This window comes from Glycine soja, chromosome 17 (assembly GCF_004193775.1).
Source record: "Glycine soja cultivar W05 chromosome 17, ASM419377v2, whole genome shotgun sequence".
Lineage (NCBI taxonomy): Eukaryota > Viridiplantae > Streptophyta > Magnoliopsida > Fabales > Fabaceae > Glycine > Glycine soja.
In genome coordinates, this window is record NC_041018.1 from 28,106,058 (window position 1) to 28,178,146 (window position 72,089).

The window sequence follows — 72,089 nt, forward strand, 5'->3', positions numbered from 1 at the left end:
TTGCACAAACACCTACTGCATAGGTGATGTCGGGTCTGCTAGCTGTTAAATATAATAAGCTCCCAATCATGCTTCTGTACAGACTTTGATCAACACTGGTGCCAGCTTCATCTTTTGACAGCTTCAAGTGAGTAGGTGCAGGTGTTCTCTTATGGCTGGCATTCTCCATCCCAAACTTCTTGACAATGTTCTTTGCATACTTGCTTTGTGAGAGGAATATGGAGTCTTCCATCTGCTTCACTTGGAGTCCCAGAAAATAAGTCAGCTCTCCAACAAGACTCATCTCAAATTCAGATTGCATCTGTTGGACAAAATGTCGAAGCATCTCATTCGACATCCCTCCAAACACAATGTCATCAACATATATCTGTGCAATCATCAAGTTTTCAGCATCTTGTTTGACAAAAAGAGTCTTGTCAATTCCTCCCTTCCTATACCCTTGCTGAGTAAGGAACTCTGTTAGCCTTTCATACCAAGCTCTTGGAGCTTGCTTCAATCCATAGAGAGCCTTCTTGAGCCTGTATACATGACCTGGATGAGTTGGATCTGCAAATCCCTTTGGCTGCTCCACATAGACTTCTTCATTCAGGTATCCATTCAGAAACGCGCTCTTCACATCCATCTGGTACAGCTTGAATTTGAGGATGCAAGCTACACCAAGTAACAATCTGATGGATTCAAGTCTAGCAACAGGAGCGAACGTTTCATCAAAGTCTACACCTTCAATCTGAGTGTAGCCTTGAGCAACAAGTCTGGCCTTGTTCCTGGTTATAACACCTTCTTCATTGGTTTTGTTCTTGAAGATCCACTTGGTGCCAATCACATTAGTTCCCTCGGGTCTCGGAACTAGCTCCCAGACTTCATTCCTTTTGAACTGCTCCAATTCTTCTTGCATAGCATTGATCCAGAACTCATCAGTCAGTGCCTCTTTCACATTCTTGGGCTCAATTTTGGAGACAAAACATGAGTTGGAGACAATCTCAATCTCCCTTGATCTTGTAGTGACTCCTCTGTTTGGATCTCCTATAATCAGCTCCTTGGGGTGCATCTTCTGGATTCTAATGGAGGGTCTCTTGTCAGGTTGGTTGATGTCTGGTTCATCTGTAGCAGAATCAGAGTTTTCTGTATTTTCTGCACTTTTAGCTGTATCTGCTACATTGTCTCCCGATGTTCTGACATCTTCTTCGACATCCTTCCTTCTTGCTGGAGTTAGATCATCAACAACCACATTGATGGATTCCATCACAGTTCTGGTTCTGGAATTGAATACTCTATATGCTCTGCTGTTTGTAGAGTATCCCAGGAATATTCCTGCATCACTCTTGGGATCCATCTTTCTCCTTTGCTCTCTATCTGCCAAAATGTAACATGGACTTCCAAAGATGTGGAAGTGCTTAACCGTTGGCTTCCTCCCTTTCCAGATTTCATACAGAGTGGTTGGAGTTCCTCTTCTAAGTGTGACTCTGTTGTGAATGTAGCATGCTGTGTTCATGGCTTCAGCCCAGAGATTATAGGGAAGTTCTTTGGCATGAAGCATGACCCTAGCAGCCTCTTGCAAAGTCCTGTTTTTCCTCTCAACTATGCCATTCTGTTGTGGTGTAATGGCTGCAGAGAACTCATGAGCGATGCCTTCAGATGTGCAGAATTCTGTGAACCTGCTGTTTTCAAACTCTCTGCCATGGTCACTCCTGATTCTCTTGATGACACAGTCTTTCTCTCTTTGAAGTCTTAGACTCAACTCTTTGAATACTTCAAAGGTTTCTGATTTCTCTCTGATAAAGTTGACCCAGGTAAATCTGGAGAAATCATCCACAACAACATAGGCATACCTCTTTCCTCCAAGGCTTTCAACCTGCATAGGCCCCATCAAATCCATGTGAAGTAGTTCCAGCACCCTGGAAGTGGTCTGATGTTGAAGCTTCTGGTGGGACATCTTGACTTGCTTTCCAATCTGACATTCACCACAGATTCTGCCTTCTTCTATTTTCAGATTGGGAATGCCTCTAACAGCACCTTTGTCAATGATTTTCTTCATGCCTCTTAAGTGCAGATGTCCAAATCTTTGATGCCATATTCTGACTTCATCTTCTTTGGAGGATAGACATGTGGAGGAGTAACTGGTTTCTTGAGGTGTCCATAGGTAGCAGTTGTCCTTTGATCTGCTGCCCTTCATTAGAACTTCACTCTTCTCATTTGTCACCAGGCATTCTGACTTTGTGAAGTTTACATTGAATCCTTCATCACACAGCTGACTGATGCTGATCAAGTTTGCAGTCAGTCCCTTCACCAGCAGTACTTTGTTCAGACTAGGAAGTCCATCATGAACTAGCTTTCCCATTCCAATGATCTTACCTTTAGAGCCATCTCCAAATGTCACATAGCTAGTGGAGCAGGGCTCAATGTTCACCAGGAATTCTTTAACTCCTGTCATGTGTCTGGAACAGCCGCTATCTAGGTACCAATCTTCCTTAGCTGATGCTCTAAGTGAAGTATGAACAACAAGACTGACAATCTTGTGTTTTGGAACCCACATCATCTTCTTTCTGCTGTTGCTACTTTGAGTTCCATGATGTGGATGGCCATGTAGATGATAGCAAAAGGGCTTTATGTGACCATACTTGCCACAGTAGTGACACCTCCACTTCTTTCTTTTGCTCCTTTTCTGCTGCGTTCCATGATGTCGAGACTGATGTTGTGACATCGTGGCTCCAGTGCTGTTTTTGGCAGGAACAAATTCTGTCATGGTTGTTCTGCAGGCAGACTTAGGATTAAATCCAAGTCCTCTCTGGTTTCCAACATTCTTTCCAAGCTGCAGCACCTCATCAAGCGTATCTGAGCCTTTATTCAGCATCTTTATTGACTTTGTCATATTTTCCAGTTTAGAATTCAGAAAGCCAATTTCTCCTTTAAGTTCAGAGATTTCCTCTTCATGTGCCTCCTTCTCAGCCTCCAGATCTGCAATGACCTTCTTCAGTTGTGCTTCTTGCTGAAGAATCTTCTCACTTCTGATGCATAGTTCTCTATAGGATGTAGCAAGCTCATCAAAAGTGATTTCACTATCTGTATCACTTGAATCTTCAGCAGTTTCAAATCTCCCAGTGAGAGCATTCACATCTCTGTCAGAATCACTTTCTTGTTCACTCTCTGTATCAGATCGACATACAGAAAGTCCTTTCCTCTGCTTCTTGAGATGAGTGGGACATTCAGCTATGATGTGTCCATAGCCTTCACACCCATGGCATTGAATTCCTTTGCTGTGACTGGGCTTTACATCTGACCTTTTCTGGTATTTACTGCCTTTCCTGATGTCGAAAGGGATGTTCTGGACATGTGGTTTCTGCCTCTTGTCCATTCTGTTCAGCACTTTGTTGAACTGCTTTCCAAGGAGCACAACTGCCTTAGTCAGACCTTCATCAGTATCCAGGTCATACTCATCTTCTTCTCCTTCATCATTGGACACGAAAGCCAGATTCTTGCTCTTCTTTTCAGCCCTATCCGAGAGTCCTAGCTCAAAGGTTTGAAGGGAACCAATGAGTTCATCTACTCTCATGTTGCAAATGTCTTGGGCCTCCTCTATTGCAGTGACTTTCATGTCAAATCTCTTAGGCAAGGATCTGAGGATCTTTCTCACCAGCTTTTCATCTGTCATCCTCTCTCCCAAGGCAGTGCAAGCATTGGCAATTTCAAGAATGTTCATGTGGAAGTCATGAATACATTCTTCCTCCTTCATCTTCAGATTTTCGAATTTTGTGGCCAATAGTTGCAATCTGGACATCTTCACTTTGGAGGTTCCTTCATGAGTGGTTTTCAGGATCTCCCAAGCATCCTTGGCCACTGTACATGTGTTGATCAGTCTGAAGATATTCTTGTCAACTCCATTGAATAGAGCATTCAAGGCTTTGGAGTTTCCAAGTGCCAATTCGTCTTCTTCTTTAGTCCAGTCTTCTTCTGGCTTCAATTCATCAGTGGGCTTTCCTTCTGTGTCCAGCATCTTGGGATGTTCCCAGCCTTTGATGACAGCTTTCCAGGTTCTGCTATCCAGTGATTTGAGAAAGGCCACCATCCTTGCTTTCCAGTATTCATAGTTGGTCCCATCCAGAATTGGTGGTCTGTTCACTGGTCCTCCTTCTTTCTCCATGTTCATCAGAATTTATCTCCTTAGATCTCACTCAGTGATTTCGAGTGCCTGCTCTGATACCAATTGAAATTCTGATACTGGGGACAGATGTCGTACAGGATGTCACGACATCACGCTTCAGAACATGCAGATTATATGTGTCTGTATGAACAGATTAAACAAGTAAATAACACAAGAGAATTGTTAACCCAGTTCGGTGCAACCTCACCTACATCTGGGGGCTACCAAGCCAGGGAGGAAATCCACTAAAATGGTGTTAGTTCAAGGTCTAACAGCCACTGTTTACAACCTTCTCACCTAACCACTACCCGTGCGATCTCTACCTAAGAGCCGCTCTTAGATATGAGAAACCCCGCTCACTCCCTCTCAAACACTCTCCCGTGTTTACAATTAAATCAAAGACACACCAGAGATCAACTCTGAACAAAAAGGGATCAACCCTACACACTAGAGATCAACTCTACACACAAGAGATCAACTCTACACACTAGAGATCAACTCTACACACACAGGTCCAACACTTGATGTTAGGATAACATCAAGGTGGCTCACAAAACACTCAAGTCCCAAAACTCACAAAATAACTCTTCAATCCCGGACTTGGTACAGAACTCGTGCAGCCTCCATGATTATATAGCAATTTGCGTTTCTGGGCTGCAACGGCTTGTGCTGGAGGAGATCTATCATTCTTCCTGGAAATCTGCAGTTAAAGAACTAAAAGATACAGTTTGATCTTTTAGTTTTTATCTTTAATCTTTAATCCCTGAACGAACTCTTCTACTTTGAAATTCGAACTTTAATTATCTTTTAATTCGTTCCTAAAGATAGATCATCTTATCTCTTGCTAACTGCACAATAATCTGTTAAAGATATAACAGATTTATATGTCCAGTATTATCGGGCCAGATGTCAGGACATCGTATCCGACATCGTGGATCCTGCAGCTTCAATGCTTCATTTGACATTTTATCTTGACTTATGCATTGTGCAGCAACTCCAGTATTTTCGGGCAGGATGTCAGGACATTGTATCCGACATCGTGGATCCTGCAACTTCAATTCTTCATTTGACATTTTATCTTGCCTTGTGCATTGTGCAGCCCGATCTTATTCCTTGACATAACGTTGGACATCATGTGCAGCAACTCCAGCTTTCCTTCATTGTCTAAGTGCTTATGTTTTAACAAAATCTTAGCCAATCTTTTAAAACTCCGTAGAGCTAAGCACTAACAAGAAGTATTTCCCTGAGTCTAAGACTATAGAAGGAAAAGCAACCATCTCTTCATTCTTAGATCCCTCTTGTTGAACTAGGTTTAATTCAAACAACATTATACTTACAGCATAAGAAAAACTAAAACCCTGCACTCTATCCCTAGTAATGCAGTTATTTAGCCCTACTTTATCAAGTTCTAAGGCAATAGTACATTTCCCAATGCTAAAGTTCCCTAATAGTATGCACTAGTGGGTGATCAGACCAAAGGCATGCAACAATAAAGCATTGATAAAAGCAATGAACACATAAAACACACTTAATTAGATATGAAAAGTATTTACATCAACTATTCATTAGAAATCCCCAACTAGGGTTTTAGCAATCCATTACAAGGAGACCTAAATTACAAATCAGACAGAAAATGAAGAGCAATTACTGCTTACACAGAAAGGGGGATCCCTCCTCCTCTTCTTGGCACCTCACAATCACTCATACACTCTCAAATCACTCTCAAATGGCTCCTTGTTGTTGCTTCCTCCTTTGAGCTCCCCTTTCGCGCAAGGCTCGCTCTCTGAGTGTGTGCAAATGTTGTCTATGTAAAAGTGTAATAATTTTGTTGCCTTAATTCTGACAATTCAGGCTTTAAATAGGCTCTGAAATCGCGCCGTCGTGCTTAGCGCGAGAAAGTGGATGTGGGCTTGGCGCCTATGCTGCGCTGAGCCTGGCAAGAGACGGACGACTCGCTTAGCGAGCTGATCTCGCGCTTAGTGCGCTGCTTCGATTCAGGAGCTCTTCCAGATTCCTTCTTCATGCTAAGCGCATTGAAGTCGCGCTTAGCGATGGATACGCGCTAAACCCACTGAGTTCGCTTAGCGCAATAGCCACTTTGGCACTTCAAGAAATTAGCTCCTTTTTACCTGAAATTGTACAGATTTTAACATTAATTCCAGTAAAAGAGACCCTAATGACAGAGATCAAAACACAACAAAGTTTATTTACAATTCCTACAAAAGAACTATAAATTGGGGAAAACTATACATATTTTGCAAAAAAAAATTAAACAAAAAGTTAGTCGTATAAGACGACTAATAGTAGCCTTATTAGTCTCTTCAATGTTTGCTCTTATCAAAGAAATCTCCATCTCCTTGTAATAATCATCAGCATTTTTACTTCCTTGATAGAGCCTTTGTAATTTATTATGCATTTCCCTTACATAGTGAGGTGGGACAAATCTCTCCCTCATGGTTCTCTTCATTACCATCCAATTGTCCACTCTTTGTCTTCGCAATCTTTCTCTATCCACTTGGATTTGATTCCACCACACCAATGCATATCCTTCAACTTCTAAGCTAGCCAACTGCATTTTCTTTTCTTCACTAAAATTGTTGCAATTGAAAATTTGGTCCACTTTTATCTCCCAATCAAGGTAAGCCTCCATATCATATGTACCTAGGAACTTGGGAATTTTTACCTTCACATCATTCATTCCATCCCTATTCCTCCTATGTATATGCCTTCTACCTTCTTCATAGCCATCATCACTTCCTTGAGAAGAATGAGGTGACCTATGATGCCTCCTCCTCTCTATGTCTTCCATTCTCCCACTCAACTCTTGAGTGCTTCTTTGTATCTCATCAAATCTCTCTCCCATCTTCCTCTCAACATTTCTTTGCAACTTATCCATTTGCTTAGCCAATGAAGCCATTAGCTTAGCAGATCGAGGGGAAGATGGATCACTATCACTTTCTAATGGAAGCTTGCTTGTGAAGCTTCTATGGAGGCTGGATCTTTGAGCTTCATGAGGTCCTTCAATGGTGATTTTTCACCATGGAGATGCAGTGGAAGATAAAGGAGAATAGGTGAGAGGAGGCGCCATCCACTAGGGAATACGCCATGGAAGAAAGAGCTTCGCCACCAAGAATGTGTCTTGGATAAGAAGCTTGGAGAGGATACTTCAGTGGAGGAAAAGAAAAAGAGAGAGAAAGATAGGGGGAGCACGAAATTGAAGGAGGAAAAGGGGGAGAGAAGTTGAACTTTGAGTTGTGTCTCACAAGACTCTCATTCATCAAAGTTACCACAAGTGTTACACATACTTCTATTTATAGCCTAGGTAGCTTCCTTGAGAAGTTTTCTTGAGAAACTTCCTTGAGAAGCTTCTTTGAGAAGCTTCATTGAGAAGCTAGAGATTAGCTACACACACCCCTCTAATAACTAAGCTCACCTCCTTAAGAAGCTTTCTTGAGAAACTTCCTTGAGAAGCTTCCATGAGAAGATTCCTAGAGAAGCCAGAGCTTAGCTACACACGCCTCTCTAATAGCTAAGCTCACCTCCTTGAGATGAAAAGCTAGAGCTTAGCTACAAACCCTTATAATAGCTAAGCTCACCCCGATGCCAAAATACATGAAAATATATATAAAAAAAATCCCTACTACAAAGACTGCTCAAAATGTCCTAAAATACAAGGCTAAAACCATATACTACTAGAATGGCCAAAATACAAGGCCCAAAAGAAGGAAAAACCTATTCTAATATTTACAAAGAAGAGTTGACCCAACCTTGGCCCATGGACTCAGAAATCTACCTTGAGGTTCATGAGAATCCCAGGGCCTTCTTTAGCAGCTCTAGCCCAATCCTCTTGGAGTCTTCTTTCCAATACCCTTGGGGGTAGGATTGCATTACTTTAGGAAACCATTGCTAGAAGAAAAGGTTAGTAAAAACAAATATTGGACCTTACCACTCACTAAGTGTTTACACTCTCCAACATTCGCGTTTCACACTTATAAAAAAATTTCTATAATGTTAACTCTTGTCTTTTACCACTCTCTAACTCTTCTTCAGTCCTTGAGATCAACCAAAGATTTCAATTCAAGGAGTATCCCAAGTGAAAGATGAAACAAATCCAAACTTGACTTAAAAGGTCAAAGAAGAAAGAAAAACTCTAAGAAAAAACCTTGGAAGTTTAGAAGACAAGTAGTAAAAGCTCAAAAAGAAAGGACAACTCAAAAAGGAATGCCAAAGAAAAACAAATAGAAAGATATAAGAATTTTAAAAAAATTATTCTCTAATGTTGTAATTTTTTTTTTTTGGCTGAGTATAAACCACTGCAATTATGCAAAACAAATAAAAGTATTAAAAAGCAACAATAAGCACACACTAGCAGAAAGGGCTATTAAATTTTGACTATAATTTTTTTAAACTTTTTTTGCACTTGGGTCCTTAGATTTTTTTTTATATTTTCATTTTGACCCCAAAATATTGTTGCCTTTTTCACTTTGGCCCCTCGTATTTTTCTCTTTTAAAACCAAAAACTTTTTATATTTTCAAAAACACCCCAACACTCTCCAAAGAATTTTTTTTTATCAAACTCATAATTTTTTCAGTAGTGCTATGAATGTCATGAAGAACAACGCAAACTCAGATTATGACCAAATCAACTCCAAATTCAATAAAAAGATAGGGAAATCGAAGGCATGTGCAAGATTAACTCAAAAACACACTAGAAACACACAAACAAACATGAATCAAATCAAAATCATCTTCTCATTTTTTTTGGAACACTCAAAAATATAAATGATTGAACTACACCTAATTGATGGATATAATTTCAAACTGTTCTCCGGATTCAAGCTCTGATTACTATGTGATGCAATCCAAGCCATGGACGCTTGGTTCGGATCATTCCAGATGAAAATTCAAGAACCAACATTGTTGACCTTCCAAGAACTCAAGAACAGGAAAACATAAAATATGGATAGATGAAGAAGATGAACAGAACGACACCATGATCCATGGAGAATCGATAAGCCGAAGAAGGATTCACCACTAAGGAACAGCTTCCTTGATAATAATCAATTTGGTTTTCAGTCAAAAACCAAAGAAGAGGCTAAGCTCTCTCTAAGCACAAGCTTAATTTCAATTATGCCAAAAGTTTTTACAATTAAGAGTTTCTAAGCATTTATAGAACTAGGCTTAAGAAGATAACTAAGCCTCTAATAAGGCCTATTCACATCAAGCTCAAGCCCATTACACAAATAAACAAAAATAAGGAATTTTTGTAAATTCATGTTGAAAGTATGCACTAAGCCAGACAACTTGCGCCAAGCCCAATTTCTCCTCGAGTTGAAATTGGGCTAAGATAGACAGCTCATGCTAAGCCCGACAGCATGCGCTAAGCCAGATAGCTCACACTAAGCCCAGGCATGTTGTTCAGCAATCTTCAACGTGCTCCAATTCAGCTCCTTATGATTTTCTCCTTCCTTGCCTTTGATGAGTAGTCCATCCTTGATCCTCATGGCCATCTCTTCTTGTAGAAGCTTGGCTCTAGACCTTATCATTGGCCCCTTCAACACATGAAGTGCTTCTAGGTCCTTAAGCTCTTTGGATAGCCCTCTATCATCTTCATTGATTCCATTTTGGATTCCATAACTTGCCATTTCTTGTAATCCAAGCTTCGCATAGCCCCTTCATAGCTTCTCGGATCATCATCATCATCATAAACCTCATTTGATGTGTCATCTAGGACCATCAAGTTTAATCTATCAAGTGCACGGTGCACTCGAGTAAATCTTCTAGAAGGCTCATGCATTGGGTTCATAGATTGCTGAATTGGCTCTAAGATTGGTTCAGTAACTTAATCTTGAATTATAGCTGGCTCTTGAACCACAATTGTTGCAGGTGATGAACTTTGTGTTAACAATCATTTTTTTTATCTGCTACCTATTAGCATATTTAAATTTAAAAACAAAATTCATTTTTGTTTCTATCCACCAACAATTAACATATTTAGATCTGAAAGAAAATCTTTTTTTTAATTTCTATCTGCCAACTATTAGCATATTTAAAAACAACATCCTTTTTTATTTCTAATCAATAAATCAAATGTCTCCATGCAGGAAAAAAATAATCAAAAGGATATATAATATCACATATTATAAACTTTTATCACAATAATCAAAATCTTGGTACAATCTTATAAATTATATACTACAATATATCTCTAAATATTGCAATCATATAATATATCTGATATATATTATATGTATATAATAATATAATAAAAAAATTGCAAATATTATCAATATAATATAACAATCTAATCAATAAGTCAAATATCTCTATGCATAAGTAGATAATTAGAAGAATATATCATATGATCGACATAATATCATATATTATTGACTTTTATCACAATAATCAAATTTTTGGTACAATCCTATAAATTATATACTACAATATATATCCATATAATGCAATCATATAATATAATAACAAACATGAAAATAAATCACCAATCAAAATTGACACATATCGGTATATGTGATATTTCAAAAATCAGTATCAACAATGAATTATCAATTTAAATATCTCTCCAAATATTCACGTAAAAAAAGTGGGATATCAATTTAGAATTTCTAAACATCTAAACAAATATATCACAATTAATATATAAATGTATACTTTGTGAAAAACTTCACAATGAGAAGTATTAAGCCTAATCATTCTATAAATTATACAAAATATAATTTCACTTAAAATGAATGAACTCATTAACATTTAATCGGACACATTTTTATGATTTTAAAATTTGATATACTCAATTATACCAAAGTCATCAATTTATATAGCAATGTTGAAGACAATAGTTTTCATCTTCAAAGCTACTAAAAACATGCTACATCTAATAAAGATTACATTAACATCTTATAATTCACATATTTAATTTATATTTGTATAACCTTTCAATACGTGGAAAAAAAATTAATCTACTATTATATATCCAATATACAATAAACAAATATGTGTGTGTGTGTGTGTGTGTGTGTGTGTGTGTGTGTGTGCGCGCGTCAATACATCAAATCCAATATCACAAGGTGAACAGGATATATTATGTTTACTTACATTGCAATCACCATATATTATACAAGATATAATATAATAATAATGATCTAAAGTATATATTAGAATCTTGATTCACATGTCAAATATACAAAACTCATTAAGCATAATCCAACAATTGAATATAGGTTTTGAATTTAACAAATCAAGTCAAAGATATTTCAGCGAGCTTATATCACAATACATGTGTATACGATTTTGGTATCCAAAATTTCTGCAACAATTGCCATACAATTTAATAAAACACATTTTTTATTATTCACAATGAAGTCAATAAAAGTTTTTGTAGCAAAAAGAAGAGCACACACACGGTGGTTCACATTTGGATCTGACTTTCTTCCAAAACATATTCTAAAAACAAGATATATCACATATCTAATAATCCAATATAATGACTATGCATCTCGACATGTTTTAGATTCAACAAAACACATATTTTCACAACAATTCCTATATGATCGATGGCACCAAGAAAAAACATATTCACTTTTAGAAGAAAAAACAAATTCCACAGTATAATCTCATGGCTTTGATACCAATTGATAGTTATGAAGAAGTGTTCTCAACCCTTGCAGTGGAAAATTATGATCTATTTTGCATTAAAAAATATACAACAATAATAAATAGAGAAAAATAGGTTTGTGTACCCGCATGTGTGTTCTTGAAGCAACATAATTTTTTCTTTAATAGTGTGAAGACTCTACATGTATCCACATCGAGATCAATCTCTCCTATCAACTTTTTTATAAGTGGAACTCTAAAGAGTAAATCCCCTTTCTACTTTTTAGGTCTAAAATTAGGCTTGAACTTTTCTAGTTTGTGTTTGGTACATTTTGCCTCATGTAGATGCTTTTATTTATAATGTTAAAGAGATATGGATTTGGGTCTTTTTTCAAAAGAGAAAAAAAATGAAAGATTCTATTTAAAATAATTTCATATCTCTTTATCTTTATAAAAATAAAAATTATCTCATATCTTTTATTTGAAGAAAATTCCTCATATAAGACAAAGATAATTCACAATTAATCACATGACTAGTTACAATAACTAATCACATGATTTGATCGTGATATGTAGCAATAGAATATTATTTTTATTTTATGGACAACTTCCACATTTATAAAATAATACTCTTTTCATATTAATGACATTCCTAGTGCTAACAAAAAATCTAATAATATTCAACTAAAATATTATTTTTAAAAATTAAATTCTCAAATTTAATCATCAATTAAATTATTTTTCTTTTGCAAAGAATGAAACACTCATTTGGGTGTGACCCCATAGGTTTAATATTAAATCAGTAGTAAATTAATCATAATTAGTTTACTAATCAAGATAGGTGTCTAGCAATATTCCTTAATGTTCAGATAGTATCAAGTAATATCCTTTACCTTCAAAAACCAATAGAAGAATAATGTAATATTTTCTTCCATCATTAAGAACTCAATGTTAACTCTAGAATATAGTATTATTGTCAAACTCTAATAAGCTAACACATATAATCAATGAATGACTTTAGAAACTCTTTTCTTCTTTCATTCAATTGTCCTGACCAAGGTCTTACTTATAACATAAAATTCAAACTCATTACCTAGAGTTATGGATTCCTTCTTGATTAATCATTAATTCTACAAGTATGTAATCATATTCAATATTCATTCAACTAGTGTCCAAAGTGATTGAGGTCGTACCCGAATCAAATAAACATTAAAATGCAGTAACTAGGAAGTGATCCTAGGTCGTTTCCCAACGAGCAATGATAAACCAAATGTTCATAACAGATAGTAGGAAAATAGTAACGAATTGGAGGGGTTGTTTGCTTTTGTTAATTAAACAGCGAATAGATGTGAATTAGAAAATATCAGAATTAAAACACGTTGCTTCCCCTTGATTCACAAGCAAGTCTCTTATCCTAGGTTACGAGAGTTCATCCTTTATCAGTTCAACCACTTAATCCAACCCTAAATTAAATTACTAAGCGAAATTTAACATAAGGCATTCATTATGTGATTAAGCAACACATACACCAATTAATCATGAACGATCATTAAGAATGAAAGTAAATTAAGCGCAGAGACAATTAATTAAGCACTAAGCATGCATGAATTAATAGCAACAAATTCAGAGTAATTAGTAAAGAGGAAAAACAGAACAGAATTTAATAATAATAATAATAGAACTTCAAAGAGAACTATGTTTGATGCTCAAGAGAAAGCAACACTAGAGACTTAGCCTTCCATTAATCAATAGAGAACGAAATTATAGATTGAAGAATGAAATTTTATTGCTAAAACGAAAAGTCAAAATTGGAATTGCAAAACGAAAAAGTGTCTAAGAAAAGCCTAAAACTAAAAACGAAAGCAGGAGAGAGAGAAGAGAGAGAGCCCAAATTAGAACCTTGGTACTGTTATATAGTTTTTAACCCCAAAGCTTACAAATCTGTTTTAAATCCAAGCCCATAAAATAAAATCCAGATAAGATAAGATAAGATAAGATCTAGATGAAATAAATCTAGATGAGATCAAATCTAAATAATATCTAGATAAGATAAGATCTAGATGAAATAATATCTAGATTAGATAAAATCTAGATAAGATAAGATTTGATCTAGATAAGATAAGATTTGATAAAATTGTCTGCTCTCTTCAAGTCCAAGCCCAATTCTGGATTCAAGCCCAATTGCTTATAATTCTCCTGAATTAAATTAAAAACACAAAATTAGTCCAATAGGCCAAAATGATAAAACTGCATAATTAATTTGATAATTAAGGCTAATCAGTAATTAAAATGGTGACAAAAAGGGTTAAGAAATAGGAGAAAATGATGACACATCGAATCCCCTTACACTTAGCTTTTTGCACTCCTGGGAAAAAAAAAGACAAAGCAAGGGACAAATCCAAAGACATTAAAGAGAAACGGACACAACAACAATTACATATTTCTCAGTGAATCTCAAGGAATGAAAAGAATGGGTAACATCCAACATGTAAAGAGTTAAAGAATCAAGGTCGTCATGAAAATCATCCAAGCATCTCAAACATGGCAAGATAGTCAATCAGCTCAAGAATGAAAAATGATAAAACCTCACAAGATATGCACTCTATCTCTCAAGTGTCTAGACTACTGTTTACTCTCAAAGCACCCATGAAAACAAACATCACATAGACTTGGCAAGACTCTAAAATTGACAACCACATCACAAACACATGCACATGAGGATCAAAAGGTCTTTTAAGGTTTCAATTGGGCCAAGGACAAGGTAGATGAAAGTATGGGATAGTAGCTAAAACCCAAAGGAATAGAGGAGCAATGGGGAATAAGTGGGAAGTAAGAAAAAGTAGTAAACCCTTAAACCAAAATTAAAAAGTAAACCCAAAACAAAATCAACCAAGTCCTTAAACCAATCCAAGTCTTCAGACCAAGACCTCATTTATTCAACTTCATTCTTTTTCTATTTTTTTCTTTTTTCTTTGTTTTGATTTTTTTTTCTTTTTTTTTCTTTTTTTTCATTGATTTTTTTTTTTTGAACATGAACAGTAGCAATTGAAAGCATTTGAAAAATAAAGCAACGATTAGGCAATATATGTATATACATCAAGCATGGCCAAAATACCTCATCAAGCATGGCCAACAAAAACATATCATCCAATGAACCCCCCTCACACTTATTCCCAAAACAATTCCAAAGCTCCAAAATTCCTTAAGGGTAGGGTGAAATCATGGTTTTTCACTTAAGGCTTGTAATGAGCTCAAAACAAAGAAAGGGGAACATAGGCTCAAAGAGGCTATCAAAGGAATTAATTCAGGGTAGGCTCATTTGGCTAGAGGCTTATAAGAATAAAATGCCTAAATCATCTCCCAACATGCATGTGAAGCAAGAAGTATCAACAAGAGTCAAGCCAAGGCTATTGTGCAAGCAATCAATGGGGCAAAACACACCGAATAAAATAGATGATGATGGCTCAAATTCTCACCAAGGGTAAATCTATCACTTTCAATTCAAACCTTCAAAACTAACTTGACATGTTGAGAAAAACAAGGGTTTCAATTCACAAAATGCCAAGAAACTCCTATTTCAAAAACAATTACCCATTACCTGTACATAACCCAAAATTCAAAGAGGAACATGCAATGTTGTACACAAACATAAAACCAAAATAACAAAATTAACCTAGAACCTAACAAACTTAAACTAGAAAACCTAATAAAATTAGACTAGAATACCCAACAAATTTAAAGAACAATCTTCTCCCCCCCCCCCCTCACACTTAAACAACACATTGTCCTCAATGTAGCACAATCATAAGATCAAGAAAAATCAAAGCAATCAATAAAATTTGGACAAGTGCAATAAAAGTAAAGAAGGAGACAGAAGAAAGAAAACTCCCTAAGTCATGGCGGAAAAGAAGTAAGGTGAAGTAAGGAGATCTTTTGAGCAAGGACAACCCCCAATGCGTAATTGGATGTATCGCACATTAGCTCAAATGGGGTTGTCCAATCAAGTGCTTGAATGATAGGGGTGGTAGTCACCGCACGCTTCAGGCAATCAAAAGCCTCTTTGCATTGGTCATCAAAATCAAACTCCACCTCTTTTTGCAGCAGATTGGATAGTGGAAGGACCACTTTGCTAAAATCCTTTATAAAGCGTCTATAAAACCCTACATGACCAAGAAAAGAACGAACCTCTCGCATGCAAGAGGGGTAAGGCAATTGTGAAATAACATCTATTTTTGCAGGGTCTACCTCTATGCCCCTACTGGAAATGATATGCCCTAAAACTATACCTTGTTCTACCATGAAGTGACATTTTTCAAAATTCAGCACAAGGTTAGTTTCAATGCATCTACTAAGAACTCTATCTAGACTATCCAAACATGTATCAAAAATCATTGAAAATGCTAAGCATACACCGCTGGAAGGTACCAGGGGCGTTGCATAGGCCAAAGGGCATTCTCCTATAGGCAAAAGTGCCAAAGGGACAGGTGAATTTGGTTTTTTCTTGATCCTCAGGAGCAATATGAATTTATAAATAACCAAAAAAAACCATCAAGAAAACAATAATGAGATTAACCTGCCAAGCGATCAAGCATTTGATCAATGAATGGCATGGGAAAATGATCTTTTATGATTACCTAGTTCAACCTCCTATAATCAATGCAGACTCGCCAGTTGTTCTGCACTCTTGTGGGGATAAGCTCATCCTTTTCATTCTTGATCACGGTGAGGCTGGTTTTCTTCGAAACTACCTGGACGGGACTCACCCATTGGCTGTCGGAGATAGGATAAATGATTCCAGCTTGTAGAAGCTTGGTTACCTCCTTCTTCACTACATCAAGAATCACCGGGTTGAGTCTTCTTTGTGGTTGTCTTACTGGTTTAGCCTCATCCTCTAAATTTATCCGATGCATACATATGGATGGGCTAATACCAAGAATGTCCACCAGGGTCCAGCCTATAGCCTTCTTATGCTTCTTGAGAACTGATAACAGTTTCTCCTCTTTCTCATCAGCAAGGGAGACAGATATAATTACTGGAAAACTTTTGCTATCATCCAAATAAGCATATTTTAAATTTGATGGCAGAGGCTTCAATTCTGGTGTGGGTGGCTAGATAGTGGTAAAAAGAGATGGTTTCTCAGCCTGTACCTCATAAAGAAAGTCAGAGGTATGTGTACTTCCTGAAATATGGTTAGTTCTATCTGACTCTAGAAAATCAATCTCAAGAGGTAAATCATCACCAGACATGTAATCAATATCAATTTCAGATTCACTCTCAGCATCAAATTCAGCCATATGATCAAGTACAAATTCAGATTCAATGCATAAAGAGTGACAGGCATGCAAATTAGAATGAAGATCAGTCATGTATGCATCAACAATATGGTCAATTATTTCAGTGCGAAATATAGAAAGATCTTCAGATGGGTGTTTCATAGCATCAAGAATATTAAAATGAACAGTTATATCACCAAACTCCATAGATAGTGTGTCTGCATATACATCTATCTTAGTTCTAACAATTTTCATAAAAGGTCTGCCTAGAATGATGGGGACTGATCCTTGAGAAAATCCTTCCTCCATATTCAAAATATAAAAATCAACAGGGAAAATCAGTTCACCAACTCTAACTAAGACATCCTCTATGAAACCAACAGGATAGGCAACACTTCTATTAGCTAAATGAATTACCACATCAGTTGACTGCAAAGGACCAAGAGATAGCGAATTAAAAATAGATAGAGGCATAACACTAACAGAAGCTCCTAAATCTAGCATGGCATTGTCAAACTTATTGTTCCCTATAATACAAGGTATGCTGAATGTACCTGGATCTTTATATTTTTCAAGGATTTGGGGAACAAATTTACCAATCAATGCAGAGACATTTCTGCCCATACTAATTCTTTCACTTCCTTTAAGCTTTCGCTTATTAGTGCACAACTCCTTCAAGAATTTAGCATATCTTGGAATTTGCTTTATTGTATCCAGCAGAGGTATGTTTACCTTTACTTTTCTAAATGTTTCCAAGATCTTCTCTGCCTCTTCCATTTTTTTTATGGAAATTGCTCTTGAAGGGAATGGAAGAGGGATATGCTGCTTCGGTAAATCAGAATTACTAGTGGAAGATTCACATGCATAGAAATTGCTAGGTAACTTACTCTTTAAATTTTTGTCATCATCTTTTTCTGGAGTAGAGTGAGGTTGGGCAGGTTAATTTGCGGATGAGGAAGATGCTACTGGTTGAGGTCCTTGACACTGCTTTCCCGACCTCAATGTAATGGCACTCACATTTTTGGGATTCTGGACAGATTGAGAAGGTAATCTGTCAGAATTCTGGGACTGTTGTTGATTTAACTATGTAGCCAATTGTCCCATCTGATTAGTTAAGCTCTGAATGGAGGCTCTGGTCTCTTGTTGAAACTGCATGTTTTGCATAGTCATTTGCCTCACAAGTTCTTCAAGGGAAGATTGTGGAGGAGCCTCAACTGTTTGTTGTTTCTGGGGCTGTTGTTGTTGTTGTTGTTGTTGCTGGATTGGTGGAGGAACGTATGGTCTACTAGGGCCAGCAGCATTCTGAAAATAAGGTTGTTGTTGTTGTTGTTGCTGTTGTGAAGGATTCAACCATCTAAGGTTGGGATGATTCCTCCACCCGGGATTGTACCTGTTGCTGGAGAGGTCATAATTGTTCTGTTGTGGCTGATTTTGCTGCTGAGGTTGAGGAGGTCTATTGTAGATGTTTGCAGCATAAGCTTTAGGCTGTTCAATTGCTTCAAATTGTTGCACAGAAGGGCAAAGGTCTATGTGGTGGTCGGCAGAGGAGCATAAACCACAAAATCTGGCGATAGGTGCAGATTTTTTATTCAAGGCCAACTGGTTTACCAGGTTAACCAAGGCATCTAGTTTACCTTCAAGCTTCTTAGTCTCGGCTGATGAAGATGAATTTGTGGCTACCCCATGGACTCCTCTAAGAATAATAGCATCATTTCATGCACTGAATTGTTGGGAGTTGGAAGCCATCTTCTCAATCAAATTCCTAGCCTTAGCAGGAGTCATATCACCAAGGGCTCCACCACTGGCAGCATCAATCATACTCCTCTCCATGTTGCTAAGTCCCTCATAGAAATATTGCAGAAGGAGTTGCTCAAAAATCTGGTGGTGAGGACAACTTGAACACAATTTCTTGAATCTTTCCCAGTACTCATACAAGGTTTCTCCACTAAGTTGCCTGATGCCTGAAATGTCTTTTCTGATGGCAGTGGTCCTAGATGCAGGGAAGAATTTCTCCAAGAACACCCTCTTAAGGTCATCCCAGCTAAAAATGGACCTGGGAGCAAGGTAGTGTAGCCAATCTTTTGCTACTCCCTCCAGAGAATGAGGAAAAGCCTTTAGAAAGATATGATCTTCCTGGACATCAGGGGGCTTCATGGTGGAACAAACAATATGGAACTCCATAAGATGCTTAAGAGGATCTTCACCTGCAAGACCTTGAAACTTGGGCAGCAAATGTATTAGTCCAGTCTTAAGAACATATGGAACACCCTCATCAGGATATTGAATGCACAAGCTTTCATAAGTGAAATCAGGTGAAGCCATATCCCTTAGAGTCCTCTCACGAGGTGGAGGTTGAGCCATGTTCTCAGTAAAAAAATTAGTAGTGGAATGTTCAAAATCAGAATATTCAGAATCACCCTCAACAGAATGCTCAAAATGTTCAAAATGCACAAAATGACCAAGATTCACACTATGCCTAACTAATCTATGAAAGGTTCTATCTATTTCAGGATCAAAGGGTTGTAAATCACCTGGATTGCCCCTAGTCATGCACTATATGCAGCAAATAATGTGTTTCTCAACAAGCACCTAACAAGGGGGTAAAACTACAACTATACTCAAACGATATCAAAATGAGTTGAAATTTTGTGAGAAACACCCTAAAATCATAAAAAGATAGCACAAAAAGTTTCAAACAAAAATTCAAAGTCTAACTATGGAAACTACCTAAGGAAAGTTTAGAAAAATAGAATAATAAAACTTGAAAAATAAAAAAAAATAAAAAAAACTTAGTAAACAGGCAAATTTGGCTAGTTAGAGACCTCAACCGAGCTCTGCTGGGTTGTCACAATATGGGAAATTTTTTTCTACCCCAAATACATATATAATAATAGTCGTTCTGATACCTGGAGCAAAAGTTATGGCTGTTTTAAGTTTTGCTAAAAATAAGTTCTCAAATTTTTTTGAATCTCTCAAATCCAGCCACACCAAGTGTTCCTGGTATTTTTCACACAAAATATGAGTCAAAAGAACTTTCCACACAAAAATTAAGCCAAAAATAACAACCCTAACTATCAAAACAAAAATCGCCAATTAATTTGTAAATAGTCGTCGCTAATTCAGTCGCTAATGTAATGTTGTGTGAACAGTAATGCAGAATCAATCTCTAATTCTGTCGCTAAGCACTATTCACAGCAAAACAATAAACTAAAACAGGAAAAGCGCTGAACAAGAGGTACTACTAAATTGCCAAACAGAACATGAAATAAAACAGAATACCACACTAACACAACATGAACACACTAACACAACACGAACACACTAAGCAAAAGAAGTAAACATAAAACAACTAAACATAAAACACGAATCACTAGCTATTATGAACCTTTAGACACTGCTCCCCGGCAACGGCGCCAAATTTAATCGAGGCCATACCCGAATCAAATAAACATTAAAATGCAGTAACTAGGAAGTGATCCTAGGTCGTTTCCCAATGAGCAATGATAAACCAAATGTTCATAACAAATAGTAGGAAAATAGTAACGAATTGGGGGGGGGGGTTGTTTGCTTTTATAAATTAAACAGCGAATAGATGTGAATTAGAAAATATCAGAATTAAAACACATTGCTTCCCCTTGATTCACAAGCAAGTCTCTTATCCTAGGTTACGAGAGTTCATCCTTTATCAGTTCAACCACTTAATCCAACCCCAAAATTAAATTACTAAGCGAAATTTAACATAAGGCATTCATTATGATGTAATCCTACCCCGCAAGGGCATTGGATAGAAGACTCCAAGTAGATTGGGCCAGAGATCCAAGGGAAGGCCCTAGGGTTCTCATGAGCCTTAAGGTAAATTTCGAGCCCATGGGCTAAGTATGAGCCCGCTTATCTTTGTAAATATTATAATAGGTTTTTCCTTCATTTGGGCCTTGTATTTTGGCCATTCTAGTAGTATAGGGTTTTAGCCTTGTATTTCGAGGCATTTTGAGTAGTCTTTGTAGTAGGGATTTTTTTTTGTATTTTCATGTATTTTGTCATGGGGGTGAGCTTAGCTATTATAGGGGGTGTTTAGCTAAGCTCTAGATTCTTATCTCAAGGAGGTGAGCTTAGCTATTAGAGAGGTATGTGTAGCTAAGCTCTAGCTTCTTTAGGAATCTTCTTAAGGAAGCTTCTCAAGGAGGTGAGCTTAGTTATGAGAGGGGTGTGTGTAGCTAAGCTCTAGCTTCTCAAGGAAGTTTTCTCAAAGAAGCTTCTCAAGGAATTTTTCTCAAGAAAGCTTCTCAAGGAAGCTACCTAGTCTATAAATAGAAGCATGTGTAACATTTGTTGTAACTTTGATGAATGAGAGTCTTGTGAGACATAACTCAAAGTTCAACTTCTCTCCCTTTTTCTTCCTTCAATTTCGTGCTCCCCCCTCTCTCTTTCTCTCCCTCTTTCTTTTCCTCCATTGAAGCATCCTCTCCAAGCTTCTTATCCAAGGCTCATCTTGGTGGTGAAGCTCATTCTTCCATGGCTTATTCCCTAGTGGATGGCGCCTCCTCTCACCTCTTCTCCTTTGTCTTCCGCTGCATCTCCATGGTGGAAAACCACCATTAAAGGACCTCATTGAAGCTCAAAGATTCAGCCTCCATAGAAGCCCCGCAAGCAAGCTTCCATCAAGTGGTAATCAGAGCACAAGAGCTTCAAGTAGGTGCTCCTTAAACCTCCATTAATTTTTTTGCTTTACCTTCTCTTCCATTGTTGTTTCTTCATTTTTCTCCATGTATCTCCTCACATGTCTTGTTCTAAATGTTGTTAACATGATTCTTTAGAGTTTCCACCGATTAAACTTGCTATAGAAGCTAGATTTGATTTTCTATGGTTCAAATTTCTTGTTCTTGTTCTTGAACCATGAATTGTGTTGAGTTTAGGTTCCTTTGAGTTTTTGTCTTGTTATTTTTTGTGGCTGAAACCGAAACCATAAAATTCTTACAAAAATATTAAAGTAGAAGAAAACCTCAAAAATCTAGAGTGACTTGTTCACCTATTGTAGTTTTGTCATAGAAGTCATGTCTAGTCATGAAACTTGTCACATAAGATTTCTTATGTTGTGCTGAATTTTATTTTCTTCTTTCTTTGTCTGACTCATTTGTTCATGAGTGTATGAAATTCTTTTAGCCTATTATTTGATTTGAGTCAAATATTTCATGTTAATTAGTCCTTAACATGTTCATGCAAAATTCTTAGAGAGTCTTTGATTGTGAACCTTTTCTTGAACTTTTAGGTTTCCTTATGATTGTGTCTATTGTGAATTTGAGTTTTGGTGATTGAATTGTTGGCTGAAATGTTGATCCTAAGTGAATATTGAACTCCTAAAACTGTGGTAAACAATCCTAGTGAGTTCAATATACATAGGAAGGTTGAAAGTAAGCCCAAGGCAATCAATATACCATGCTTAAAAAAACAAATCGCTGGTGCTGGCAGCTTGAACATACAAACTTGTAAAAATTACTGAGAATTGGTTACTTCGAATTTTGAGCTGACATTTTTCCTGAATTTTCTAGACATCGGGAAAAAAGTTAGAAAAAAAGAAACAAGTGATTTGGATAAAAGGAAAAAATACGAAAAATCACACAAGTTGGCAGGAAAATCAGTATCTAGAAAAAAAAAGGTGAAAGGGAAGTGTGCTTGTTGTTTTGACTCAAAATTTATTCTATAATTGGAAATTTCAATTCAAAATTAGTGTGAAGACAAGTGCCAAAGCTAGAGGTTTGTTGAGTCTTTTTTTTTTCAGTTTTTTTACTCTACTCTAGAGTCATTCTAAGTTTCTCTTTGAGTCCTAGCTTGCTTCTATGTCCTTTTCATTGCTTTAATTGTTGAATAATCCTTGAAAAATTGTCTTGTTAAAACTCCATTGGTTAACTTTCATTTCATTTTTTTTCTTTGATTATTGCTTGTCTCTTTGTTTCCTTGTTTGTGAGTTGCCATATAGGGAATTGGAAAGGAGGATTGGTGCCACCCCTTGAAGAATTTGAGTCAAGAAGCAAGGGGCCAACCACCTTAAGAGCTATTGGACTAAGAAGCACTCCAAATTGAGTGAATCACCAAAGAGAGAACAACCACCAAAATTGAGGACCTTTTTGTAATTTTATAATTGACCATTTACGTACTTTCATTGCTTTCAAATTTTGTAACAAAAAGGCCTTTCATTGGAAGTAAGTTGGGAGCCTCCAATAGGTCACCCTACTTCCATTTGTGTGTAATAATTTTAGGCAATTTTTCCTTAGGATAGTGAGTGTTTTGTTGGGAACCTTGAATGTGGTCATCCAAACACTCTTAGGATTCACCTAGTTTACATTTCTTGCTTACTTTCATAGCTTATTTCCTTTACCTTCCATTGTCAAACCGCCTAGATAGCTTTCCTTTTACCAATTAGTTTTTTTACCTTATCTTTCACACCTCTTTTAGTGTTTATTTTGGCTAGTTTCAACCATAGTTTCTTTTACCTTTTGTTTTCAAACCTCCAACAAGAAAGAACCACAACTTAGGAACCAACATGAGTCATAATTCATCTAGTGTTAATGGCGAGGGTACTAGTCATAAAGACCTTTTATCTAGAATCTTAGATGAGTTGAGTTCCCTCAAGTTATGGAAAGAAAAACAAGAGAGAAAAGAAAAAGGAAAAAAAAAGAGTGGAAGAAATAAGTCAAGATGAAAGAAAGAAAATAAGAGAGGAAGAAAGAAGAAAAATAATAAAAGAAATGAAAAGAGAAAAACATGCCTCTTATAGTAGTCATAACTCTTGCAAGAGCCTAAGTGAAGAACTTCGTGACTATTACGAAGGAAGGCATAGACCTCACTCCCATAGAAGAGAAAAGGAAAGAAAGCCTCAAAAGGCTAACATTAACCTCTCATACTTCCATGGGAAGGACAATGTAGAGGCTAACTTAGTTTGGGAAATAAGGGTAGAGCAACAACTTAAAAAGAAGTCTACATCAAAATCTTATGGCTCTCACTCTTATCCAAAGAAAGACTAAGGTCAAGGCATCTTAGGGGTGACACCTTCTAAGCCCAAAGATGATAAGGGGAAGACAATAGAAAAGCAAGCCCCTAAGGCTAGTATGCAAGAGAAAACTAGCTCTATAAAGTGCTTTAAATGTCTTGGAGGAGGACACATTACTTCTCAATGCCCCACCACAAAAACCATGATTATGAGGGGCCAAGACATTTATAGTAGCCAAGATAAGGCTACTACTTCACCTTCCTCTAGTGAAAGTGAAGAAGCAAAAGGGGAAGAACCTAGTGAAGAAATCTACCCCCAAGAAGAAGGACAACCATTAGTGGTTAAAGAGAAGTGTAAGGAGGTAAGTGTTTCCTCCAAGAGGTTAGCTAAGAAGGAAACTCATTTTACAATAAAGACAAACATTAAAGAAACTTTCCCTCTTAGACAACCTCCACATTTTCTCTTTTGTAAAAAGACACTTGCTAGCATTGTCACACCTCTTGGGCTTGAGTTTATTCCTCAAGTAAAGAAGTTGTTGGATGAGGGTTTGGTTCACAAGAGCTTAAATCCTTGTACTTTATTGGTGCCCAAAATAGGTATTATTAGGCACCAAGTCCCTAAAATAGGTGGTATGATGAATGTTTTGAGTGGTGCAACCCTCTTTTGTAAAATCACTCGTGCACCTAACATCTTCATGGTGTGTGTACATAGGGACCCATTAGGTAGGTTTGTTCTTATTTTTAGTTTCAATACAAACTTAGGTACTTATATGGGACATCTTCGGTTTGTCATACTTTTTGGTAGGAATAATCAATATGAAAATACAAAAAGAGGTATGTTTTACTGTGTTACTTTTCTTAATTTTTCAAATAGTGATCAAGGGGTTCCCATGAACCCTAAGAGAATAAAGGTCATTCCTAAGTGGCCCACTCCACCAAGTATAAGAAAAATTTGGGGCTTCCATGACTTAACAAACTTTTACAAAAGGTTTGTCCCATATTTTTCTATACTTGTAGCACCACTCATTGAGTTGGTGAGGAACCATGTTCCTTCATGGGAAGATGCCCAGGAAATGGATTTTCAGACCTTACCTTACTTCAACATACCAAACACCACTAATACATATGTTTTTGTTCTTTTTACAGGTGTTTAGGGAAGGAGCCCAGAGTATGAAGAACCTCAAGATTTGAGGTCAAATCCTTTCCAAGGTGGAGGGAATGATGTAATCCTACCCCGCAAGGGCATTGGATAGAAGACTCCAAGTAGATTGGGCCAGAGATCCAAGGGAAGGCCCTAGGGTTCTCATGAGCCTTAGGGTAGATTTCGAGCCCATGGGCTAAGTATGAGCCTGCTTATCTTTGTAAATATTATAATAGGTTTTTCCTTCATTTGGGCCTTGTATTTTGGCCATTCTAGTAGTATAGGGTTTTAGCCTTGTATTTCGAGGCATTTTAAGTAGTCTTTGTAGTAGGGATTTTTTTTTTTGTATTTTGTCATGGGGGTGAGCTTAGCTATTATAGGGGGTGTGTAGCTAAGCTCTAGCTTCTCATCTCAAGGAGGTGAGCTTAGCTATTAGAGAGGTATGTGTAGCTAAGTTCTAGCTTCTTTAGGAATCTTCTTAAGGAAGCTTCTCAAGGAGGTGAGCTTAGTTATGAGAGGGGTGTGTGTAGCTAAGCTCTAGCTTCTCAAGGAAGTTTTCTCAAAGAAGCTTCTCAAGGAAGTTTTCTCAAGAAAGCTTCTCAAGGAAGCTACCTAGTCTATAAATAGAAGCATGTGTAACATTTGTTGTAACTTTGATGAATGAGAGTCTTGTGAGACATAACTCAAAGTTCAACTTCTCTCTCTTTTTCTTCCTTCAATTTCGTGCTCCCCCCTCTCTCTTTCTCTCCCTCTTTCTTTTCCTCCATTGAAGCATCCTCTCCAAGCTTCTTATCCAAGGCTCATCTTGGTGGTGAAGCTCTTTCTTCCATGGCTTATTCCCTAGTGGATGCCGCCTCCTCTCACCTCTTCTCCTTTGTCTTCCACTGCATCTCCATGGTGGAAAACCACCATTAAAAGACCTCATTGAAGCTCAAAGATCCAGCCTCCATAGAAGCCCCACAAGCAAGTTTCCATCACATTATGTGATTAAGCAACACATACACCAATTAATCATGAACGATCATTAAGCATGAACGTAAATTAAGCGCAGAGACAATTAATCAAGCACTAAGCATGCATGAATTAATAGCAACAAATTCAGAGAAATTAGTTAAGAGGAAAACATGAACAGAATTTAATAATAATAATAGAACCTCAAAGAGAAATGTGCTTGATCCTCAAGAGAGAGCAACGCTGGAGACTTAGCCTTCCATTAATCAATAGAGAACGAAATTATAGATTGAAGAACGAAATTTTATTGCTAAAATGAAAAGTCAAAACTAGAATTGCAAAACAAAAAAGTGTCTAAGAAAAGCCTAAAATTAAAAATGAAAACAGGAGAGAGAGAAGAGAGAGAGCCTAAACTAAAACCTTGGTACTGTTATATAGTTTTCATCCCCAAAGTTTACAAATCTGTTTTAAATCCAAGCCCATAAAATAAAATCTAGATAAGATAAGATCTAGATGAAATAATATCTAGATGAGATCAAATCTAAATAATATCTAGATAAGATAAGATCTAGATGAAATAATATCTAGATTAGATAAAATCTAGATAAGATAAGATTTGATCTAGATAAGATTTGATAAAATTGTTTGCTCTCTTCAAGTCCAAGCCTAATTCTGGATTCAAGCCCAATTGCTTATAATTCTCCTAAAATTAAATTAAAAACACAAAATTAGTCCAATAGGCCCAAATGATAAAACTGCATAATTAATTTGATAATTAAGGTTAATCAGTAATTAAAATGGTGACAAAAAGGATTAAGAAATAGGAGAAAATGATGACACATCACTAAGGCATTAGGTGACCGAAATTAAAATATAATAAATAACTTATTAGTTACTATGATAATCTCGAGTCAAAGAAAATTATTATATTTCTTCTTGAGATTTTACTATTTGTAGAAGCAAGCTTCATGATGATGAATCAAGTATGATTCAAGAAGTTTTAATGATGACAAAAAACCCAAAAGAATGATGTCAAGATTGAGTCAACAAGTTCAAGATCAAGATTAAAGAAAAGACATCAAGATGAATCAAGATTCAAGAGAAGATGATTTCAAGATTCAAGAGAAGAAACCAAAAACCAACAAGTCAAGACTTCACAAGGGAAGTATTGAAAAAGATTTTTCAAAAACCAAACATAGCACAATTTTGTTTTACAAGAAAAGTTTTCTTAAATTTTTCTAAGTTACCAGAGTATTCACTCTCTAGTAATCAATTACTAATTACCTGTAATCGATTACCAGTGGGAAAGTTTGATTTCAAAAGCTTTTAACTAAATTTGCAACATTCCAAATTTTTTTTAAATGGTGTAATTGATTACAATATATTGGTAATTGATTACCAGTGTATCTGAATGTTGAAATTCAAATTCAATTATGAAGAGTCATATCTTTTCATAAAATGCTTTGTGAAATCGATTACATGGTTTTGGAAATCGATTACCAGTAACAAGTTTTGAATAAAAAGTCAAGAGATGTAACTCTTCCAATGGTTTTCTCAAGGTTATAACTCTTCCAATGGTTTTCTTGACCAGACATGAAGAGTCTATAAAAGCAAGACCTTGACTTGCATTCAAACAACTTTTACAACTTTTGAATAACTTTTAGAACTTCTTGAACAACTTTTGAGAAATCTTGAAACCTTTGCTTCTCATCTTTCTTCTTCTTCCTTTGCCAAAAAGCTTTCTAAGTTTTCTGTTTTCCAAACCTTGTTCTTCTGCAGAAAACAAAAGTGTGCTATATCTTTTCATTCTCTTCTCCCTTTGCCAAAAAGAATTCAACAAGGACTAATCGCCTGAATTCTTTTTGTGTCTCTCTTCTCCCTTTTCGAAAAGAACAAAGGACAAACTGCCTGAATTCTTGTGTGTCTCCCTTCTCCCTTTTCAAAGAATTCAAAAGGACACAGTATGAGAATTCTTTTGATTCTTCCCTTTCCCTTAAACAAAAGATTTCAAAGGACTAACCGTCTGAGATATCTTTTGTTTCCCCTTTACAAAGATTCAAAGGACTAACCGCCTGAGAACTTTGCCTTAACACATTAAAGGGTACATCCTTTGTGGTACAAGTAGAGGGTACATCTACTTGGGTTGTTGTAACTGAGAACAAGAGAGGGTACATCTCTTGTGGATCAGTTCAAGTGGAGGGTGCATCCACTTGGTTGTTCAAAGAGAGCAAGGGAGGGTAAATCCCTTGTGGATCTTTGCTTGTAAAGGTTTTTACAAGGTTGAAAGAAATCTCAAGGACCACAGGTTGCTTGGGGACTAGATGTAGGCACGGTTGTTGCCGAACCAGTATAAAATTCTTGTGTTTGTCTTCTTCTTCCCTACACTTTTAATTTCTGCTGTGCACTTTTAATTATCGCTTTTACTTTTGGTTAAGTTTCAATTATTGTTCTTTACTTTCTTAACTTCGTAGTAAAAGCCTAATTAAATCTAGTAACATTAAGAAGGATATTTAATTAGTCAAGGTACATTAATAATTAATTCAACCCCCCTTCTTAATTATTCCGAGGCCACTTGATCCAACACTATTGACATATGTCGCAACCTACCCTTCAACGAGGGTGCGAAAAGGCCAAAACATTTGTCTCCAAGGGAGAAAACAAGCGGAGTCGCCACCAACGTTTATTCGAGGAAAACATTAGAAAATCCAAAAAAGACCAAGGTCTACAAATTTTGAAAATGAGGGTTCAGGAGTTGTTTACGCATGGGGAAGGTATTAGCACCCCATGCGCCCGTCACAAGGGATGGCAGCCTCTAATCGAGTGTGCAAAACATGACTTCAAAATTATGTATTTTCCATTTTATGTTTTTTTACTTTTTGGGGTCGACAAGGGTATTGCCCTTGCTCCTACGTATCCTCAGGTGCGATGAGGAATTTAGACCTATGTAGTTCTTTAAGTTTGAAAGTTTGTGTGTTACATTGATTTTGTCTTTTTTGAAAGATTAATTTTAATTGCGAACAAAAGTCGTTTAAGGCATTGGACCTTGAAACGATGTTTTAAAAATTATAAATAGCGGAGAGAAGTTTTAAGGCGTTGGACCTTGAAACGATCTCAAGATTTTGATGAAATGAAGAAGTTTATGAGTTGGTTTTATTTTGGTTTTTTGCTTATTAACCTTCAACCCTTTTTAAAAGATAACTTGCAAAACTAATGATCGGTTAAAACTTACTTTATAAAAGAAAAGCGATTACCGATGATAGGAGAAGGAGGTAAAGATGCACAAAACAATAAAGAGGACCCCTAAGGGTCCATGAATCATGTTCAAATCCTTAAAGACAAACACTAACTGGATGAAGAACGAAGAACGAAGAACAAAGAACGATGTAGAAATTGATTGCAATCGCGGTTCGGCGGTGACTTAGCTTCTTTTTCTCTTCTTCTTTTTCCCCAATCCTTCACCTCTTGACCTCATAACCTCCCTCTCAGCCCCTCTTCACTCTTATTTATAACAAAACAAAGCATTTGGGGTCATGACAGCTCACCCAGGCGAGCTGTTACTTCATTCTGAAGCAACCTTGCTCGCCCAGGCGAGCTGAGCTCAGCTAGGTGAGCTGGTTACTTCACCATGAAGTTATTTGGTGGCCCAGGCAAGCGAGAGGCTAGCCTGGGTGAGCCCGGGGTCAGAAAAAGCTTCCAAATGACGTTTTTGCCCTCCCTTTTGGGTATTTTTGCATCCTTGATCAAAACATTGAATGATCATCTATTTCACACTGTAACTGGCGTTTAACATCGCAAGTCGACTAGCAAGGATCAAAAGATCAACAAAGAATAGTCCCCGGATGAAATTAGGGTATGAAAACATATCATGATAATATTAACTGTTAGAAATTCTCAATTGAATTAGTTCAATGATGACATCCACATGTAGATCATCTACATATGCAATTTAATATATAAGATGTATTAATATTTATCCAATAAAGACCATTACATATATATTGATCTATCTAGATTATCAATATCCTGTTCACAATAATTTTCCGATCAAAAATAATTTAGATTAAAATTAAAAAGGACTTTTTTCTCATTATCATAATCTCTGTCATGATAACAACTTTAATTTTAATTGAGGACTTGTCAAATTAACAATTTAATAAAACAATAAAAATGATACTAAAATAAAATAAAAATTCTTTACTAAAATTGATAGCATGATAGATTGGATCTTGGGCATACACGTTTATCCCTAACAAATACACTCTCTGAGTGTTAAATTCTGTGATACTACAAAATAATGTTTGTTAAAGCTAGAAGTAACTTGGTGACAAAATAATACTTTGATGTTCCTAGATTTAGGGGAGTTTAAGGGTTGTGTCAATAGTGGCTTAGAGAATACTAGTAAGGTAGGAGACATGACAAAATACTTGTTGTAATCAAGATTGATTAGTGGAACTCTTTACTGGTTGGTAAAAGAGAACTGGATGTAGCTTAGGTTAAGTGAACCAATATAAAACTAAGTATTTCTACTACTTTCCTTTAAACTTGTCAAAGTATTTTTAAAGCACACTATTGACACATTTTTGTACAGAAGTTTTACTTCAAAACACCTTTCTATAAACTGTCAGGATGACACTACATTGCTTTTTGTGAAAACATAAGACTTGTCGTTAGATGACAAGTCTTTGAGAACTTATAATCACTTTCATTGTGAAAAGTTTGAAAAGTTTATCTAGCATAATATTCAACATCATTTTAATATGATTTATTGTATTTCATGTCTTACATGTAGTTTGTCTCTCCCTCCCTATCTCTCTCCTTTTCTTATTTCTCTTACTACTCAAAATATATACAACTCCCAAAAAATATACAACAATATTTTCTAATAATTTTTAAGGTCTTCCAGTCAAAAAATAATTTTTAAGGTCTCGATTTTGACTCTCATGTCATTATTTATAGCAAAGAATGTATTTTTTTATTTTATTATTAAATAGCATTTTCTCTTAAATGTTTCTTGATAAGAAAGGAATAAAAGAATCTCATTTCATTGTTTGAAGTAGCAAATGTATTATTCTTATTTTTATCATATTAAAAAATAAATTTTGTGCTAACCCAATTTGAGGGTTAATTAAATTTTGTTGGATCAAGTGGCCTCAGAATAATTAAGAAGGGGGGGTTGAATTAATTATTCCTAAACCTTTACTAATTAAAAAAATTACTCTTCTAAGGCTTTTACTAAGTTTTTAAGAGAATAAGGAGTAGAAGAGAAACTTAACAGAAAGAAAAAGCGGAAATTAAATGCACAGCGGAAAGTAAAAGAGTAGGGAAGAAGGAGACAAACACACAAGAGTTTTTATACTGGTTCGGCAACAACCCGTGCCTACATCCAGTCCCCAAGCGACCTGCGATCCTTGAGATTTCTTTCAACCTTGTAAAAATCCTTTTACAAGCAAAGATCCACATGGGATGTACCCTCCCTTGTTCTCTTTGAACCTAGTGGATGTACCTTCCACTAGAACTGATCCACAAGAGATGTACCCTCTCTTGTTCTCAGTCAAACCCAAGTAGATGTACCCTCTACTTGTACCACAAAGGATGTACCCTCCAATGTGTTAAGACAAAGATCTCAGGCGGTTAAACCTTTGATACTTTGTGAATGGGGATACAAAAGAATTCTCAGGCTGTTAGTCCTTTGAATACTTTTGTATAAGGGAATGGGAAGAATCAAAAGAATTCTCAGACTGTGTCGTTTTGAATTCTTTGACAAGGGAGAAGGGAGACACAAAAGAATTCAGGCGGTTAGTCCTTTGTTCTTTTGGAAAAGGGAGAAGAGAGACACAAAAAGAATTTAGGCGGTTAGTCCTTGGCGAATTCTTTTTGGCAAAGGGAGAAGGGAATGAAAAAGATGAATAGCACAAGTTTTCAAGGTTTAGAAAAACCAGAAAACTTTGGAAAGCTTTTGGCACAAAGAAGAAGAAGAAGTTCAAAGAGATTCAAGGCTTGTAAAGGATTGTAATAGATTGATTGGAAAAGTGTATTGAAAAGCAAATCAAAGCCTTGCTTTTATAGACTCTTCATGTCTAGCCAAGAGGACCATTAGGAAGAGTTATAACTTTTAAAAAAACTTAAAACCAATTTGAAATAGTCAAAAAACCATTTGAAGAGTTACATCTTTTGATTTATTTAGAAACAATCACTGGTAATTGATTACCAAATCAGTGTAATCAATTACACAAAGCTTTTATGTGAAAGGATGTGACTCTTTACATTTGAATTTGAATTTCAACGTTCAAAGGCACTGATAATCGATTACCAAAACATTGTAATCGATTACAGCTTTTTGAAATCAATTGGAACGTTGTAAATTCATTTGAAAACTTTTTCAAATCCATTTTGCTACTGGTAATCGATTACAACAATTTGGTAATCGATTACCAGAGAGTAAAAACTCTTTGGTAAACATGTTTTGAGAAAAAACATGTGCTACTCAATTTTTGAGAAAACCTTTTCATACTTATCTTGATTAAGCCTTCTCTTGATTCTTGATTCTTGAATCTTGAGTCTTGAATCTTGATCTCTTGAATCTTGATTCTTGAAATCTTGATCTCTTGAATCTTGATTCTTGAAATCTTGATCTCTTGAATCTTGATTCTTGATTCTTGAAATCAACTTTCCTCTTGAATCTTGAAGTGTTCTTGATTCTATCTTGAATATCTTGAACTCATTCTTTGATTGACCTTTGAGCTTTTTGTCATCACCTTTGTCATCATCTTTTGTTATCATCTTTGTTATCATCAAAACATCTTTGAATCACTCTTGATTCATCATGAAGCTTTGCTTCTACAATCTCCCCCTTTTTGATGATGACAACTTCTAAAATCAAGAAACACACACACACACTTTTTCCTAGTCGATCACTCATATAAATTTCCATTCTCCCCCTTTGTTTTTGAATTTATGCTTACCTTAAAATTAAGTTGATTACTCATGTGAGTTCTTGATTTAATCCCTATTTCTCTCCCCCTTTGGCATCAACAAAAAGCCAAAGTGCGTAACAAGTATAAGACAAACTTATAATCATTCACAAGGCATACATTGAAGAATATAAACCAATCATGAAGCAAGAAACATGAATAGATCAAATATATAAAAACTACATACAAAAGAATAGAAAACGATCAAACAAGATAACTTAACCATTCATCAAACTTAGAAAGACAATACTTCATTCATAACATCAAACAAACTAGAAAATCATCCACAATATTCAAATAAAACATATATGAATAATTAAAAAATACATATACATAAAACACAATACCAAATGTAAGTACATATCACTAGTCATATATCATTAAAGTAATTAAGTTTAAAACACATAATCATAAACAACCAAGAGCAAGTAAATATAATCATCATGTTCAGTCATACTAATCAAATAATAAAAGAAATACTAAGTGTTCAAATGTCATAAAAACATAGCAAAATACAAGTCTTAAAAACAAAATATAATAATTAAACAAGAAAAGAGAGAAGCTTATTGAAATCAAACAAGATAATAAATTATCCTCTCATTATATAACAAATAAGTCATAAGTCATCAAAACATAAATCATTTGTCTAAGTCACTTGCATCTAGAAGTCCTAATTTTCTTCTAATGGTGTAGAAAGAATCTTTGGTTAGTGGTTTTGTGAAGATGTTTGCAAGTTGGTTTTTAGTATCTACAAATTTTAAAAATACAGTCACCTTTTTCTTAAGACTGAGTGCTAATTGACTACCAACACTTACCAAGATGAGTTTTTGTTAACATAGAAGGTTCTATCATATCAAAATAATTTTATTTGGAATACAATATAATAATTTTGAAAAGCATAACAAAATTTTGATCAATCAATCAAGTAATTCAAACATATCAAACAAGAATTATACAAGGATTGAAGGATATAGATCACAGGCATTATCAAACATTCAAATTTGTTAAAGATAATTTAAAAACTTAGAAATTTCAAAGAACTTAATCAATCATGTAATCATTATTTTCTCTGAAACCTACATGCTCAATCAATCATATAAAAATTTTAATTTAATTTAATTTTTATATTTAGCCCCATCCAAGAAATTGCTCTAGCTCCATCTCTATCTTGTTAAAAAAACAAGGTTAAAAATATATTTTTAGTCCTTTATATTTTCTATTATATTCAGCTTGATCTCTTATCTTCAAAAACATTAATTTTAACATTTGTTTTTAAAGTAAGACAAAGTGGTCCTTCCAAAAAAAATGATCTTTTTATACACGATTTGGAATCCCTTTTTTGACTGATTAGAGACGTAGAATTTGTCTCATTAAAAATTAACATACATGAAAATTATAAAACCAATCAATGTTCAAACCAAAAAGGGTCATAAACAAAGTGAAAATTATATGAAAACTGAATTCAACAAGCAACTAGAAAATTGAAAATCCAATATTAAATTCTTTCCTAGTTGCTCGTTGAACTCATTTTTCATTTAATTTTCAACATGTTTATGACCTTTGTTGGTTAAGACATCAATTGGATTCCATAGTTTTTCTATAAGTGAATCTAATGAGACAAGTTTCACTTTTCAAATTAGTCAAAAAAAAAAGTTTGAAAATTCTGCCTCAAAATAAAAATGATGGTTTTGGAATGACTATTTTGACTCACTTTAAAATATAGAAAAATAAATTGAACTATTAAAAGATAAGGGACAAAACTAAATATAATTGAAAACATAAATGACTAAAAGTTTATTTTAGCCACACAAAACAAAAGAACAAATACTTTATGTCTATTATGTCATAGTGAGTTAAAAAAATCATTCAATATGAATTCACGAATGTAACACATTAGAAAAAAATAAGGCCAAAATAGAATTTTAATTTGGTCCCTTAACTACACTTTAGGCTTCAATTTCGTCCCTAAAGTTTAAGAAGTTTGATTTCGATCCCTTATAATGTATCTGTTAAACCAAATTAGTTTTTCTATCAGGTTTGGGCTCTAACTAGTGTCAATTTTGGCTAACATGGCATCAATCACAATTTTTCACATGTCACTAAGTTGACCAAATTAGCATGCTAAACTAAGGAAAGGACCAATCTGATTTAACAAATCAACTTTAAGGGACCAAAGTGAATCTTTTTCAACACAAGGGACCAAACTAAAACCTAAAACATAGATAAGGAACCAAGACTTTATTTTAGCCGAAAAATGTATAACAACCGACAATTGAAATCTTTTATCCACATGCCACATTTTAATTTGGATACGAGGCATAAAATGAGACAATAATTTAAATCTATTTATAAAATAGGATAGAAAAAATACTACACAACCATATGGATTTTTTAAAATATTTTGGGTCCTTTTCTAGTCATGGGCCCTAGGCAGTCAGCCCTCCAAACATAACCCACAAGGCCAACTATGACACTCTCTACCTCGACATAGATATAAATAATTAAAACATATAAAAATATTGATAAACAAATTCACGTGGGTAAACGGTTCACATTCACTTCACTATTACCAAATAAGACTTATTAAAAACATATTCGGCTCAAAACAAGGCCGTCAAAGTTTACAAAAAAAAAATTTGTTAAATCAGTGAGGTAAAATAAAATAAAATAACACCATACAATTAAAATAAAAACTCATCCCCAATGTCACATCCTATCAGAGCATTGTGTCACAACGTTCTCTGACACGAGGTTTTTTAAAGTCATCCACCTAGTCATCTGCTCCCACGAACACAAGGTTCGAGATCATCATAGGATTCAAACACAAATAGCACACAGGGAGTGAGTTATCACACAAAACAAATAAACAAGACATAATCAAAATAAATTATGAAAATATTTATAACATAACTCAACTTAATACAACCCACGTCACTTCACCACTTTATCTTTAAAATTCGTTTTTCAATCACTAAGCACATTACACATGAATCACACACTCGAGTCAAGACGCAATAACATTCATCAATTTCATAATAAACAATTGGCAAGTGTTATGCAACAATTATACAAAGACTCAAGCCTACGTGCAATGTGGTACCATGTTAGTGAAAAACCACCCTGGGGCGCTTAGGAGTACATAACAAGACACACCACACAATGGGTATGTCATGTCACTCTCACTAAGTGAAATCATAAGGTGACCAATCAGGGTCACTCCATTTTGGGAGAATGCTCCAACCATATGGGATCAACATAGGCTTAAAGGAACACTCAAACCGAGTGTCTTTACCCCCAAGGCCTAGACTCTGAAGAATCCGTCAGGGTCTCACCTTCCTGATTCAGGTCCAACCCCTAAAACATTTTTTGCAAGCAGATACTGCTCATGAATTATACAATACTCATGATCTCACACTCGTGTTTCAAACACGTTTAACACATTGCGCTACAATTTAACACTGGTTCCTAACTAGGAAACCTACATTTTCCCTTTAACACTACACATCAACATTTTTTCTCAAGATAAACACTGGTCGGGTTATTGTATAATTCATAGCTCACAATGCAAGTAATATCAAATCAAATGTTAACTACACACTTATTCATAACTAAAAGTCAAGTTCACAATTTCACATCTCATTCTGTCACAATCAACCATTTCATGTTTACATGTATCTCTCCAATTGACACATTCAACTTTGAACTACTCAATCTCCATAACAATATTATAATCTCATTATAATAATTTATCACGCCTTATAACTCATATACACATCACACAGTAATAATATTTGCATGACACAAAACATACATACATACATACATACATACATACATACATACATATATATATATATATATATATATATATATATATATATATAGTAAATCAAACTACATTATTTTTAATCAAAAGAGTTTCTACAGCAATTAATTTAAGATTACATCAAAAGAAATTACTAGGCATTAACCTTACAACTTTCTTTAATTTATTATTTTAGTATTACAATATATATATATATACCCACACACACACACACACACACACACACATAACATATTGATCATCACCATGGAAAAATATAGAACAAGATAATAATTTGTATAAAATAAGTCATTAAAATAATATTATTTAGAGTATAATTCATGTTAATAAAAAGAACTCAATTTTTTTTAGGTTTTACACTCAGCCCAAGAACACATCAATTTCACAATAATTTCTCATTGGGACATCAATTGGTTCATCAAACATATATAATTTACAGTTATAATTGTAAAGATAGAATCAACATTTGCAGAAACACCCCAAAAACTCATTCCAATTGATACTCTAAGGATCCCTACACATGTTCTCACTATTCTCCAATTGTGAATAACTTATCTCTTACCTCCAAGCGAGCTCACGTGTGTATTCTGACAGCGATAGCGACATCTCTAATAGTTTCTTGAGATTCCTCAAGCTTTCCCTCTGATTGTTCTGGTAGGGTTTTCAAGCGTCAGAGAGAGAAGAAGGGATTGAAGCCTCCATTCCACTGTCTACGTGCGATGAGTATTTCTCCTTTTCCACAGACATTATTTTGCATATCCCAACGTTGAAGATGTGCACAAATGAATCACGAATCACATATCAAAATTTCACGACAATTCAACTGTTAACGAGTCTGAAATCATAGTTTTACTGAGACAGTTTTGGGTTTCTGCGGGAAAAGAAAAAGTTGCGATGCAAAGGGTATTTATCTCAGCTTCATCATGTTTTCATAATTTCCAACGGTGAGAATGTTCAGAAATGAGTTCTAAACCAGGTACTCAAATTTCATGACGATCCAACGGTGAATGAATCTTAGATTGTTATTTTTCTGAAACAGGTTTGGTGGTATGCGGGAAAAAGAGAGGATTTTGGGAAGAGAAGAGAAAATGAAATTGAGAGGAAGAGGAGGCGTAGAAAGTATCGTCGGTCTGAAAACTGACCTAAGATGTCTCTATTTATAGTTAGGGTACTCACAGCCTATTATTTACTCTATTTTTTTGTTTATTATTTTATAAACAAATAATCTAATTTATTTCCTATCAAATGAATAAATAAAATATTATTTTTATTTTCCTTCAAATCATTATTTTAATAAAGTTATTTCTTCTTATTTATTTATTTATAAAAAACTCAATATTTTTCTAAAACTCTATTTATTTTTAAATAAAAGTTATTTTAATTTATATACGAAAAAATGGAATGTTACACCAACCCTTACCACAAAATTGGATCAATTTGATCACTCGATGAATCCAAACCAATCCAAATAGAAAAATTTAGATTGATCTAGGTTGGATTGAAAAAAAAATCCAAACTTGATTAGTTTGGTTCAAGTCTCAAATTTTGATTTTGAGGACCTATACTAATTTGATCTATCCAATTACATAATATCTTATTAATTTATTATTTTTAGAGTTTAAGGAATTAGCCTAGCTCATTTAATTATTTCATCCTTCACAGTAACACTAAATTTAGACTTCATAGCGAATTTCCTAAACAAAATATTTATTTTTTAATAATAAATCCCTAAACATAATTAAGTATGAAGATTACCATACACTGTTATCTGAGAAGAAAATCAAGTCTTAAGCTGGTTTGTCTTTATTGAAAAAGAATATCATAATTGTATTCGAAGATTGAAGTATAGATATGAAGATTTATGAGAAAAATTGACCCGAGTGTGTACTGGGAGTCAGTGGGTCAAAGATTCGATTGATGAATCATTTATTAATTTGGTTGACCTGGTATATACATTAAAAAATTAATATATATATATATATATATATATATATATATATATATATATATAATATACATAACAAAATTAATTAATCTATATTTTTATACTTTAAAATTAAATTCATGGTCATGATCAAATTATAAATATTATATAATTATTTATTATTAAAAGTTATTTTGTGAGTATTATCATTAAATAATTAAGAAAATTCTTACTTTTTTATAACTAAATAAAAAAGTTGTTGAATAACACAAAAGAAGTATGATAAAAATATATAAAACAAATAAATACTAAATCATATTGATCATTATATGATTTAGTATTTATATATTATTATCAAGATTTAAAAATTAAAATTATACAAGCATATTACATATTATTCAATAATTAGCTACTAATAATTTAACATGTTATAGGAATTATAAAAAAATAAAATAACAACTTTTTTTAATAAAAAAATTTCTCGTTCCGATTTAGACCGAACCAACTCGATCTCGGTCATTGGGTTTTACCAAACTCGGTCTGCTCAAATCAAGTTGCTTATTTTTTCTGACCCTACATTATAATTGGACCGCCCAAGATACAGGATTCCGGTCGAATGGGACCAACTAACCGAGCCGTGGTTATGAGTAATTATTAACACGTGAAAAGGAGTTGAATTAAAAAGGGATAGCGAGAGAAATGTGTCTACTGTCTAGGTAAAGGAGAGAAAATCAATTGAAGAGAGTTATAATAAAAGTAAGGTGTTGGAAATGTTTAGCAGCATAGGGCAAGAATTTTTTAATTTGCAAGTCTCCCGACTTTGTAATTCAAAAGAGTGCACGTGAAATAGGCCTAATTATTATGTTATCGTGCCATGGATTAATTTTAAAAATTGTAGTGTAAAATGAATTAAATTTATAAACTATATAGTGTCATTGTATTAAAACAATTGGTTCTTTTTCATTTAGATTAATCACATACGGCACATTATGGAGAGTACTATTGTAACGTTGAAGTTTCTAATAATTATGTTAAATGGTTAGGACATTATATTTAATTGAGTAACTATGTTAAATGATTATATTTTTAATGTTGTTTGTTTATGAGCTGAGTTATGTTTGAAAGGTATATGTTTTGATGTTTTTAATTTTATGTTTGGATAGTTTAATTAAGGTTAAGATTGGATTTTTTTTAATGTGTTGTTTGGATGATTTAAGATTGAGTTTTTAATTTAGTTGTAGAAACATTTTTAACTGAGTTTTTTTTATTGATTTATTGACGTTACACATAAGTAAAGTTTGGATAATTATGTGTGAATGGATATATAGCATGCAATAGATATGAAGATGTGGATTAAAATTGTTACCCTCACCAATAAAAAAATTGTTACCCAATGCACTATAGTACTCTACCCATTACTATCCTACACATATGAGCTCAATGCCTACATGACAAGCTTTGGTTACTCATTTGATTTCTTTTTCAGGGCATGTGCTTTATTATTTAAGAATTTATCTTGTAATAGTTATAGTTATTTATCTACATTAGGGTGTAGTTTGTTGACTTGTATGAATTTACATGATTTTTTTGGATTATCATGACATTAAGATAAAATATTCGTCAACTTTGTTGTTAACTAATTTTCATCAAGAAACCTTGATGATCATCTTTAATGGAGATTCTCATCCTAATCACATTTTTACCATTTATGAAATTTGAACTTAAGATCTTGTTTAACTATTTCAAATACAATCACATGGAGCAACATGTTTACTTTACCTAATTTACATTTCTTATTTGATTATTTGTGAACATTATTATTTTTTAAAAGGAAAATACACTCAATACTTTTCTTTTCTTTTTCATTTTTTTAAATGTAACATTTTTCAAAAAATTATGCCCATTTTTTTCTTTCTTTTTTTTTAAAATAATGGACCTGATTAATTTAGTTTAATTCAAGTTGCTTAGAAGAATTCACCAACCCAAACTAAGTACGATTAATTAATTGATTTGGACACATTTTTCCTCTAAACCCAATCCAACCTGTGATTGTACTCCAAAAGTTGCATTGGATGAGTGAAACATCCAAACTAAAATTAGAAATAAATACATTAGAGAAAAAGTTGATGTATCACCATACATATATAAAAGTGATGATAGAACATCATCTTGGATGGTTTGAAGTTTGAACATAAGAAAAAAAATAAATTCCTGGAGAGTAGATTAGATCATATGGAGGATAATCATGCAGGCTAATAATTTTTTGGTTTAATTTAAATAAAACAATTTATCAGTTTACTATTTTTTTAATCTTACCAACCGGTCAAATTTGTAATTCAAAATATTATTTTTTATTCATGAGAATTGAACTCGAATATTACATGTACAACAATTAATGTATAATTTTAACCAATTAAGCTAGATCCTTTTAGTTTATCTCATTGTTTCCAAAATCATACTAGACCAGTCTAGTGACCAGTTTAGACACTCTTAAAACTAGAGGATCTCATAATCGATTTACAACTAACCAAAAACCGGTGCTAAAAACCGATTTTAACTAGTAACTTTCATTTTCTTTTAATGAATTTTTTGAATTAATATAAAATATTTTAAAGATAAATAAAAACACACATTTTATATTATATTAATTTGTCATTTTTTATTCTAAAATAAACTTGTTACGGTTAATGAACAATATTGCATTTTACTTCAATTTAAACTTAAGTATTATGATATATATTTTTTTTAAAAAATTATGTATATTTTGAATGTTAAAAATTTGTAAAATATTTTTTTTGTTTTTATTATTATAAAGTAATGTGATATTATATCTATTTAATAATATTTCATAAATTATTTAATTATTATTATTTTATCAATACTAGTTCGAATACCATTCAATCACAATTGAACCATCTTAACCAATTCAATGACCAATTGGGTTTTAAAAAAATTGGTTTATATACATGATTCACATAACATAATTGATGCAACCTAATAGGAAAAAACTTGGTTGTTATGATCATTTTTCCCCAAAAAGAAACCTAGTTATTTTATCATGTTTTATAAGAAAATATTATCATTTCTAGCATATCCAATAACGTAAATCTACTTCTCATTGTGAAAGGAAATTCTTTTCCAAAATTTATTTTTTATACCATAAAAAGAAACGTCAGACATTATATTCAGACAATTTAAAAGAAATTTATGACAACATAATTTCAACTAAAATTTGAATTCTCTCGCCAAATTTTTTGACTTTCACTTAGAACCGATGATAGATTATAAAATAAAGAACAAATTATAATAACACCTATTGAGATTTAATCTAATTACACATACACCCCCGTTGTCTGAAGACATTACTTTGACCCTTGTGTGATGGTGTTAAACAAACGTTAACTTTCAAAGTTCATTTACGAAAATGTCCTCCTCAGATATCCGGAAATCCAAAATTGCCATTCTCAGTGATGACTAAATTTCGGACAACTTGCTCCACTAACATCCTACTAGAACCAACAAAATAAATCTCAAATGATTAAAATCTACTAGAACCAGAAAAAAGGAACACAGTAGGATAGAACTTCGAGGCAATTACCTATTTACCACTAACATATTCGAGAAGGTGCCGATCAAGCTCAAAATGTCGAGAAAGAAGCCCCTGCAGCTCACAATCCATGGGTAAAGTTAAACTCTAGTCAGAGATGCAAATAATTAAACAATGCTCAAGTGTGATTGAATAAAGGCTGAAAGGTAAAGCCGATACAATAGGCATTTTAAAAAAAATGCGAAGTGTTTTTACTCAAAGAAATAAAGAAAACATGTATCACACATGTAAAATCAGAAAAAAAAAAAAAAAGACCACATGAATATTCTACCATCTTAGGTATTGAAGAATCTGTACATGAAATTTTAATGAATCTGAAAGAAATTGTATGGAGAAGTAATCTGTATAACAAGGCCCATGGACAAAGATATGAAGAGTAAACATTATGGAGAACATTTTAAAATCAAAGCATACTTTGAATCCTGAATGGATAAACTTCTTTATAAGTACTTGTAGGAAAATAAAGTAAAATGAATTAAGTTTTTCTCACAAGTTAAAATCAACTTATACACTTAACTTCTACAAAAGCTTTCTAATCTAAACATCATGTTACGAATGAGCCCAGTGATTGCCAAGGTTGAGGTTCCAGTTGATAGGCCCAAAAGGATCACTTCTCAAACAAAGAAGTGGGCAAACTTTGTTGCATATTGATCACTAAACGTATTGAGGGATAGAATGGTGACTCGGCTAGAATAGAATAATGTAGCTAGAATTCGGTTATGATGATTGTTGTAAGTTATTATATGCGTACCTAAGGTGCTGGGTTTAGACAGTTATGCTGAGTGTTAGAGAGTCTTAGTTATATACAGCCTTGTACTTGTTATCATGAGGCAACGAAAATTTACTACCAATCATTCCTATTTTACCCTACATTTCTGGAGGTCCACTCCGTCCTCAAATTCAGAGTATCTATTGTTAGCATTTCCCCAAAGACTAAGATGTATAAGTTGATTTTAATTTATGGAGGAAACTCAACTCATTAATCTTTTTTATTTTCTTCTCTTATAAAATACTTATGGAAAAATTTATCCAAACAAAGATTCATTAGTTGGTCTTGTTATAGCCAATATTCAAAACAGCATATCCTACTTACGACAAAATGACAGATACATACCTTTGTAATTTTAGGGTGAAAATATGCAGCTTCAAAATCCAACTCAGGAAAGCGGGCAACTTCAGCTGCATTCTCAAATAAGATAAATGTTGGAAGCTGGCCCATGCTTCCTGACAATCACAATGAATCATATAAATTCCTAATACTAGAGAAACAAGAACAATTAAACGAAAGATATTAAATACTTTAAACAAAAAAAGGAAAACCAAATTCTAATGGCTATCAACTAATATCAGTACCACTTAGAGATATTCCAAATCTTTCAGCAGCATTGGGAAAGAGACCAAGATCAACTATTCCAAATGATAAATTTTTGCTTGAATATCTGCAGGAGACATGAATTTACGGAAATTGTCAAAAGCTGCTTATCACAACAATTTTTCATGGGAATTGCTGATGCAGGATAGCTATTCTTTCTCACCAAATTAGTTGAATTCCTAATAACCTATACTCGCTGTGTATTCAGTAAAGAAGTTTCCCTAATATAATATATTTGTATTGGATCGGTTTTAATACCATATCAGGATTCGGAACAGACAGGGTCTGGGTCTAACGTAGTTCCAAAATCTAAGGAATGAGATTGGCCAAGTCATTATAACTTATAAGGACTGGGTCTAACATAGTTCATGTAGTTCTAGTTTTTCCCAAGCAAAACAATGGAAGAAAAATGATATTGCTTTCAAGTTGATGGTAGAATCTCTTAAACTAAACTATTTTAGTGTTTTGTTTGTTTACTTCATATTTGCATTTTCAATTTAAACAGAAAACAAATTTGAAAATGTGTTTGGTTAGGTTTAAACAAAAGCCATGGGAAACAGTTATAAAAATGGGGCCAAGTTTGAAAGCCAAATGCTCATTTCCACCAATTCTGGAAACAAGAGAAATGTGGTGGCAACTTTATGTTGTAATAAAAAAACATAACCAAATATGTTTTCTATATTTTGCCATTATAAAAATATAACAAAAAAAAGTTTACTCAGTAAAAAGATTCTTAATGATTTAGACAGTTTCTAATAAACCTAGTTGATTAAGGGCACAAAAGCTACTCATATCAAGTTAGTACAACAACCTGAATTCTTCAGTTATTTTCCCTTTTTACTTAAGGGAGGAGGAATAGCTCAAGACAAAAGTCAAAGAGAAGCATACGTAATTAAGAGCTCATTTCCACCAATTCTGAAAACAAGAGAAATGTGGTGGCAACTTTATGTTGTAATAAAAAAACATAACCAAATATGTTTTCTATATTTTGCCATTATAAAAAAATAACAAAAAAACTCAAAGTAAAAAGATTCTTAATGATTTAGACAGTTTCTAAACCTAGTTGATTAAGGGCACAAAAGCTACTCATATCAAGTTAGTACAACAACCTGAATTCTTCAGTTATTTTCCCTTTTTACTTAAGGGAGGAGGAATAGCTCAAGACAAAAGTCAAAGAGAAGCATACGTAATTAAGAGCTCATTTCCACCAATTCTGAAAACAAGAGAAATGTGGTGGCAACTTTATGTTGTAATAAAAAAACAACCAAATATGTTTTCTATATTTTGCCATTATAAAAAAATAACAAAAAAACTCAAAGTAAAAAGATTCTTAATGATTTAGACAGTTTCTAAACCTAGTTGATTAAGGGCACAAAAGCTACTCATATCAAGTTAGTACAACAACCTGAATTCTTCAGTTATTTTCCCTTTTTACTTAAGGGAGGAGGAATAGCTCAAGACAAAAGTCAAAGAGAAGCATACGTAATTAAGAGCTCATTTCCACCAATTCTGAAAACAAGAGAAATGTGGTGGCAACTTTATGTTGTAATAAAAAAACATAACCAAATATGTTTTCTATATTTTGCCATTATAAAAAAATAACAAAAAAACTCAAAGTAAAAAGATTCTTAATGATTTAGACAGTTTCTAAACCTAGTTGATTAAGGGCACAAAAGCTACTCATATCAAGTTAGTACAACAACCTGAATTCTTCAGTAATTTTCCCATTTTACTTAAGGGAGGAGGAATAGTTCAAGACAAAGAGTCAAAGAGAAGCATACGTAATTGAGAGCTCAGGAAACTGCTGACTTGAGCGAATGCAAGCAGGTGAATATGAAGAACGGAATTCCACCTGCCAACTCACAGAAAGAAAGAAAAATGGATAAAACTAAAAGGAAAAAGAAAGAACTAAAACATAAACAATGCCACAACTAAACTCCATAGACTTCTGATATTACTTTCCACTTTTTCAAAAAAGGTAGTGTGATAGTTTCATGCATTTTAAACAGAAGTAAATCCATTATATAGCTATTGCCACCAATTTACTTTACTAGTTGATCATTAAGTTAATTTACAAAAAGGGAAAAAACAGAAGTAAATTCTTCTCACCTACCACATTTTACCCCCACCAATTCCCACAAACAATGCCGGATAAAAAAAACAGGGAAAATTGGAAAAAAAATTAGTACATTATAAAAATATAGCTATTGAACCACACTCTGTTTCCCAGAGATCATCATCATTGTGCATTCACTAAAACTAACACATCAGATGAAGATACCCACCAGCCACAATCTTGTAGTTGTTCCCTCTGTCAGCAGGCTTTCCAACTGCAACGGTGTTAGCTTGCTAGACATACCTGTAAGAATTAATCAAAGAGAAACCTAATTTAATCATTTTTTTTTTTGCACAGCAAAAATTAGTATTATATATTATGAATAATGCAGTACTAGATGTACTGCAAATAGGAGAAAAAGTACAAGGCAAAATTGCCTAACCCAACTGAAAATACAGGATAACAATAGATAAGCCAAAAGGAAATCATCCCTTAAGACAACTCCTCCCTCAAACCAGTGGACCATTGATTAAAATGAATATGGAAGTCTTTGTCCATATATTTTAACCATGCCCAAGTGTGGAATAAAGCTTCGTCCATGACTTTTCCGGAGTCGAAAATCTGGTTATTAAAAACCATTGAATTTCTATGCTTCCAAATAGTCATGGATAGAGCTATCCAAAGCACTGCCCATCTATTATCTATACATCTATTGCTACTCCAGCTTGAAAATTGAATGAAGTGGTCTTTGGGATCAGTGGGGAAAGGACCCACTCTGTCAGCCCATCTCAAAGCCTCCCACCAAAGACTCCTAGTTCTTGAGCAAGCAAACATGATATGACCAGAAGATTCCTCCTCTCCATCACATAAAGGACAAGAATACGATGGAAGGCACACCTGCCTCCTTCTTAGGTTAGCCTTAGTAGGCAATCTATCTTTAAAAATTTTCCAAGAGAATGCAGCTGCTCTTGGAGGAATTTTCAATTTCCACATAAGCCTGGACGCATTATCTTCATATTCTGAGCTGCCATCTTCCATGAGAGAGTTATATGCTGACTTTGTAGAATAGGATCCACTAAAGTCGGCCCTCCAAGTGAGATGATCCATTCTAGAAAGGTGAATTTGCACCCCATCGATCTCATCCATGAAAGCTGCCACCATTTCAATTTCGTGGTCGAAGAAATTTCTCCTCCATTGGAACTTCCAATCCCACCCATTTTCAACATGCTGACCCATTAAACTGATAGTAAGGTCCTGCTGCTGGCTCACCTGATATAAAACAGGGTATTTGTCTTTAAGGGTTATATCATCTCCCCTCCATATGTCTTTCCAAAACTGGATTCTGGCCCCATTACCCACCTTCCACCTCAGGTTATTGATCAAACTATTCTGGTGATGTTGCTGGAATAAAGATTTTAAATCCTTCCACCAGGGAGAATTAGGGAGAATTATCAGCACTGCCTCTACCATGTAATAAGGCATGCCATCCCCCATATATAGACACTAACGTTCTTGCCCAAAGCTGGTGAGGATTATTTGCCAGCTGCCACCCCCATTTACCTAGCAAAGCTTCATTAAACTTGTTCAGATCTTTAATATCCAATCCACCTCTATCTTTAGGTAAACAAACCGTATCCCATTTTACCCAAGGGATCTTAGATGTGCCATTATCACCACCCCAAAGAAAATTTCTTTGAATAGCAACTATTTTCTGAGTAACTTTTTTGGGAATTCTGTAAAAAGACAACAAATAAATAGGCATTGCTGTCAAAACAGAGTTGATAATGGTGATTCTGCCCCCCATGGAGAGGCATCTATGCTTCCAAGATGCCAACTTGGTCTGAAATTTGTTGATGATAGGCTGCCACACAGACCCACTTTTTGGATTAGACCCCACTGGAATTCCTAGATACATGAAAGGAATATCCATCTGTCTGCAATTGAGAAAAAGGGCTGCATCTCTACACCAAGATTCTGATTTGCCCAAGCATCCAAACTGACTTTTAGAATAATTGATCTTGAGACCAGAAGCCAGCTCAAAACATGATAGGATTGACTTTAAAACTCTGACATTGGCCGAAAGAGCATTACCAAAAAAAAGAGTGTCATCTGCATATTGCAGGATATTTATATCTTCCTTCAAACTTCCCACTTGATAACTGCTGTACAAGTTCTTGGATATAGCTGTCCTCATTAATCCTGTAAGTCCTTCTGCCACCAAATTAAAAAGGTGGGGAGCAAGGGGGTCACCCTGCCTTAAACCTCTCTCGGGAACAAACTCCGAAGTGAGACTTCCATTGATTAAGATGGATATTGAAGCAGTAGAAAGACAGCCATGAATCCACTTTCTCCACCTTTCACAAAAACCCATCCTTAGCATCATATAATCAAGAAATCCCCAAGAGACCGAGTCATAAGCTTTTTCAAAATCAACCTTGAAAAACATGCAAGGTTTATTTTTTGATTTAGCTTCAGCTATAACCTCATTAGCTATCATCACTCCATGCAAAATATGTCTTCCTTTCATAAAGGCTGATTGCCTTTCATCAATGAGCTGAGGTAAAATAAGGGCTAACCTATTAGCCAAGAGCTTAGATACAACTTTGTAGACGCACCCTATAAGAGAGATTGGCCTGTAATCATTAAGAGCTTGAGGATCCTTGATCTTGGGGATAAGAGCTATGAAGGAGGCATTGCTTCCTTTTGGGAAAGAAGCATTATAATAAAATTCATCCAAGAAACGCATAAAGTCAGGCTTCAAAATCTTCCAAAACTTCTTGATAAAGTTGAAATTAAGCCTATCCGGGCCAGGATTTTTATCACCCTGACAATCCCACACAGCTGAGGTTATTTCTGCATCAGTAAATTTGGCCACAAGGGCTTCATTCTCACTTTGACCAAGGGAAGGTAGGAGAACACCATCCAGGGTTGGTCTATTAAAATTCTGCTCAGAAAATCTATCTTTAAAGTGATTGAGGGCCTCATTTTTAACCCTACTAGGGTCCTGAACCCACTCCCCATCAATGATCAATCCTTGAATAGCATTGTGTCTTCTTCTGTGATTAAGCATATTGTGGAAATAGGCTGAATTTATGTCCCCTTCCTTTAACCATTTCACTCTAGCCTTTTGCCTCAACATAGATTCGTAGGCATTAGAAGCATGCCACAGTTGCTCCTGAAGAGACTTCTTGAGATCCACCTCAGATTGATTCATTATTCTGTCAGAAATACCAACCTCCAAAGCGTTCAGCTCCTTCTTTAAATCCTGAATTTTCTTAACATTAATAACTCCATTGGATGAGCTCCACTGTCGAATGCAACCTTTAATGAACTTCAATTTTTGCTTGAGGGCAAAACCTCCCCATCCATAAGGGTGATAATTGCTCCACTTAAGGGCCACCATGTCCTGAAAACCCTTGTCCTGCAGCCACCAATCCAGGACCTTGAAAGGCTTAGGTCCCCAATCAACAAAATTGGATCTTAGAAGGATAGGGCAATGATCTGAAAAATCTCTGTCTAGAACAAACTGTGTTGTGTCAGGCCATTGAATCAACCAACTATCAGATATGAAGAACCTGTCCAATTTGCTCATTACACTTCCATTAGGTCTGAACCAAGTATATTTTCTGCCAATAGATCTAACCTCTTCTACTGCCATAAGAGAAATCCAGGAATTGAATTCAGCAATACTGGATGAATTAACCGAATTCTGAGATGAGCTCAATCTCTCATTTTGATTTCTTATCGAATTGAAGTCTCCTAAGATACACCACAATTCATTTTGATAAGAGGATTTCAGATGCAAGATCTCTTCCCATTGATTTCTCTTCCCTTGTAGATCACAAGGCGCATAAACATTAGTAATGATGACTTTCTTATTTTCCTTTACCCACAGGCCTTCCAGCATAATAAAACCACTTCCCACAATCTTCCTATTCACCACAAAGGAATCATTATTCCAAATACATAGCAGACCGCCAGCTGAATTAATAGAGGGAAGGCATTCCCAAGAAACATTGCTATCTCCCCACAAGTATTGACACAGCTTCTTATCAATGGAGTCTTTCTTGGTTTCTTGAATACATAAAACATCAATTTTGTTGGCCAGGGTTAATTTTCGAATGGCTGACCTCTTGACTCCACTGCCCAATCCTCTAGTGTTGAGAGACAGAATATTCATGGGGCAATTGTCTTGTTTCCCATCTCTGCTGTTACTGCAGTTAAGTGACTTGTATTATCCTCATCCAAGCTCTCCTTACCCCTGTTTTTGAAATATTCATCAGAAGCTAAACCCAGTTGTCGGGCTATCTCCCAATGCTGATCTTCCTCCACACCAGAAAAATCATTATTAAAGCTACTAGGGGGATTAGGACTGTGGGGGGGAGGATCCTGCTTAGGGGTCAATGGGCCTGATTGAATGCCACCATAACCATCCTCTGCTTTATGAAGATCACAATTACTGACTGTTACCATCATCCTTGCTTCCTTTTCACTTCCAATTTCATTTAAAACTGGGCCAAGATTTAATCGGGCCATAGACTTTGCTATTTGACATGTCCTTCTTCTGCTATATACTTTAAAGGCAGAGTTGGAAATGCCCTCTTTTCTAACTGGGCTTTTGTTCTCCTGGCCCATCTTCCAAGTAACTACAGACTCCTTCTCACCTTGGGAAAACAAAGCACAGTCCCTATCCACCAAGACCAGCGAATTTGAATCCTTATTGACCATTGGAAATTCGTCAAATCTGTTGACTAAAAGGTCTTCTTCCAAGACCCGTTGGTCTTTCATTTTATCCCCAGCATCTATTGTCCGAGGGGTCTTCAAAACAATCCCTGCCGCTGCACTTTCCTCAAAAGGTTTCTGAGGTTGGGTCGGGCAGGAAGACCTATGCTGATTCCTTCCATAATCATGCATGGTCATAGGGGAAGAAACGTTGCAATTTTACAGGTCCAACGTGGCGTGGTTCAGACTCTGAGAGACGCGGGTAGGCGAGCGCCAACGAGATGGCGACACGTCATTAACGTCGACAGAAGCTGTGTTCCTTCTCTGCGAACGGAGCGCTGACTCCCGGCGGCCCCGACGGTGGTCCCTATTAACGAGCGACGGCGTTTGGCTAGGAAAAACGCCGACGTTCTTGACCGAGAGGTCGTCGGGCGATCTCCGTCTGTGGGTAAGGGTGTTTGTCTCGTCGTCTTCTTCGTCCATGTCCAAGGAGAAAGGAGACAAGAACGATCCTTCCTCTAGCTTCAAACAACTGTTTCTTCCCCACCCAGAAGCCATATCCTCCCTCACCTCTAACAAATATCAGCATCCATCCACTACGGCATACAGCTTTTTATCAAAGAGAGGTTTCTCCTTCGTGCGGACCAGAACTCGGGCAACGTCCATCCTCAGCTTGTCCTCCGTTGCCGGGTCTAGCTCCACCAGTTCACCACATGTCGCCACGATGTCAGCTAAGTGTATTGCATCCCATGCTTGCAGCGGAACTCCCCAAATGAGAAGCCATGTAAGGCGATATGACGGCGTCATCGCCGGCGTCCACCTCTGAATGGAGGAGAAAGGGGTCATGCCAGTAAGGAGTTCCTTTTGATTTATGGTGTTAGCTATTTCTTCATCTATGCCATGAAGAATAACCATGTCTTCCCCCCAATATGCCGACTTTAGCTCTATTCCATCCAGTCCCTGCATCTCCTGTAGCTCCTCATCTACCCTCTCGAACATACCTTCATTTTTTAGATGACCCACCCAAACCTTATCAAGCCACTTTGTCTTTGACTTGTCTGTTTGGATAACTACTGACTCTAGTTTGGCTTCTGTTACTACTTTCCCCGTCATAAGCCCCCGTGTCCCCTTCCCTTCCTGCAAAATATCTTGCTTCACCACATCCGCATATGTCTTTGTCTTAGACGGCCATGTGTGTTGCTGTTTCAGTTGATCACGTTGTTCATCCTGCATGAATTTTCCTCCTGTTCTGCTATTGCTCCCTTTTTGCTTGTTGTCTACCTTATATCCTCCTCGTTGATATTTTGGTTTATTGACAAACAATTTCATATCGTTTATGTATATGTTATTGTCAAGACTTCGTTCCAATCTATCCTCGTTCTCCACCCCTTTGAAGCGTACAAAGCCATATCTAAGGCCTTGTTTGTTCCTTTTCAAAGGTATGAAAACCTCCCATACTTTTCCCCACTCCTGGAAAATCTTCCAGAGTTCCTTTTCTTGGACAGAGTCAAGGAAATGGGAAAAGTAAAAGGAGGTTGTGTCTGGTCTGTCCCTCCAAGAACGGAAAGGTCCCCTTCCATGATTGATATTCCGGTTAGCAGCATATTGTCCGTCACCACCCCTTGCAGTCTCTGACATGGCCTTCTTCTTATCCCTTCTCCTGCTCCTCACTTGTGTCCATGCGCCCTGTTGTTGGTTAAAGCGATTGTCACCTTGCTCATAGGTTGTATATGCTTCCACGGTGTATCTCCCTCTTCTAGACACATGCCTTCTATCGGATTGTTCTCTGTCATGCTTTGTTCTCCGGGTATCTCTAACCATAGTGTGTCCTCTCTCCCTCCATGTCTCCGATCGACTCTCTCTCACTCTATCTCTCCCATTCTCCTTTCCATTGTCTCTCGCTCTCTCTCGCTGTCTTTCCCTCTCACTTTCTCTCTCTCTATCTCTCTCACTGTCTCTCTCTCTCTCTCTCTCTCTCTATCTCTCTCTCTATCTTTCTCTCTCATCTTTCTCTCCTATATATCCCCGAAATAAGTATGGATATTGTTATTCCTGTGGGAAGATAACCTAATTTAATCATATGATCTCTGATTATAATAAAATAACAAATTTTTGTATTTCTTATGATACTTTAAACTATGATGATGCTTAATATAACAAAATCAGAAAGGGAAATCAGCCAAACCCAACTAACAGTACCTAGTCCTTGGAATGGAGGTTGTTGTGTTAACATATGTATCACTGCAACACAGAAAATAATCATAACTACAAATGGAGCATAGGATCACAGTCTGTAATTAACTTTCAGCAGATATCGAATGCACACCTTGGACTTAATACCAAAATGCAAAATGCAAGCACAATCAACTGTACACCATTAAAAAAGACATTTTTTTAAATCAGAAAAATGATGAAATATCTATCTATGTATATATATATATATATATATATATATATATATATATATATATATATATATATATATATATATAAAAGATGTTATTGTTGCATACTTGATGGTTTAAATTCTATTGCAAGAAAACTAAATGTGATGTGAATAAAAGGCAACAGCGATAAACAAGCACAAAATAAGATGAAACTACCCACCTAAAAATACAAGAATATACCAAACGGCTAAGCGGCGATCCATTGTAAAGGCTAGGAGAAAAAGACAAATCTGAAAATATCAAGATAAGATAGGTTTGAGAACTACCATACAGACATAGAAAGAGATGAACACACAGGTAGTGTGCAGCAAGAAAGTGATTTAACACATGAAACATACACGTAACTTTTTCACAACAGAAACTGTGTAATTGCTATTTGCTAATAATAAATGAGGAGCGGGAAAATCATAATAAAGCATGCTCCACAGTTCAATAGGCATCTAATTATACTAAAAATGACATTTTATGGTACATCACAAATTCAAATTCCTATTAAAAATAAAAAAAAAGTCAGAACCGTATCTTCTAATAATAAAAAAGGGACTAGGGGGACGTGGTTTATGAATCAAAAAGGGAAGCTATGAAATTTTTGCAAACGGATTAATGGTGATCACCTTGGCCAGGAAAAGCACATCAGCTATAAAGGCTTCCCATGTTTCTTCTTTTATTCCCTGTAGCAGAAACAGAAATGAGAGAATTGAATAAAGCACCATTGATAAGGGGGTGATAATCTCCTTTCGAGTAGGAGTAACTCCAGGGGTTTAAGGGAGGTTTAGAGAGAGAATTCAGATCTGGTAATACTCATTCATTCCCTTTTCATAGAACAATTACAATGATTATATAGCAGCACATGGTAGCAACCTGTACAAAGCAAGCACTACCTGATGCACTCAATAATATCCTAACAAACTAAGCAACAACCTGATTCTAGAATATCTAATTGATTCATATTTTCTATATTATCTGATGTAATAAAATAACACTATTAATAAAAGACATTTATTTCCTATTGGGCGTAACAGCAAGAGAAATCTGAACTTCATTCTATTCTCCATGATTTGGGCCATAACAAATGCACACACATGTCCAAGGTCGATTGAAGCTGTATGTGAAACCAGTTGATGGATCATATTCATATCCACTCAAATCAACAAACTAGACAGAAATCAGAGTGACACTTAAACACACAAGATATCAAAACAAAGAATCTAACTAGATATTTTCTTGTTGGCTAAATGGCAGCCAAAAAATGCTCTAACTTTATGCCATTCGCATTTAATGTGCAAAACCCCCTTTTAGGGCCTCTTCTGGTTACAAAGTTAAAATAGCTTTTGAGAGCTTCTCTACTAGAAAAAGCTCTCAAAAGTTCTTCTAGCTTTGTATCCAACCAAACTCTTAGACACGTTCTTTTGAACAACACAATCCATATCGATTGAAATTATTGAAAATCACAAAATTTTGTAGGGGTGACAACATCCAATTTAATAAACTTCTGGTAATTTTTTTTTAATCTTCAATCAATTTTAATCGATGAAAGAGTGTGTTGGTAGCACTCCTCTTTTCCACTTTTTTTTTGCTGATCATAGTATTGGTACACAGTAATCCCTGGGAGAGGTGATTAATCTTTGTCGAGGACTGTAAACGCACACACAATGTGGGTATTTCCTTCCAACACAATTTATTCTATATCCAAGGGTCAAGCAGGATTCAAACCCTGCACCACTTGTTTAAGGACACAAGTCACTTACACCTTGATGGAAGCTAATATCGGAATCAGAAAATTCCATTCAATTAAATTCAAATCACAAGCAAACATTCAAATCTACCACAAACGCGATCCGATTCCATCAGCACACACCTTGATGAAAGCCAATATCGCGAACACTAGCAGTGTTTGTATTTCCTACGAAAGAGGGAACAAGTAAGTAAAGTAAGCAATCTGCAAAAGATATATATATATATATATATATATATATATATATATATATATATATATATATATATATATATATATAGAGAGAGAGAGAGAGAGAGAGAGAGAGAGAGAGAGAGAGAGAGAGTTACGCGACGAAGGAGATGGTGAGTGAGATGAGGCGCTAAGTTTTGGGTTGCGGAGCTGCGAACGACGAAATAGGAGAAGAAGGTTAAGAAATGGAAGAGGTAGTAAGGTTCTGAGACCATTCGATTCAGCCACTGCGTCACCGGAACCGTATCTTTGCTACTCTCCTTTCCCATCTCTCTCGATCAAAACTTTTCGTCTCCCTCTCGATTTCAGTCGTTGCTTTCAACTACGCTCTGATAATCATAGATAGATTTTCTAGTATGCCTTTGCAAAGTGTGGTTGTTGATGTAATAGTTAACTAAAAAAATTTTCTTGCAAATTTTACTCTAATTTTTTTTAAAAATTTATCATATTTTTTTAATTTTGTACATTTAATCTAATTTTTAAAGAAATTCATAAATTTTATCTCAGTCATTTTTTATTAATAAACACAATGAAGATAAAGTTTGTAAAAAAAATAAAATTACAAATAAAATTTGTCAAAAATATAAAAAGTTTAGTGTAAAATTTATTAAAAAATAAAACATTAAATTAGGAATAAAATAACAGAGGTTAAAATATGTAAGTTTCTTAAAAATTATAAATAAAATATGTTAAATTAATTTATTGGAGATAAAATTCACAAAAAATAAAAAAACTGAAGATAAAATATTTTAATTAAGCCAATTTTTTTTTTCTTGCAGCAGCGTTTTTGTAGTTTTTGGACTACGCAAACGTGTCCAATTTTGATGGGCTTACTTTTCATGTTTGTTGGCACTTGCTATTTACACTTTCTATAAAAAAAATTTGGAAGGCATTACACTTCCTATATTTGCTAAGTAGACCCCTTCTTTTCTTTATATTTATATTGTCAATTATATCCTTTTATTTGTTAAGACATAGTTACAAAAATTAACTTATGGAACAACATATATCAATTCCAAAAAGTAGCTCTTTGGAACTATGTTTTAACAAAATTCATAGTTTCAAAAACCTGTGATGTGTCATTATTTTCTTCTATTTCTTAACCCTTTTTTGCATCATTTTAATTACTGATTAGTCTTAATTGTCAAATTAATTAGGCAGTTTTATTACTTGGGCTTATTCAGCTAATTTGGTGTTTTCAATCTAATTTCAGGAATTAATAAAGCATTGGGCTTAATCCGGATTTTGGTCGTGGACTTAAAGAGGGCAAATAAAGCAACGTTTACCTTAGTTAATTTTTAATTAGGAGATTGCAATTTTATTTTATGTTGTTCAGTGTTTATTTCGTTTTAGGCCAGAATATTGTAATAGGGCCCGGTGACTCTGAGTGACCCTTATAAATAGTAGCCTTGGGATTCGTGTAAAGGCTATTCTGTTAGGCTATTATTCAGAGGATAGGGTTTAGGGTTTTACGTTTTTGAGCTTATTGTTACTGTTCACGTAATGCACTTTTCCATTCTCTGCTTCTAATTGCAATTTCGTTTTTATTTCTTCTTCTGCCTTTAGTTTCATTTACGTTTCTGCTTTAGTTTCATTCTCGTTTCTATTTCCAGTTTCATTTATGTTTCTGCCTTTAGCTTCAATTGTGTTTTCTGTTTTTGGTTGAAATTATGGAAGGCTAAATTTCTGGTGTTGTTTCCTTCTAAGGACGAAGCTTAACTCTCTTCGAGGTTCTATTTATAATGTAGCTTCCTGGCAGTTTTCCCTTCACCAATTAACCCACATGCGTTTTGTTAATCTATGCACGCTTCGTGTCCGATTAATTGCCTCTGTGCTTAAATTGCGTTCATGCTTAATGAACAAGGGGTTAATTGGTGTATGTGTTGCTTAATCACATATTGACAGCCCTAAATTGATTTTTGCTTAGTAAATTAAAATAGGGTTGGATTAAGTGGTTAACTGTTAGGGACGAATTCTTCATAACCTAGGACAAGAGAATGTCTTCCGAATCAGAGGAGACAACACGTTTTTACTATTATTAATTTCGTATTCCAGTTCACTTGTTCTTTAATTTACACAACAAACAACCCCCCCCCCCCCCCCCATTGTTACTGTTACTGCTAGTATATTATGAATATTTGGTTTTATCATTGCTCGTTGGAAAATGACCTAGGATCACTTCCTAGTTACTGGATTTTAATGTTTATTTGATTCAGGCACTTGCTATTTACACTTTCTATAAAAAAAATTTGGAAGGCATTACACTTCCTATATTTGCTAAGTAGACCCCTTCTTTTCTTTATATTTATATTGTCAATTATATCCTTTTATTTGTTAAGACATAGTTACAAAAATTAACTTATGGAACAACATATATCAATTCCAAAAAGTAGCTCTTTGGAACTATGTTTTAACAAAATTCATAGTTCCGAAAACCTGCATTCTAAAACAACATATATTAATCTCAGAAACATCAATAAGTTTGATTTTCTGATTATTGTTACTCTTATTTTTATCATGTAAAAACAACACAAAATAACATTGTACACACAATTAGATAGATAAGACATAGATTAATGGCTTAGGTCATTGTCACCTCAAGTGTCTTTGTCTTTGTGGGTCTAGGTTTGGTGAAAATATATGCTAATTGAAGTTTGGTCTTAATTAATTTCAACTCAATATTCCCTTTCTAAGCATTATCCCTGATAAAATGACGTTTGATATCTATTTGTTGTTAACTCCACATCCCTCATTTTAATTATCACAAACCATTAGCAAAGCAAATTCAAAGGATGGTGGGTTTAAATGATGACTAACATTATGCTCAAGTGTTTCAGTGTTAATTACATTAAGAAGCAGACATGTCCATTCATTCTAAAATGCTCATAAAGCTTTAGAACAACTATCAAAAGTTGAGAACTCAAAAGATTTCTTGAAGCAAGTCAAAATGATGAAGAATGTTTCCCTCTGAGTACTTGGTTCTTGGCAAGATACTGAACAACAAGGCCTTATGTATAAGACTTATAAAATGCTACATGAAGAGCATCCAGAATCAAAATGAAGATATGACAAAGTCTACATTAGAATGATAAAAAAAACTTGACTTTGATTATCTATACATCATAATAATTTAGAATGGCTTAGATAGTATTACAAAGACAACATCAAATCTTCCATATGTTGCCACACAAGATTTGCACATCAGAAGACAGAAGTTAAAAACATTTCACTTTCCATATGTTGCCACACATACTGAAGGCACATAGAAAAGTGAGAGCTAATTGCATAAAAAGATGAAAATTTGTTGAAAGCTGAAGTTGTCCATGAGAAGCACTGTTGAGAAGTATAAAAAAAAGAGACTGAAGAATGTCACATAGTTTGACCTTGGATAGAACACTAATACTTTGACAACTGAAATTCTACGTAGTGTTTCTGAAGTAATCAACTTCATAATACTTGGAGCTATGAAGAAGTGTTAAGGTAAATGAAGTTGTGCTACTTCAGAATGAGATATCAGTCTAAACTTCATCAACATAATCTATCAAGTATGGTTTCATTCTTAAACATCAGAATGCCTATTCTGATGGTACTTTAGAATGCCCATCAGAAAGGTTCCATAGAATGACAACCTCTGATTGATTTTGAATGTTGTCACTTCATGATAACTATAAAGTGCACTACTTGTTCCAAAAGCTTTTCAATTGAGTGAAGCCCACTTCAACGGTCTTATTTAGAGCTTTTATGAGGCATTTTTGAAGGGCATGAAGAACAAGTTGAAATATTCCAAAAAAAAAAAATATCTTGAGCAAAGATCTTTGAGTGAGAAACATGTTTTTCTACTTCAACCCTCTTTGTAAGAGTGACCCACTTCTGTAATAGATATTAGATATAAGTGAGAGACTTTATTCTTGAGTGGAATCCCTCTTTTGAGGTGAAGATTTATATGATCATGTAGTTAATGCTAGGATTGAAGTCCTGTGAGAGAACTGGCACGTTGTTGAAATCTAGTGGTTGCTAGTCCAGCATCATATTGAAGGGTGAAGACTGGACATAGCCCAAGGTTGGGATGAACCAGTATAAAAATATTTGTGAACTCTTGTTCCTTTTATCTTTACCTTATTTTTTGCATAGATCTGACAACTATTTTTGTTTAAACACTAAACTAGAAAACCTTTTCTAACTAATACTTGAACTAAACTTGTTTTCATCAAAAGGTTCTTATGCAAACAACAATCTTTGAAACAAAATCTTTGAACTAAAAAAGAACTTATTTCCAGAACTATTTGCATTTTCATTCTAAGCAACTTGAATTTCTATTATGAGCTCATAACATTTCTTCATTTTAAACCGGTTCATTCTAAACTAACATAAAAAACCTTTTTGTTTTCAAAGAAGACATTAAAAGTATTTAAACCTTAATTCAATCCCCCTTATTGTGGTTTTTTTTATCACTTTAATTGGAATCATAACTTAACTCTCACGTTTAAGCATACTTGATAGTGTGAGAGAAATATCTTAGAAGAAGTGATGGCTGGACAATTTCCATTTGCATTTTATACCTGAAGCTGCCTCAATGAACAACTCCCTGGTTTCGATGGAAAAGACTTTTACTTTTGGAAAGGAAAAATGAATCTATTCTTGGAATCTCAGGATGTGGATCTGTGGGACATCATACAAATTGGTCCCTACAAACCAAAGAAAATAAATCAAGTTGGAGTTGAAATAGACAAACCTAAAGAAGAATGAATCTATGATGAGAAAGCTAGAGTTCTTCTAAACTCTAAAGCCAAGTTTTTTCTAACATGTACCCTGAGCAAACTTGAGTATGATAGAATAGAGGGATGTGAGACAACATAGGAATTCGGGAACTCACTCAAAACAATACATGTGGGTGTAGATGAGGTAAAGGACTCAAATGTCAATATTTTAACTCGCAAGTGTGAAATGTTTAAGATGCAGGAACATGAATCTATTAAAGAAATGTTCACAAGGTTCACTACTATAGTGAATGAACTAAATGCCCTAGGAGAGAATTGCACAACACACAAGAGAATCAAGAAGATTATAAGGAGTTTGCCTAAAATCTGGAGACCAAAAGTCACTGCCATAACAAAAGCCAAGAACATGAAAACACTAGCTATGGATGAACTTATTGATTCTCTAAAGGTTCATGAACAAAAGCTGATGTATGAGATACAACTACATAAAGGAAAAATCACAACTCTCAAGGCTTCTCAGAAAACTAAAACAAAGCATTAGTCCAAAGAACTAAACACAATAGTAGCTTTTAAAGCTTAGAACAATGATGATGAGCTTTCTGAGGAAGATGAAGAAGAACTGGCATTCTTAACCAAGAGTATGAAGACTAGTAAGAAGGATAAAACGAAAATAAATAGATGAAAGATAGTATTAATTTTACAAAATTAACCTTATCATTATTCCATTTATAGATTTTGTTGTCCACCGTTAATATTACAAGAGACATAAGTGGAAAAAAAGTAATTAAAATTACATTGAAAAACTAAAATGACAATCATTTTGGGACAAATGTTTTTATCTTACATGACAATTATAATGAGACAAAGGAGTATAATAAAAAGGTAAAAATGAGAAAATCTATCTATTAGTCGTCTTTTACGACTAATTTTTGTATAGAAAAGTTTCCAAAATGTAAATAAATATCCCAATTTATGGTTATTTTTTGATAGGATTGTAAATATTTCTAGTTTAGTTTTCATTTGTGCTTAGTAGAAGCCTTCCTATTGAATTTAATGTAAATTTCACTTCAATTTCAGGTAAAAAAGAGAAAATTATGAAGGTTCAAAAAGTGATGTCTTGCTAAGCCTGAACCATGCGCTTAGCGAGACCAAACCGCTAAGTGAGACAGTAATGGCTTAGCGCATGAGGATAAGCCTGAAGAGAGTTATTCCACGCCAGTACGCGCTTAGCGCGTGTGTAGCTCGCTAAGCGAGGCAGTTGTCTCTTTTGCGCTAAGCCAAATATCACTTACTCGTGCTAAGCGTGAGAATGGCGCTAAACGTGCCTTCGAGGGAAACTGCAGCACCGTAATTCAACGTATCCTTCCACCAAAACATAAAGATCCAAGCAGCGTCACTATACCTTGTTCTATAGGTGAAGTTTCTGTTGGCAAAGCTCTTATTGATTTGGGAGCCAGTATTAATTTGATGCCGCTTTCCATGTGCCAGAGACTTGGAGAGTTGGAGATAATGCCTACTAGGATGACTTTACAGATAGTAGATCACTCCATCACCAGACCTTATGGAGTGACTGAGGATGTTCTGGTTCGGGTCAAACACCTTACCTTCCCCGCTGATTATGTTGTGATTGACATCGTGGAGGATGCTGAGATTCCTCTGATCTTGGGGCGTCCATTTATGTCAACCTCTAGTTGTGTAGTAGATATGGGGAAAGGAAAATTGGAGCTAAGTGTTGATGATCAAAATGTCACATTTGATTTATTTGACGCTATGAAGCATCCTAGTGATCATAAGGCCTGTTTTAAGATGGATAAGGTGGAACAAGAGATTGACATGGTAGCTAAAGCCATGGTTATGCAAACTCCACTCGAAAAAGTGCTAACCAATACCCTTTAGTGTTTGACTGCAGAAGAAGAAAAAGAAGTACAAAGTTGCTTGAAGGAATTAGAAGGTGAGTAAGAGAGTTCTTTTGAAAGGATGAAAGTTGAAGAGTTAAAGAAAGATAGACCACCAGAGGAAATAATAGTGGAATTGAAGACCCTTCCTGAGCATTTAAAATATGTATTTTTAAGGGAGAATAGCACCAAACCAGTGATTATTAGTAACTCTTTAAAAAAGGAAGAGGAAGCTCAGCTGGTGAAAATTTTGAAGAAGCATACAACAACTGTTGGGTGGCATATTTTAGATTTGAAAGGAATCAGCCCTTCTTATTGTATTCACAAGATCAACATAGAAGCTGATTATAAACCTGTAAGACAACCACAAAGAAGATTAAACTCGGTCATGAAGGAGGAGGTGAGAAAAGAAGTGCTAAAATTGTTAGAAGCAAGCCTCATATATCTAATCTTGGATAGAGCCTGGGTCAATCCTGTGCAGGTAGTTCCAAAGAAAGGTGGCATGACAGTTGTTAGAAACAAGAAGAATGATTTGATTCCAACAAGAACTGTCACTGGATGGAGGATGTGTATAGACTATCGAAAGCTGAACGATGCCACTAGAAAGGACCACTATCCACTTCCCCTCATGGACCAAATGCTTGAACGACTGGCAGGACAATCATTTTACTATTTTCTTGATGGATACTCTAGATATAATCAAATTTCTGTGGACCCTAAGGATCAGGAGAAGACCGCCTTTACTTGTCCCTTTGGTGTATTTGCTTATTGGCGAATGCCTTTCGGCCTTTGCAATGCTCCTATAACTTTTCAGAGATGTATGATGGCAATCTTTGCATATATGGTGGAGAAGAGTATTGAAGTGTTTATGGATGACTTTTCTATTTTTGAATCCTCATTTGAATGTTGTCTATCTAATATGAAGAGAGTATTGGAAAGGTGTGAAGAAACCAATTTAGTTCTAAACTGGGAGAAATGCCATTTCATGGCGAAAGAAGGCATTGTGCTAGGACATAAAATTTTTGCCAAGAGGATAAAAGTAGATAAAGCAAAGATTGACGTGATAGAAAAATTACCCCTTCCAGTAAATGTCAAAGGGATAAGGAGCTTTCTAGGGCATGCTGGGTTCTATCGGCGATTCATTAAAGACTTCTCAAAGATCGCCAAACCACTCAGCAATTTGCTTAACAAGGATACTGCGTTTATATTTGATGAAGAATGCCTATAAGCATTTAATATTCTCAAAACAAGACTAGTATCTGCTCTTCTGATTACAACACCAGACTGGGGTCAAGAATTTAAGTTGATGTGTGATGCAAGTGACTATGCAATTGGTGCTGTGCTGGGTCAAAGGAAAGGCAGAGTTTTCCATGCCATTTACTACGCCAGTAAAGTGTTGAACGATGCACAGATCAACTATGCTACCACTGAAAAAGAAATGTTGGCAATTGTGTATGCGTTGGAGAAGTTCAGATCGTATTTGGTAGGATCAAAGGTCATAGTTTACACAAATCATGCAATAATCAAGTACTTACTCAATAAAGTTGATTCCAAGCCTCGTTTGATCATATGGATTTTGTTACTTTAAGAGTTTGATTTGGAGATTCGGGATAAGAAGAGTTCTGAGAATGTAGTAGCTGACCACTTGTCACGGCTGGTCAATGAGGAAGTGACTGTGAGGGAGAAAGAAATAAGAGACGAATTTCTAGATGAATCCCTGTTCATGATGAGTGAGAGACCCTGGTTTGCTGACTTGGCTAACTTTAAGGTAGCAGGAATTATCCCTAAAGATTTGACTTGGCAGCAAAGGAAGAAATTTCTTCATGATGCTTATTTCTATGTATGGGATGATCCATATCTGTTTAAGATAGGTGCTAATAACATTTTGAGAAGATGTGTTACTAAGGACATTATGGTGGAGACAAAACAACAGCTAAGGTCTTGCAATCAGGATTCTTTTGGCCATCAATCTTTAAAGATGCTCACCAACATGCATTGCAATGTGATCAATGTTAGAGAATGGGGGGAATCTCCAGGTGAAATGAAATGCCACTGTAGAATATTATGGAAGTTGAAGTGTTTGATTGCTGGGGTATTGATTTTGTAGGTCCTCTACCTTCATCCTTGGGCAATGAATACATTCTTGTAGTTGTGGATTATGTGTCTAAGTGGGTTGAAGCTGTAGCTGCACCTAAGAATGATGTCAAAACAGTGGTGAAATTCCTAAAGAAGAACATATTTGTACGGTTTGGGGTACCAAGATGCCAAAACAGTGGTGAAATTCCTAAAGAAGAACATATTTGTACGGTTTGGGGTACCAAGAGTTTTAATCAGTGATGGGGGTTCTCATTTTTGTAATAGCCAATTGCAGAAGGTGTTGGGTCATTATCATGTTACACATAAAGTTGCCTCACCTTATCATCCACAAACTAATGGTCAAGCAGAAGTCTCCAATAGGGAATTGAAGAAATTTTGGAGAAAACTGTAGCATCAAGCAGGAAAGACTGGGCAAGTAAATTGGATGACGCACTATGGGCCAATAGAACTGCTTTTAAAACTTCTATTGGCTTATCTCCATTTCAAATGGTTTACGGAAAATCCTGTCATTTACCAGTAGAATTGGAGCATAAAGCATATTGGGCTTTAAATTTTTTGAATTTTGATGAGACTGCTTCAGGGGAACAAAGAAAAACACAGCTTTTGGAGTTAGACGAAATGAGATGGAATGCTTATGAGTCTACCAGATTGTACAAAGACAAAGTAAATGCCTACCATGATAATAAGCTGCTCAAGAAGGAATTCAGACCGAGACAACAAGTATTGATGTTTAACTCCAGACTAAAGTTATTTTCGGGAAAGCTTAAATCTAAATGGTTAGGACCCTTCACTATCAAAGAGGTCAGGTCATATGGAGCTGGAGAATTGGTTGATCCTTATTCATCAACTCCAAACAAATCATGGGTAGTCAATGGTCAGAGATTAAAGCTGTACCATGGTGGAAGCATTGACAGGTGTTAGTCGGTGAATACAACTAACTTTTGTGTATAAAACTTGTGTAAATTGTATCAAACACCTCCAATTTATGATTATTTTGTAGTGTTATAAGTATTTTCTATTAAGTATAGGTAATAAATACTTAGTACTTCCATTTTGTGTGTTTAATAATCATTTTCTCTCAATTTCAGGTTAATTAGGCAAGCTTTGAAAAGTGTTGTTTTTCACTTTCTCGCTAAGCCAATCCGCTGGCTTAGCGAGCGTCTGCTAAGTGCAACACTCCTGGGCTAAGTGCAAGGAAGAATCTGGAAGAAGATGAGCTGTGCAGGTTCGCTAAGCGCACCGCTTCATCTCACTAAGCGCACCGCTTCAGTCCATCTGCTAAGTGAGAAAGGCACGCGCTAAGCCGAAATTCACTAATGTGCACTAAGCGGTCCAGAATTACGCTAAGCGCACGAGCACAAACAAGGCCACCTATTTAAGCCTGAAATCATATTTTGTGAAGGGAGTCTGGGTTGGGATTCAGAGTTTTGCATGCCTAGAGATTCTAGAGAGAGAAAGGTCCAAGTTCCAGAGAGTTTTGAGAGATTTTGCTGTGTGAAGATCTGTAGAGAATAGAGCTTGAAGCAAGAGCCATTCTGAGAGCTTGAGATGAGTTTGTGAGTGATTGTGAGATCCTAGAGGTGAAGGAGACATCCTCACCACTTGTATTTTGCAATCTTTCATCTTGTTCTTCTCTTTGTTGTAAAGAAGGCTTCCTGGTTATGGAAAGCTAAATCCTCTGTTGGATCTTCCTTGTAGGTACCTGATGTAAATATATTTCTATCTATTTAATGATTTTTTGTGTGTTCTCTGTGCTATCTGCTTTTCACTCCAGTATGCCTTTACCTTGATCACGTAGATGCATGCTTTGTTAGGGTCATTCAACAGTGGAAACTGGTCTGATTCTAAAGTCCTTGATAGTACAGGGCTAAGTTGTCTTACTATCACGAGGAATCGGGGTGCGATAATTTAGTTGTGTATGTGTGTCTTAATGTGGTCCTGGTTGAGTTTAGTCCAATAAGAGGAATCTGCGGACGATGCTTGATCAGGATTAGGCTAAACTATCATGAGGAATTTGGGTTTAGTATCTCAGGAGACACCATAGGAACACATGAGCATTGTTAGATAGAGAATATCTTTTTAGCATCAGGTACCTATTAGGAAGGCCAACGTATTTTCTACTTGTTTTTACACATCATTTCTCTCGCGTGATTTTCCTTTTTGCACAAATAGTTTACACACCTGTTCATATTCACACTTATCTTTACACACCAGACATCTATTTGCTGAAATATCTTACCAAATAACCCAAGTTCTCCGAGAGTTCGATACTCGGTTCTTACCGTTTTATACTACTTGTGCGATCCGGTGCACTTGCCATAAGCGAACAACAGGCTGAACACCATTATTCACTTATAGGACCCGTGAAAGAGCTATGCGTCAAGCTAATGACGTTAAACAAGCGCTTACTGGGAGGCAACCCAACCCTTTTTAAATTTTGTTTTTCTTGCATTTAGTTAAGTTGAGTGCTTGTGATTGTATGAATTCAGCATGTTTAGTATTGAAAAAGGGGTTAAAAAGCTTTTGTTGTGAAGTTGTGGACAGAAAAATAACTTAATTTTTTTTTGTTGTCCACTCGCTAAGTGCATCACTGGCGCTAAGTGCCATTTTCTTCATGCGCTAAGCGAGCTCTTGCTTGAGCTAAGCGCATTGACCCCTGATCATTGGATGAACTTTCTCGCTAAGCGCATTTGATGCGCTAAGCCCAAAAACTTCTCTGGAATTTGATTTTTGGAATTGGGCTAAGTGCACAAACTCGCTAAGCGCAAAAACCTTTCTTGAATTTAATTCTTTCGAATTGCGTTAAGCGAGCCTATTCGCGCTAAGCGTGGCCATCACTGTAATTAAGGAGCATTCTATTCACTAATCGTGCCTCGACCCGCTAAGCGAGAGTTGCAAGACCAATCAGAGCTGCAAAATGCACTAAGCGCATATCTTCGCGCTAAGCCCAAAAACTTCTCTGGATTGTTTTTATTTTGAATTGGGCTTAGCAAGCAGACGCGCTAAGCGTATAGGCCTTTAAAACTCAAACGTCATATAGACTCGCTAAGCGCGGCTATGCGCTAAGCGAGCTGTATGAAACTACTAAAAATAATAAGGCCCAATTGCCTTAGGTAGTTACCATTTCACTCTTACAAAGCATCTTTCTCACTCTTTGCATTCATCTGCATTTTGCTCACATTCTTGTAGTGCCTGCATCTGCTTCCTTTTTGCAACTACTTTCAATGATCCAAGTAAGCTTCTTGTTCTTGTTTTCATTTTGATTTTTAGTTTTGAACTCTAAGTTAGTCAACATAGTTAGCGTTAGGTTGAATTTCTGTTAATACTTAGTTTTGTTAGGTTAGTTGTTAGTTAGAGTAGAGTTAGGGTTTTATCCTGGTTACAATGTGCTTGTTTTGATTATGGTTAGATGGCCTAATAGGGGCCTAAGTGAGGGGCTGAGAAAGCCACTATTTTTTTGGAAATCATGATGAGCGCGCTAAGCACCTTGCTGCGCTAAGCAAGTTCATCGTTTCTAATGAACATCTAGATTTCCAGATGAACACACTAAGCATGGCCTGTTGCGCTAAGCGCGTTTCATATTATTTTTTGAAGTTAACTCTTGGACTCGCTAAGCGCAACTGTGTGCTAAGTGAGTGTTGTGTATCAAACACTTAGAATTTTTGTGTTTTGCTGTGCGCTAAGTGTGCTTGTCATGCTAAGCGCAATTACCTCTCTATTTTTATATTTCTTGGAATTGGGCTTAGCGAGTCTACTCGTTAAGCCTGTGTTGTCCAGTAGAGTAGTTGCGCTAAGCGCACCTTGCCGCGCTCAGCGCTAATCCCTCTCTGTCTTTAAAAATTATGGAATTGGGCTTAGCGAGCCTGCTCACTAAGCCTATTCTGCAGAAAAAAGTCTTTTTGTGTTCAACCGATAAGCGCGTGGCTATCGCGCTTAGCTCATGAGTAAACTTTCATAAGACGTGCTAAGCATAGCCGTCGCGCTGAGCACCCAACCTTAATTTCAGTTTTATTTCCTGCTTCTCACTTTGAATAAATCTTGTCTAATCTTGTCTTATGATTCTTTTGTTTTGTATATGGCTTCCCGTAAGAGAAAAGCACTAGCTTCAGTGTCCTAGGCTAGGTATGATAGATCAAGATTTGTATCCCAAGATGCCTAGAACCGCTATGTAGACAATGTCCTTGGCTAGAAGATCCTTCCAGAAAGGAATATGAAGTTATACATTATAGAATTTGATGAATTCAAGAGAGAAATTGAGAGGAGGAATTGGCATAAGAAGCTCACTAACTTCTTTGAAGGGAGCATTGATGTGGCATTAGTGATGGAATTCTATGCCAACCTTTATGACCTTGAAGATAAATCACCAAAGCAGGTGAGAGTGCGAGGGCATCTAATTAAATTTGATGATGATGCCCTCAACACCTTTTTAAAGACACCAGTGGTCATCGAGGAAGGGGAGAGCTTGCCCTCTTACTCTAGGTTCTGCAGGTTGAGGCCAGATCCTCAAGAGCTTGCAGCCCGTCTATGTATCCCTGGGAGGGGATTTGAGCTGAATGCATATGGGTTGCCTCTGAAGATTTTGAGGAAGAATCTTACTACTCTGGGCCAAACCTGGAGTGTTTTATCTTTTTCTAACTTATCCCCGACATCTCATACTTCAGATATTACTTTGGATAAGGCTAAGTTAATCTATGGACTTGTAATACAGATGAATATGAACTTGGGATCCCTCATCTCAGGTCAGATTTCTCTCATCACACAACATGACTCCTTGAGGCTAGGTTTTCCATCCCTTATTACTGCTTTATGGAAGGCCCAATGAGTCACATCTGATTCTCTGACCTTTGAATCCCTGAGCCCAGCCATTAATTTGGTTTATATTAAAAGGAATTGTTGGAACCTGGATGACCCTTCGGTCACTTTTCGAGGAACCCGCAAATCTAGGGCCAGAGGATCTGAGGCACCATCTACTTCAACTCCCCCTACCTCAGCTCCTTCTACATCAACTCCTTCTACCTTTCCTCTCCCTCCAACACCAGCAACTCTAGTTCTTCTAGATCCTTCTTCTCAGAGCTTCAAGCCATTCTTCTCAATGCTGTAGAGCCTACATCAGGGCCAACTCCTGATCATGCAAAGCTTGTAGAATGTGGTCCACCAGCGACCGGTTATGAGCGTTGAAGAATTTAGTCAATAGGTGGCCTGGCCAGGAGTCCAGCCTTCTCCTTTGGGAGGGGGTGAGGCCTATGCAGCCCAGGAGCCTCAACAGGACCAGGAGAACGACATTCCAGAGACCGCAGAGCCTACACCTCCTAAGGCATTCACTTTAGAGTCTGATCCAGTTGTTGTATAGGTTCAGGAGGATGTTATAGCATTAGAGCCCTCTCCAGTAGAGCCCTCTCCATCAGAGCCCTTTATTTTTGAGGCTGATCCAGCTATATCTCCTTAGCCTGAGCCATCTGCACCAGTGCCGAACCTGCCTCTTTCACAGGATCCATCATCTGCACCTGCACTGGACCTGAATGAGCATGCACAGGATCATTGATAGGATCAGGATTTTTATTTCCTTGCAATTTGAATAGTTTATTATTATTATGTCTTTAGTACATTTTATAATTTAGATTTATGTTTCAGCTTTTTAATTTCAGTTTAGTTTTAAATTTTAGTTTATGGTTTTTGGTTGTTTGGTAGTTTGTATAAAGCATGATTGAATAGTGCATTGATATTATCCAGTTGTTTGATGCTTTGTTTTGAAATTTAGTGATCAATTGTATGATGTGAGTGAACTAAAATGCGCAGATCATATGCCTTGCATGATCATGCAGTTATTAGAAGAGAAAAAACATGGAATTAGGATTATGACTGAAAATGTTAGTTGGTTTGTCAGGTTGATTGTGAAGGAATGCATTAGCCGCAACCCGGTGAGAGTGTGATCTTTAATTGTGAGAGAACGACTAGCAGTAAGTAATGGCTTTTGCATGAATCTCTGAGTATGGAATGAATACATGAGTTTGAAGAGGATGAAGGCCATGTTTTGACTCAAGATAGCCACTTAGCTAAAAAGCTTACCTTGTGCATGATTGATTTATCCCTTGCACCCATTTTGAGCTGAAAGTATGATTGCTCGATTGAACCTTGAGCATGTACAGTTTATATCCTTCTACCTTGTCTTAGGTTGTAGGAGAGCATCATTCATAAAAGGAAATTTTGGTTCAAAGCAAATTTGCCCAAATTTGGGGGAATTATGGGGTGAAAGCTTGTAATGGTAAGAAAAGAGCAACACACACAGTCATCAAATAAGAAAAAAGTATTAAAAAAAACTGTAAGTATAAATAAACGTGTGTGTGCTGCTAATTAAGAAAAAGAAAAGCTAAGTGACAAAAAGCAAGTAATAGAGCTGGAATAAAAAGAAAAAGGTTGATCTAAGGATGAATGCTCTTCTAGAACCTAAGCTTTTGCATCCTAGAAAAACCATGAATTGTTTGCAGCACAACCTCGTTACAAGCCTAGAAAAGTCCTCAGGATTCAGTTTATGTGTTCTTGACTGTATGGCATGAGATGAATTGCAAAGATTGAGACTTGTGTTCGTTGTTGACTGTTGAATAAGCCTAAACACTTGTGCTTGAGAGAAATAGTGACTGCGAGGCTTTGGTTAATGATCCTTCCTTGATATCTATCATTCTTACTAGCTTATTTCAGCTGTGTTCCTTAATAATCATGTTCACATCTTTGAAAAGTTGCATGTCTTGTGAGAAGCTATTGATTGAAGCATTGATTTCCGTTCATGTCATTTGATTGAATTCTTTGGAACAAGCATTGTTTTTGAATAACCACTGTCGCAACATGCCCTTTTGCGAGCGAGCAAGGCGAGGCTCACGGGTGCGCTTTCCAAAGGAGGAAAGATGTGCGGAGTCGCCACCAACGTTTATTTGTGGAAAACGTCAGAAAAAACGAAGGAAACCGGTCAAAACGAAAATTCTAAGTTCGGGAGTTGTATTTACGTTTGAGGAAGGTATTAGCACCTCTCACGTTTGTCTCAAAGGACAACAACCTATTTTTTAGAATTGTGAAATTGTGTTATCTTAACTTTTATTTCCTTTTTTATTTTTGAGGTCGACAAAAGGGGGGCCCTAGCTCCTACGTACCCTCCATCGAAGAGGAAATCAGACCTACGTAGTTCTTTTTTAAGGGTGAATCGAGAGACTCTTTTTACTTAGAAGGTGGTCATTTTAAGGCGTTGGACCTTAAAAATGATCCATTTACTTGGTAAGAAAAACTGAGATATTGAACTTTTTCAAATCCTTTTTTAGTGACTTTTTTGTGGACGAGCTAGACTTTGCGGGTTGATTTTAGCCTTAATTTCACTTTAGTTATTAGTCAATTCAATTAAGAACGAGAAATCCCAAAGAGAAACGTCCGATTGATTTTTCCGCTTTATTTTACTAAAAGGTATTTTTTTTATTATTATATTATTATTTTACCTCTTTTTTGATTTTCAACGTGGTTACGGCACGACCGAACGGTCAAAATTCATTTTAACAGAAATTAACGGATATTACAAATCAAATGATCGGTGGAAATTTATTTTATTTTTTGATTAGGCGAGAAATGACTTAAACAAATGACTGAAGCACGTCAAAAAGGGGTATGGAAAGTAAATGAAAATGAGAATAAAAGTACACGAAACAAATGGGGACCACCACGGGTACATAGAAATGAATTGAAAAGCTCGGTTTGGGGTATTTACCGGTTGAAGACCGAAGAAAAACGAAGAACGAACGATGAATGTCGAAGAACGGTTGAAAATCTTCGCGTAATTACCCACGGAAACGTTACGGAAGTGCCTCGGCTTGGATTTTCTTCACGGAAACAATTTTCCTCAGCAATTTCAAGAAAATACGAAGTGCCAAGAAGGCTGAACTCCTTCCTTCTTCATTCCTCCCCCTATTTATAGCAAAATAGGGGAGGAGCTTGCCACCCAACTCGCCCAGGCGAGCCAGGTTGCTTTCTCCAGAAGCAACCGCCTTTTGGAGGAAGAATCTAGAAGGCCCAAGTGGGCATGATTTCTATTTACACCCTTTTTTACTAAATACACCCCCTTTACTTTTTTTGGTGATTCTTTTTCTGTAACGTTACGAAACTTTACGAATTTCATAATGACACTTATTTTCTTTCAGTAAGGTTACAGAACCTTACGGATCATGTATTTACTCTTTTTTAGCTTTCAAAAAAGTTACGGAAACTCACGGATTGCGTAACAATACTTCCTTTTGGTTTCTGTCGGGACTTCACATATTGTGCAACAAAGGGTGCCAAGTACTTCGAAGCGGTCAATCAAAGGTTGCATGCCATCAAGCAATAGTCCCTGAACGAAATTAGGGTATGACAGTTGCCCC

General features: G+C 35.6%; 1 protein-coding gene and 1 non-coding gene across 4 annotated transcripts; one reads left to right on the forward strand and one right to left on the reverse strand.

Moving 5' to 3' along the window:
- Window positions 1-18,895: 18,895 nt before the first annotated feature.
- LOC114394287 lies at window positions 18,896-19,002 on the forward strand. Its single transcript, XR_003662693.1, has one exon. It is a non-coding gene; the product is annotated as a small nucleolar RNA R71 (small nucleolar RNA).
- Window positions 19,003-41,950: 22,948 nt separating this feature from the next.
- On the reverse strand, window positions 41,951-55,355 carry LOC114393908 (thioredoxin-related transmembrane protein 2). Of its 3 annotated transcripts, none has more exons than XM_028355408.1 (11): window positions 55,085-55,355; window positions 54,879-54,923; window positions 53,635-53,691; window positions 53,181-53,250; window positions 52,773-52,814; window positions 46,081-46,154; window positions 45,577-45,647; window positions 43,777-43,862; window positions 43,538-43,647; window positions 42,415-42,477; window positions 41,951-42,325 (listed from the first exon to the last, which is right to left on the reverse strand). In XM_028355408.1, the coding sequence occupies exons 1-10, from the start codon at window positions 55,253-55,255 to the stop codon at window positions 42,415-42,417; spliced, it is 789 nt and encodes a 262-aa protein (XP_028211209.1). In that variant the 5' UTR covers window positions 55,256-55,355; the 3' UTR covers window positions 41,951-42,325. The 3 variants fall into 3 exon arrangements, with proteins under 3 accessions (XP_028211209.1, XP_028211208.1, XP_028211210.1); XM_028355407.1 differs by having other exon boundaries at window positions 41,951-42,322; window positions 55,085-55,354; XM_028355409.1 differs by lacking the exon at window positions 52,773-52,814 and having other exon boundaries at window positions 41,951-42,322.
- Window positions 55,356-72,089: the final 16,734 nt, after the last annotated feature.

Coding starts and splice junctions, on each gene's coding strand:
- LOC114393908 (XM_028355408.1), bottom strand. CDS start 55,255: ATGGGAAAGGAGAGTAGCAAAGATACGGTTCCGGTGACGCAGTGGCTG. Junction 54,924..55,084: donor CTCACCATCTCCTTCGTCGC/GTAACTCTCTCT, acceptor CCTCTTTCGTAG/GAAATACAAACACTGCTAGT. Junction 43,863..45,576: donor TTTCCTGAGCTCTCAATTAC/GTATGCTTCTCT, acceptor TGTCTCCTGCAG/ATATTCAAGCAAAAATTTAT.